Below are 71,258 nucleotides of genomic sequence, written 5' to 3' on the forward strand. Positions count from 1 at the left end.
AACGCCCAACACTTCACCATGAGTAGTGACACTAATGACAAATGTGATGCCGCCACAGATAGAGCGACAGTTGCGTAGGCGCCCCAGGGGCCCAGTGCTGTTAGCCCCCCGTCCCTGCGGGGAGCCCCTGGAGAGTTCTCCGTGGGTGACCCAGGGGCGCATCTCACCTGGTTTTCCTTCTTCCGCTTTTCCCAGGTGACAGCAGGGGCGGAGCTACAAACTTTCCCCAGATGAGCCCAGGACCTCTCTGGGTGCCTGTCCCTGGCTGCTGCTCCAGCTCTGATCCCTGATCCCCAAAGCTACGGGGTCTCCACCTCAGCTTCCTGAGTGTGATCCTGGGGAGAGGGGAGCACATGTCTGGGATGGCAGGGAGCAGCTGGAGGGGGATGAGGAGGGATGCGAGGAGAGCACGCTGTGTTCCGGGGACCTGCAGGGACAGCAGACCGAAGCTGGACGGCAGGACTCCAGGAGGATGTTTCTGGGCCAGCTGTCACCAAGGGCCCTCCCCTCCCTGTCCCTCCACCCCCCGAACTTCGGCCCACGTGAATGCCTCCTGTGCAATTCACCAAGGGCCCTCCTCTCCCTGTCCCCCCCTGAACTTCGGCCCATGTGAATGCCTCCTGTGCAGTTCAGTCACCACTGCAAAGGAGGGGCAGACAGCTGCTTGTGTTCCTCTGGGTTGTGTGTGACCCTGACTTAGAGGGAAAAGGAAAGGTCAGCCAGAGGGTGCTGCCACAAAGGCAGGACGCGGGCCCTGTTATACTGGGAGGGCAGGAAAGCAAGAGCCATACAGACCTGGCTCAAGTCCCAGGGGAACAGGGCTGAATAGGGTCCCCTCCCAATTCACGCCCACCTGGAACTTGTGGATGTGATTTTGTTCAGACAAAGGTGTAACTGCAGGTGCCGTGAGTTAAGATGAGATCAACCTGGATTAGGGCGGGCCTGGCATCCTTGTAAGAGGTGGGAATCTAGACACAGACACGCAGGGGCGAAGGCCCTGTGAGATGGAGGCAGAGATGGAGTGTCAGATCCACAAGCCAAAGAATCTCAGCGGTTGCCAGCGCTCCCCAGGAGTGGCAAGAGGCAAAGAAGGATCCTTTCCTTAGAAGAGAGTATGGCCCTGCTGACATCTTGAGTTTGGACTCCTGGCCCCCAGAACTGGACGAGAGTAAGCTTCTGTTGTTTCAAGCCACTCAGCGTGTGGTACTTTGTTATGGCTTCTTGTTAAGAAAGCTGACAAGCGAGCTCCAATCACTTATGAGCAGGATGGCCTGGCATCAGTCACTGGTCTCTCCAGGCCTTGCTGAGCATCCTTGTAGTGAGCGTGACACTAGTTCAGAGGGTGCTGTGAGGATGGGATGGAATGATGCCTCCAAGGCTAAAGCGGTTCAGTAAAGACAGTGGATTTGGCTCTGGGATTCCTGGGTCAGGCAGATCCGCTGGAGAAGGGATAGGCCGCCCACTCCAGTATTCTTGGGCTTCCCTTGTGGCTCAGCTGGTAAAGAATCCGCCTGCAATGCAGGAGACCTGGGTTCGATCCCTGGGTTGGGAAGACCCCCTTGAAAAGGGAAAGTCTACCCACTCCCGTGTTCTGGCCTGGAGAAATTCCATGGACTGTATAGTCCATGCGATCACAAAGAGTCAGACAAAACTGAGTGACTTTCACTGTCATGTCTAAATACAGCGATTCTTCAGAGCTGGGCTTCCTAGTTCCTTCTGGAAGGACTGAGAGCCCCGTGTTATTTTTTTATGGTTAATTTTGGAAATTCCAAGTTAACAGTTAGGGTACAAGGTGATCACATTTATGTAATCTTTATCAGAAGTCTCACAAGTTGTATATTCAACATTTGAAGAAAAGCAACTCTAGTTTTTACTCTGTACATCCAGATTACATGCTTGGACCAACTGCACGAACAGTTAGTTTATACCAGATGCCAGCTGACTGCCTGATGCCAACTGGAAATAAAGTTATGTGCGTATGCGCACTCATATAAACTGATCGCTAACCTTGTATACAAAACCATATGTGTCTATCTCCCTATGCATATTGGATGCTTACATATTCATAACAGATGCGTACATATATCTGCTCAAGAAATCCATCCAGCAAATATTTATTCAGTGTTCACCTTGTGCAGGGTGTGTGCATACATGTGGGTGTGCAGATAGAGAGGAATACGTGTTCATACATAAATAATGTATACACGTAGCTGATTAGACCAGAAGCCAACCAAATATCTAGATGCCAGTGTAGGAGCACGGCTGTTGGAAAGCCATATACTTCAAATTCCCTGGCTGGGAACAGGCCGGAGCCTGGAGGTGAGCTCCAGCCCCCAAATGAGAGAGGGGTCAGCACAGGGCAGACAGCTGGGGCGGGAGGAAGGCCTTGGGCCCCCTCTAATGCCATCGGGGTGAGGCTTGGGGCTCCCAGCCCCTTCTGGTCAGTTGTCCCCAAGCTGTCACTCTCTCCGTCTTTGTGGGGACTTGGAACGGAAACCCATTTTGAAAAGAGTAGCATCTAGGGGCACGGCGACCTGTTCCTGCCTTCTCCCACTCTGAGCATCCTCAGAGTGGGATGTATCCTCTCTGGATACAGGGGCGCTGGATGCTTTGCTGGCCCCAGCACCACTTTGGAGACCTGCTGTGTGCTTCTCAATGCCACCCCCTCCCTGATGGCACTTCTCTCCGTGAAGGGGCCAGGCCGGGGAAGGGCTGCTCTGCTGTCACGCTTCCTTTCGTAACTGAGTGATACAATCTCCCCCTGCCCCACCTGCTGGACTCCAAGGGTGCTGTTGGGACGTGGCTGCTCTTCCTCCACAGCCCAGCCCAGAGTCTGCTTCCTAGGAGGCCCTTCATAAAATCTGGGGCACTCAGGGGTTTAGCCAGGTGAAGGGGTGTGTCCAGGGCCGCCAGGCAGTGGAGGGAGGCTTATGCAAACACGCCCTGACTCAGCAGACTCCCTGCTCCAGAAATGCTGCAGCTCACCACCCGCCTTGGACCAGGACCTCCCTGTGCCACCAACCTTGTCTGACCCTGCCAACCGGAGAGGGGAATGCCTGGGGTGGCCCTTGTATGGCACTTTCATATCTGAATTTCCAGTAACCAGCATGCCAACCTGCATACAGTAGGCAATCAGCTGGTGTTTGCTGAAAGAATTAATGACTTCAAGGCCTGGGTATAGAGCTCTGGGCCCTCGGGACTGTGAGGGCTCAGAGGAGCAGTGTTTTTGCCCTGGTAGACGGCGAATTCTCTGCTAAGACCCTAAAGCCAATGTGGCGTCTTAGGGGAGAGGTGGGTGGGCAGTCAGCATGGGGCAGGAATTGGCTGCTGGGTTAACAGAAAATGAACGAGATTTGCCTGTGTCAGAGGGGCTCTGGTCAAGGACACTTCCTGTAATAAGTAAACATTCCTGAAAGGGTGAGCACTTAAACACAGTAAGTGATGCTAAATGGAGGAGAGCAGTTCAAGGAGGGAGATTCTTTCCAGGTGAGGCTTGGAAGGGGAGGGAAGGAAACGATCTTTCTTTAAGCTCCTGTGAAGACTGATGCTAGAGACTGCACACATGTTCTTCCTGGAAAAGCAGGTCACTGGAACGATCTCTGTTTAACAGATGAGGACACTGAGGTTCAGAGAGGTAAAGCACCTCACTCAAGGTCACACAGCCAGGATGTGGCAACATCGGTCCGACTCAACTCCTGTACTGGTCTGGCTGCTGAATCTAGGTAATAGCTATATATTGCCTGCTTGACCTTCCCTTTTTGTTCTTTTTCTGTGAGGATTTAGTTATTCTCTAGAGCAAAAAGAATATGTTTTGGGGGTATTCAAGCTTTGGGGATTTTTTTTTCCGTCCTCTGGTATATTGTTAGGAGGGCTTCCGTGGTGACTTGGTGGTAAAGAATCTGCTTGCAATGCAGGAGACTTGGATTCAATCCTTGGGTGGGGAAGATCCCCTGGAAAAAGAAATGGCAACCTACTCTAGTATTCTTACCTGGAGAATCCCATGGATAGAGGAGCCTGGTGTGCTACAGTCCATGGGGTAGCAAAGAGTTAGACATGACTGAGCGATCAAACAACAACCGCAACAAATACCGTTTGGAAGGGTATCAGTTCTGGCCTCTTCCAAAGGCTCCATCAAAGATAACGTGGGAGGCTTTCCTGGTGGCTCAGTGGTAAGGAATCCTTCTGCTAGTGCAGGAGACACGGGTTCAATCCCTGATCCAGGAAAGTCCTGTGAGCCACGACTATTGAGCCTGTGCTCTAGAGCCCCGGAGCTGCAGCTACTGACTCCGTGCACTGCAGGTATTGAAGTCCACGCCCCTCGAGCCCGAGCTCCACAGCAGGAGAAGCCATCTCAATGAGAAGCCTGTACATGGCGACTAGAGAGTAGCCCCTGCTCCTCGCAACTGGAGAACAAGCCCTCACAGCAACTAAGACCCAGCGAAGGAAAAATAAATAAATAAATGAAATTAAAAAAAAAAAAAAAGACAGCATGGGCTTCCTGCAAGATGCCCCTCCACCATAAACCTATCCTTCCTGCTTCTTCAAGAGCGATCCCTGGATGCTGTAGTGAGAAGGATGTGTTTTTGAGGGGGCCTCTTCCCAGGTGGTGCTAGAGGTAAAGAACCCACCTGCCAATGCAGGAGGCATAAGAGACGCCAGTTCGATCCCTGGGCCGGGAAGATCCCCTGGAGGAGGGCATGGCCACCCACTCCAGTATTTTTGCCTGGAGAATCCCGTGGACAGAGGAGCCTGGTGGGCTACACAATCCATGAGGTCCCAAAGAGCCAGACGCGACTGAAGCGACTTAGAACAGCACAGCTCAGCTCATCCCTGTCAACTGGTATAAAAGCAAATTGTTTGCAAACTTAGATGCTGGAGAGATCAATGAAAGAACTAAAAGTGTTTCCACGCTGATCCCATAATCAATACACGTCTGGGGACTGATCCGACCGAGCCTGTGCTAGTGGCATGTGTGTGACTATCCCCAGGGCGAGGCCCCTGCAGGTCACACCAGTGTCCCCTTCCCCCAGAATCCCAGGTAAGTGGCAGAGAGCCTTGGCAGACAAACCTGGTTGAAAACACTTCCTGTAATAACTAAGCCAGTCTGTTTATCTAGCTTCTTGGCTACTAAACAGGCATTGTGAGGGAGGGGGCCCTTCGTCACTAAATCCCCATGCCCCTTTGTAGCGAGTGATGTCCTTTGTAAGTTGCTGGGTGTCCCTGAACAAGTTACTCCAGCCCTCTCTTCCTCATCTGTTTAAAAGGGGATTATATTACCACCTCCTACGTGCTGTGAAGTTTTAGCCCAAGCACTTAGCACAGAGCCGGGCACCTGGGAAGCTCTGAATGAACATCAGCTGTTAGGACCACAGTTAACATCATCTGCTGGGCAGGGCTGATGGAAGAGCTGGTGAGTGGAGGTGAGTGTCCCTGTGTGAGGGTGGGAGGGTGTGTGTGACCCCTGCCTCTGCTCTGGGGACACTGAGGCCCTGGGGCAGACTCTGGAGGGATATGGATAAGTCTCCTGTCTTGCTGGGGCAGACTCTGGAGGCATACAGATGAGTCTCCCGTCTTTGCTCCAGCGAGGAGGAACTTTGTCCTCCCGCACAGGCTGCCTCCTGCAGACTCTGTCCTCTGGACCGGCCGCCTGTCCCTTCCCTGGCGAGGGCGGGGAGGAGGCCCAGCCACGGGGCCCTGGCCCCCGGGGCGGCTGGCCCAGCAGGCCAAGGACTCTGTGTCCTGGGAGGGGAGCAGCCCTGCGCCGCAGCTGCTCCTCCTGGGGGGGGCTGGGGCAGCAATCTCATCTCTCAGCAGAGACCTCTCAACCCAGGGGGCAGTGCCCCAGAAAGGGCACAACCCCGAGACCCGCTCAGAGCTGCTTCCTCCTCCTGTTCATGTGTCCCAGAAACCTGAGAAAATGAGCCAAGTCCTGGGGAGAGGGGGCTCCAGCTGGGGGACCCGGTCCTCCTTGACCCCCACTTACTGCCGCTTGGGGGTGGGGAGAGCGGTCGTCCGCCCTCCACCCTCCGGAGGTCCTCTCCGCGTCCCGCCCTCCCTCTCAGGCCACGGGCCGGTTTTCCAGACTTCTCCCTTTCCCACACTCTTTCCCCGAAGCCTCCTTCACACACCCAGTTCTTCTTAAAGGGGTTCTAAGAAGAACGAATTTCCTATGAACAGAACAATGCCCTATTAATCTTACGAGGGATTTGAACTTGGCCACATTTCAGCTTTTGATTTAAATATCATTTTGGTAATGGGGGAGAAAAAAAAGAAGGCTGACTCTTGGACAGCCCCGAGTTTCCAATACCTTCCGAGCATGAGACGATTTCAAATATAAAATTAAATCCAACTCCCTTCTGCCTCCCCCCTCCCCCCACCGTCCCCTTCCCCCGCTTTCACTCAGACAAAAAAGCTCACGTCCCACATACTTCATGGGGATATTTCAAGTTAAAGTTTTGTTTACCTTATAGAAAAGTTAATTAGTTCCTTTTGATCTCACGGGGAAAACCACACAGGAAATTTTTCTTCAGAAAGTGTACACACGAAGGCATGCTTTACCCTCATAACCAGAGATATTCATTAAAACAATTCGTTTCGATTTTTAATTTAAAGAAAACATTTTACATTTTCCTGATTTATTATTAAGAGAGTAGTTGTCCCTGGGGCAGAGCGTGAAGGGGGTCGGCTGAAGTGTTTTTGCTGTGCTGGCAGCCAGCATTGGGCAGTTTGTTTTGCTACTTTGGATAACAAGAGACTTCTGCAGAGAGGCAAACCTTCAAACACGCCAGATTTCAGTCGCCAAAATATTAAAAATCCAGGGTTTGGGAGATTGGGACTGTATGGTTTAAATAAAGATATTTAAGTTCTGAAATATAAATATTCGAGATCCTGAAAAAACATATCATTGCATTAAAATCTGAAACAGGCAATGGGTGAATCGAGGGGAGAAAATGTTTACTTTTTTGAGGTTTATCTAATGAAATATAATAAATAGTACATCATGCTCTTTTTTTTTTTTTTAACCCCTAGAGATATTTAAGCAATACCTGGATTTGTACAATAAGCTGCTTAGGAAAAGTCTAGAAAGAGAAACGGTTGGATTTTCGGAATGCGATTTTCAACCTTAAGCACATTTCCCACATCTTGTATTGTTATGGGATGAGGGATGCAGAGGACCCTGTAAATTGTGGAACTCATTTCCAGCCCAGACCAATTGAAAAAAGAAATAGTATGACTTCCCCGAGGTTGAAAGAACAAATTAAAAGATATTGCTGATGGAGCAGCCAAAAGCTGTGGTCCCCATTACTGCAAGGAAAAAAGTCTTAAATAGATATGGTATGGACAAAAAGCCTGTGGAAGAGATGTTTTTACAAAGGCAAAACCGCTAAAGCAAAACAGCTCTAAAGAGTGGTGTTGACATCAGTATATGATTTTGAGGGTATTTTTGGGTGCGTATCCCTTTCCTGCCCCTGACACAAATATTTGGAGATTGGGACTGTCATTGTTGATAAAAATTAAATTGATGCCGCATACAAAAGATATATAAAAACCATGTTAACATATGGGGCGACTTTGATGATGTTCTGTACACAGCAAAAGTATAAAAATCTGATGACATTTTATTGTCACCAATTTGCTTTTTAATCTGTCCCAACCACTGCTTTTAAAAACAGAACTCTTAATATAGATTTCTTTATCAAAAGTTTGCACCTGAAGATAAATTTTCTGATTTAAATGTATTCCACTCTCCTATTTTTTATTTTTGTTTTTTGGTAAATGGTGAAGGTGTGTGACAGTCCGTTTGTGAAGTTAGGGAAGAATGCATTTATTTTGAAGAGGGATTTAAAAATGCTGGCTGTAGGAGCAGATTCCTACAAATGAAGCCAGTTCTTAAGGCAAGTTTCCAAAATCTTTCTGTTCAAATACAGAGTCTGAAAGTCTTTTTAAAAAATTGTCCTTCTACAACACAATTATTTTTATTTCCTGCCTAAGATACCTTTGATATTTTCTTCTGAAGAAGGATTTACCTTTTTTTTAGAGCTGGAAATATTCTCTTTTTTCTTTTTTCCCTGGAGGAAAATGGTTTAATGTAAAGTTTAAGGGAGGGAGAGAGATGTATGGAAATGAATGGAAAACAGAAGCTTCAAACGGCTACCCAATTCCCTCTTTGGATTTGCCAAATAACAACTCAAAAATCAGATACTTCCCATAAGACCATTGATGGGAGACCTTCCCAATAAATATGCATCTATTCCTGTTTTCATCAAAACAAATAATTTTCTCTGCTGATTAGGGGCCCTTCCTTCTCCAGTACCCATCATTGGGAACTTTGAGATTTCACTAAACATATATACATATATATATATATATATATAAAATTTTCCTTTCCGTGAATTTCTACGAAGTTGGCTTTCTTTCTCCAGGAGGCTGGAGTAGAGTCGGGACCCTGGGTAGACACTTCATTGGTCTGAATGCAAGAGGGAAAGGGGTGACACTCTAAAGGGAAAGCCACGACCCCAAAGGAGAAAGCACGGACAGATAAAAAGAACAAGACAAGTAAATATTTTCCTAGCGCGTTTCCAAGTTAAAACCGATCAAGCTACCCGGTTAAAGAAAGGCAAAAACAAAATTCGTCCCTACCTTTGTCAGATGCAAAGTAATGAGGGGTTGTTCCCAGAGTGGTTATGACCTACACAGAGCTTCTTACCTTAAATCTATACATTTTGAACAAAAACAGCTTGGAGCAATTCTCTCCAAACAACCCCAAATGTTAACCATTCCAACTCAAGATCGGGTTTCTCCTTCAGCCTAGACGGTGATATCAGTTGGGTTTTCTTTTCTTTTCTTTCTTTCTTTCTTTTTTTTTTTTTAAATATGTATTCTTATGTTTCCAATCCTCAAACATACTTTTTTCATCTTTGTTAAGGCTCCTTCTGGCTGCTGGATGGGCTGGGAGTCGCAGGAGTCCTTCTCTTTGGGACAATTAGTCTCTCACTTGATCACTTGAAAACGGAATGATTTGTCGTGGTCACTGAGTGGGGCTCTCTCCCTCTTTCCTCTAATATTGTTGCAGATACGTAAAGTTTACTGCGTGCTGTAAATATGTCAGCTTTTGCCAGGGAGTTTGCTAATAAAGAACCTAGAGGTATTATTGATGGAAAAGATAATGTTTTCAATAAGACTGGCCCGGGCTAAAGTCTGAGACATTCCACACCCAGCCAAGCATAGGCGTTTGAAACGCCGACCCCCTGGCCGAGGTGCTGGGCTGGTTCACCGGCCACAGGCCGGCTGTGCTGCCTGCTTCTCCGTGGTCCCCGTGACTGTTTTATTCAGCGCAGTTTTAAACGCCCGACTGGTTTTAGGAGCTCTGTCCTTTCTGAAAAAATGGCCTTCCTGACCGTCAGGAATAGGTGAACTTATCAGAGAATCATGAGATACGCTTGCACAGATTGATCTCTTTGGGGATTTATCAGCTCACCCATGCTGAGAGCAGAGAAAAAAAAGATCCACCCTTTTCTGTTTGATGCTCACTCACATTTTCATTTGTAGGGACAACTTCTGAGTGTAAATTGGATTCATTTTTTTTCCTGGATGTTCGTTTGTGGAGGATTGTTTGGCTTCCCTCTCTTAAAGGAAAAAAAAAAAAAGAAATCGCAGAAAGCTTGGCGTCCGTCTGCCCCACGGCCCTGGTGCCCTGATTTCAGCCTCCTGGTCTCGGTGTTTTGTCACATCACCCACATGACAGTTTCATCTGGTGCTAATGTGGCCGTCACATGGGTTGGTCATCAGAATTCCATGCTCATTTACCATTAATCAAATGCATCATTATGAATTGTGTATGCATTTTAGGGCAGACCCAAACCCCGGCTTGATAGGAAAGTGTTTTTGTTTTTTTCCACTTAACGTTCGGCAACGGCGGATGAATGGCAAGGCCAAAGTGACACTCTTTGTGTTTGCTTAGCCCAGAAATCAACAACCCTAAATTACAGGTTGGTAAGCTATGTCCAGGTAGCATTAGCTTCTCTGGGTGATTATTATTACTTAAGGGCGGCCACAGTCAGCGCCAGCAAACTGAAGCTGGCCAGAGGGAGGGCAGACAAGGCGAGCAGAGAGCAGGGTCTCGGCTTCCAAGGGGCCCGGTGCCTCCTTTTGACTGGGGGGATTTTAGTCTTAGATTGCATTTTCCTGGAAATAGGGACTGGCCCTTCTAATTTGGAAGAATGTGAGGTATTTGCAGGGCGAGTTCGGATGAGTGGGGGTGGGGACGGGTTACCACTGGATGCTTTTGGCAATTTGTGGACTCTACTTCCCCAGGACTCACTTGCCAGCTTGGCCTCTGTGGGAACATTCCAAGTTCTGGAACCTTCCTTGGAAGGCCTGACTCCTGTTGGTTGGTGGGGACCTGGCGTCTCCTGGGCGTATAAAGACGGTTTTCATTGGGAGTTTTCAGTGATTAAAGTCTTTCCTGAGGACGGGGGACTGTGTTTCAGGTAAAAACGCTTTCCTGAGCTGTCACAATAGTTCTGGGAGATGGGGGGCCTGGTGCCTGAGACCAGAGGGCCCCAACCTGACCCCTCTCCCCCAGCGAGCCTTGGGAGACAGATCTGACCTGGGCTTAGCTCCCATTCGTTGTCTAACTGCCAGCCGTCCCAGGCCAGATCGGGAACAGGGAAGGAGGTTGGTCCCGAAAAGCGATCAGAGACGGGGTACAGGGGCTGGGGTGCTGGCTTATTTGATGGCACAATTTTTTTTTTCCTTCCCAGCAGACAGCTGGGCCTGGTTGGTGGCTTGGAGGCCTCTCCCAGGGAAGCGGCGGAGCACTCTTGCCCCCAGGAATGTCTCTTATTTGTGAGGCTGTCCTGGGCTACTTGGGAGCTCATGATGTTAGGAAAGCCTGTTAAAAGATAAATACCTTTTCAGAATAAGCTGCTCAGGATCCACCTTAGCCTGCGGTGGGGGAGGCTCCAGGAGAGGCAGAGAGTGCAGTGCTGGGGGGCCAGGGTCTCTCATGAGGCCTCCTGGGCTGGCTTTGGGAATGTTCCTCCCTTCAAAGCCCCACTTCAGCCTGGAAGGGCTGAGCCGCTTCCCCAGAGGGCAGTCCAGGGCCGCGGCACACAGACTTCAGCCCTTCTCCCCTCTTCTGGTCAGCAGGGAGAGATGGGGCTCCCGAGAGCTGTGTCGGGTGGCAGCTGCTGGCGGAGGCCTCAGAGGTGGGCCCTATGCATAGGGCTGGGGCCAGGGGAGTGTGTGAGTGTGGGTGAAGGGGTGTGTGAGGGGCAGGTGTGACCTCAGGAAGGAGGGCTACTGGGGTCAGCATTGCTTCTCCTCCCAGCCCGTGACCTTCGGGGCCTGGAACCAGGCGGTAGCATCCAGCCTCTGAGCCCAGGCTCTGAGCCCAGGCTCCGAGCGGCTTTGAAGAGGCCTGTGGGTCAGCGCTGAGGGTGCTGTTTTTTGAGGCCTTAGGCTCCACTAGCCGGGTCTGTGTCTTCATCCCAGAATGAGCTGTGGCTTCACCAAGGGGCTCAGAACGGTTTTCCACTCATTCAAGGTCACCTCAAGCCCAGGGCTTTCTCATCTGAATCTTGAACCTAGCCTCTGTGAAGGATGTCCCGAGCTGTCACCCTGCTGACAAAAATGCTGGGCCCTGAGACCCTGAAATAGAGCTTCTCAGACAAAGATTTGAGCAACAGTCTAACTGAACTCCTTATGAAAATACAGAGGTCTGGTGCCAGGCCGAGTGGGCGGCCTTGGGAGTTTAAGGAAATAGGTCTGGTTCCATGGACATTTTTTTTTTTTAATTAGGGTTTGGGTCATTTTGGTTTGAAGTTCAACAAATCAGCATGGCTTGTCTGGCTTTTTATCTGCCACCTGGTTTGGTTCAAGGACAGAGAAACGTTTCTGTTTATAAAACATGTGCAGACGTGGCTGGCCAATGCTGGTGTCATTTCTCCTGGCTTCTGCTCCTTTTCAAGGGAGCTGGTAAAGCTGATCTTCTCCACCCTGGGCTGGTCATTTAGCCGGGCCCGGCTGAGGCCCCTGTGTAATGGAAAACTGCAGCCGGCTGGTAGAGGTGATGGGTGTGTGCGTGCGTACTCAGTTGCGCCCGACTCTTTGTGACCCCCTGCACTGTAGCCTGCCAGGCTCCTCTGTCCATGGGGTTTTCCAGGCAAGAATACTCGAGTGGGTTGCCAGTCCCTTCTCCAGGGGATCTTCCTGACCCAGGGATTGCACCCGTGCTCCTATGTCTCCTGCAACGGCAGGCAGATTCTTTACCACTGATCCACCTGGTAGTATGTAAGATAGATATTATCTGATGTGGAGAGATGTTCACTGCAGGCACTAATATAGACTCATTTTTGTAATTGCAAAAGTAACACATAAATCTGGTAAGAAATGAAAGCTGTACAGAAGTATTTTAAAGTAAATGAAATACCTTAATATTTGTACAGTGCTTAGAAGAACAGTGTCTGGCATGTAATAAACACTAGACACACTTAATAAATAAGAGTATATGGAACTAGAAGTCATTTTTCCTCCCAATTTGGATCTGCAGTCTCCCTCTCCAGAAGCAACCAAATTAATATTTTCTTGCATATTCTTCCAGAAATTTTATGTGCTTATGAAAGCGTGTCAGCACACATAATAATTTTACATCGTAAAGAGAAAAGGGTAGGTTACCAAGTAGCTTTAAAGAGCATAATTCTATTTTTAAAACAAACAAACAAACAAACATGCATAGAAAATAATCTGGAATCGGATATATCAATCAGGTAAAACTATGATTATCTTCAAAAGGTGGGATCATGGGTGGATTTTCTTTGTCTTTCTGTTCACTCCTTCTATAATTCTAAAACTTGATTAGAGAAAAACGCATATGAAGAAACACATGCATGGATGGGCACATGGACCCTGGTCCTCTTATATAAACGTGTTTAAGAGGGCTGACATCCATGCCAGGCCCTGGGATCCCATCACAGAACCAGCCTGGACAACCTCCCCTTTGCTCCCTGGGGCCAGCTGCTCTGTTGCTGACACTGAACCCTGATCTGCGTTTGGCTTTGCCCAGTGGCTCCAGGACTCTCCTGGGGACCCCTGGACTGATGATCAAATGAGGATAAGATTTGAGGGACTGTCCAACACATGCATCCCCCTTTAACTGTTTGTTTTGCTGCTTCTATATCCCTCTGCCAGTTGTGGGGAAGACCCCTTCCTCCCTCTGCCAGCCTGGGCCTGGGGGTGGCATGCCTAGTTGACCCTGATCTCCCATCAAGGAACAAAGGTGAGCCCCGTTTGAACTTACATGTCCATCCTGAGCCCCCGAGTCTCATGGCCTGGGTCCTTTGGACCTATCAGAAGCCCCCTCTGATGTGCCTCTGAGATGCAGACAGGCAGGCCGGTGCAGCACTCCAGCTTCCCCACCTGACTTCCTGGAAGCCAGTCTGGTCCCTGTAATGACCAGTGGAGCAGGGGTCTTGGCGGTGGTGGTCCTGAGTAGGCACAGGGGACTCCTCTTGACTCTGTAGACAAGAATGGGGAATCAAACAGACCTGGGCCATGAACCAGCTGCTGTTGCTGTAGGACCTGGGGCAGATCAGTTCACCTTTCTGAGCCTCAGTTTCCTCATCTCTAAAATGGGTGCACTGAGGGTACCTTCCTCCTGGGGCTCATATATCTTCATTCTCAATTCATTCCTTTAACACAGATTTTTCTGAGAGCCTTGTGTGCCAAGCTCTTTACTGGACTCACAAAGGCTCACATATAAGCTTCTACATAAGATACCAGAGAGAACAACAACAACAAAAATGTTTTCCAGAGGTAAAAGCATGGGGAAAGAAGGAGAGGCTTCTTGAAGGATGCATAGGAGTTCTGACACGGTGAGGGTTGCAGTTGGGAAAGAAAGATGAGGGGTTTCCACAGTCCTTGCATGTGTATGATTTTGCATATTTCTCACAATACTCTTAGAATTTGAATTTTCTGAGGGTAGGCTGTCATTGTTGCTGGTTGCTAAGTCTTATCTGATTCTTTTGCGACCTCCGTGGACCTCCATGGCCCACCAGCCTCCTCTGTCCGTGGGACTTCCTGAGCAAGAATGCGAATGCTGGAGTGAGTTGCCATTTCCTTCTCCAAGAGATCTTCCTAACCCAGGGATCAAACCCATATCTCCTGTGTTGGCAGGTGGATCCTTTACCATCTGAGCCACCTAGAAAACTTAGACTGGATTCAGCTAGATTGAATCATAAGCAGAGGGTAATGTGCTAGACAAAACCAAATAATATCGAAGAGTCCAATCTCCTGTCTCCTCTGCTCTCATCCTGGGGAATTGGTTGCCTCTTCATTTTTGAGTCAGGGAGAGGTTTCCCCAGGAGACCCATCTTCCATTTTCCTATTGCTGTTGTTCTCAGGGCTGGAAAGAATAAGGTCTTTAGACAGGCTGGCCTCCATCCCTGACTCTGTCACATGTGGGCTGGAGGTCTCCAGCAAGCCTCAGTTTCCTCATCAGCAAAATGGGCACAGTGGCAATGTCCACCTTGCCAAACTGCTGTGAGACTTCAGATGGGGCAAAGCACCCACTTAATGCCGGGCACATGCCAGGATGCCTGAGACAGGGCTGAGTCCTCTGCCAGCAGGGCCCAGTGTCTGGACTCAAGGCATCCTTCTCTTTATTACAAAGCCACACATTGAGTCTGAGCTCATCTGGGGCCCATGTGGACCCCGGGGAGTCCAGAGATGTTTCATCCCTCTGTTTGGCTTCCATTTTCCCCACCCTGGCTGAATGCCTCCAGCCACCTGCCACACCTCCAGATCCCCATCAGGCAGAGAAATTGGTGACCCGTAAGAGCAGAGGGAGAAGGAAGCTGTGAGGTAGAAACCAGAAGAGATGTGTTTGCAGATGTGAGTCGCAGGGGTGATTAGGACCCCAGGCACCGTTTCTGCAGGATGGGACCTTCTGGGCGACAGAGTCGACCGTGGAATCTACCCTCCTGGTCCCAACAGTTCCCAAATCGAGAAGGCAAAGAAGGATTGGCTTTTTTTTTTTCCCCCTCCCTCCTCTCATCTGTAAAATTGAGACATTACAGTTCCAAAATCGGCTTTGAGCCTGTAGAAATTAATCTGGTCTGGCAGGAGGTCTACAAATAAACATATTGTTTCGATTGGTGTTGACATTTGAATTGTGAGAAGGTTTGAAAATGTAACTGTAGTTGGGATTTTCCAGCCCATCTAAGTTTTTTTCCATGGAGGGGCTCAGTGAATGCCAACTGGGAACCCAGCAACTGCCCTCTTTAAAAGGACTTGGGCGCTGGGCGAGGCTGCGGATGTCAGGGCTCAGAGCCTGTGCTGAGGCGGCAGCCCTTTTGTTGGGGGGTGGGTAAGCATTTCAGGAGGCCCAGTGCCTCTGGGCATCTGGGGCAACCAGCCACTCCAGGAGTGACCTGAAACGTTTAGAGCAACTCCTGTGTGCCCGGAACCTTGTATGTGAAACCTCACTCAAGTCCTCACACCAGTGCTCTCTGTTGTCCAGTTGCTAAATTGTGTCCGACTCTTTGTGACCCCATATACTGTAGCACCAGGCTTCCCAGTTCTTCACCAGCTTCTGGAGTTTGCTCAAACTCATGTCTATTGAGTCAGTGATGCCACCCAACCCCCTTATCCTCTGTTGTTCCCTTCTCCTCCTGCCCTCAATCTTTCCCAGCATCAGGGTCTTTTCCAATGAGTCGGCTGGTCTCATCAGATAGTCAAAGGATTGGGGCTTCAGCTTCAGCATCAGTCGTTCCAATGAATATTCAGGGTTGGTTTTCTTTAGGATTGACTGGTTTGGTCTCCTTGCAGTCCAAAGGATTCTAAAGAGTCTTCTCCAGCACCACAGTTGGAAAGCACCAGTTTTTAGTGGTCAGCCTTCTTTGTGGCCCAACTCTTACATCTGTACATGGCTACTGGGAAAACCATAGCTTTGACTATATGGATCTTTGTCAGCAAAGTGATGTCTTTCTTTTTTAACACGCTGTCTAGGCTTATCATAGCTTTCCTTCCAAGAAGCAAGTGTCTTTTAATTGCTCTTATTATCCCCATTTTACAGACTGGAACACTGAGGAACTGAGAGGTTAATTTGCTAAAACCACATAGGAGTAAAATGCAGACTTAGACACAGCCTTCTCTGGCTCTTGGTGTCCTGCCCTATACAATCTACTTTATGCCAGAATTTTCCAGAATGTTGTCTCACCAAGAGAAAGGCTCATTGTCCCAGAAAAAAAGACTGAGCCTTGACTGAGGTGACCTGGTTGTTGAGAACACCAGCTCCATTCTATGTCTGGGACCCTTGAGGATTTAAGCCCCACCCCCTTATCTTCCTGCCACCAAGGAAGGGGGTCTGTCCTTCTCCCTCCCTCCCCACCTCCACGCTCTGGATCTCATCCTTCAGTGGCCTCTGAGTCCCCACTGCCTGCCCATCCCACCTGGCTCCAGCCTCCCCCCGCCGGCCCCACAGGGATGCAGCTAGTTCCCTGTGGGAGGGGCAGCTCTGAGACAGCCCCCTACTCAGGGGTGAGGTGCACATGGCTTTCAACCACGAACTCAGAGTGCTGGCCGGTTAGGGCAGACACCTCGTTTTGGGGAAAGGCTTGGTGATTTCTGTACCTGGCAACTTCTGTGTGTGTCAGGCATCATCTCCTGGCCCCTTAGCTCCAGAGATGCGAAGATCCATCTTCAGGGTCTTCAGTCACCTGCTACCATCTCCCTTCTGAGCTTCCACACCTACCCCCACAGAGCTGAGCATGGCCGGGAAACACACATGGGAACTATGCTGCCTGCTCCCCCTTTATCCTCATCATTGGGAGCATCTAAGGGGCCCATCTGGAGAAGCCTTACAAATAGCTGTGAAAAGAAGAGAAGTGAAAAGCAAAGGAGAAAAGGAAAGATACAAGCATCTGAATGCAGAATTCCAAAGAATAGCAAGGAGAGATAAGAAAGCCTTCCTCAGTGATCAGTGCAAAGAAATAGAGGAAAACAACAGAATGGGAAAGACTAGAGATCTCTTCAAGAAAATTAGAGATACCAAGGGAACTTTTCATACAAAGATGGGCTCGATAAAGGACAGAAATGGTATGGACCTAACAGAAGCAGAAGATATTAAGAAGAGGTGGCAAGAATACACAGAAGAACTGTAAAAAGATCTCCACGACCAAAATAATCACAATGGTGTGATCACTCGCCTAGAGCCAGACATCCTGGAATGTGAAGTCAAGTGGGCCTTTGAAATCATCCCTACGAACAAAGCTAGTGGAGGTGATGGAATTCCAGTTGAGCTATTTCAAATCCTGAAAGATGATGCTGTGAAAGTGCCGCACTCAATGTGCCAGCAAATTTGGAAAACTCAGCAGTGGCCACAGGACTGGAAAAGGTCAGTTTTCATTCCAATCCCAAAGAAAGGCAATGCCAAAGAATGCTCAAACTACCGCACAATTGCACTCATCTCACACACTAGTAAAGTAATGCTCAAAATTCTCCAAGCCAGGCTTCAGCAATACGTGAACTGTGAACTTCCAGATGTTCAAGCTGGTTTTAGAAAAAGCAGAGGAACCAGAGATAGAAAAGGCAGAGGAACCAGAGATCAAATTGCCAACATCCGCTGGATCATGGAAAAAGCAAGAGAGTTCCAGAAAAACGTCTGTTTCTGCTTTATTGACTATGCCAAAGCCTTTGACTGTGTGGATCACAATAAACTGTGGAAAATTCTTTAAGAGATGGGAATACCAGACCACCTGACCTGCCTCTTGAGAAACCTATATGCAGGTCAGGAAGCAACAGTTAGAACTGGACATGGAACAACAGACTGGTTCCAAATAGGAAAAGGAATACGTCAAGGCTGTATATTGTCACCCTGCTTATTTAACTTATATGCAGGGTACATCACGAGAAACGCTGGGCTGGAAGAAGCACAAGCTGGAATCAAGATTGCCGGGAGAAATATCAATAACCTCAGATATGCAGATGACATCATCCTTATGGCAGAAAGTGAAGAGGAACTCAAAAGCCTCTTGATGAAAGTGAAAGAGGAGAGTGAAAAAGTTGGCTTAAAGCTCAACATTCAGAAAACGAAGATCATGGCACCTGGTCCCATCACTTCATGGGAAATAGATGGGGAAACAGTGGAAACAGTGTCAGACTTTATTTTTTTTTTTGGCTCCAAAATCACTGCAGATGGTGATTGCAGACATGAAATTCAAAGATGCTTACTCTGTGGAAGGAAAGTTATAACCAACCTAGATAGCATATTCAAAAGCAGAGACATTACTTTGCCAACAAAGGTCCATCTAGTCAAGGCTATGGTTTTTCCAGTGGTCATGTATGGATGTGAGAGTTGGACTGTGAAGAAAGCTGAGCGCCAAAGAACTGATGCTTTTGAACTGTGGTGTTGGAGAAGACTCTTGAGAGTCCCTTGGACTGCAAGGAGATCCAACCAGTCCATTCTAAAGGAGATCAGCCCTGGGTGTTCTTTGGAAGGAATGATGCTACAGCTGAAACTCCAGTACTTTGGTCACCTCATGCGAAGAGTTGACTCATTGGAAAAGACTCTGATGCTGGGAGGGATTGGGGGCAGGAAGAGAAGGGGACGACAGAGGATGAGATGGCTGGATGGCATCACCGACTCAATGGACATGAGTTTGAGTGAACTCGGGGGGCTGGTGATGGACCAGGGAGGCCTGACGTGCTGTGATTCATGGAGTCACAAAGAGTCGGACACAACTGAGCGACTGAACTGAACTGAACTGACACTTGCTCCCCCACTGCCTGAGTCCTGTCCTCTCCTATCTCCCCAACAACTATTTACGCAGGGGTCCAAATTAGGCCAGATGCGGGAGGAAGGAGTCCTCAAGGGCAGGACCTCTATGCCACCTAGGATGAAGGCTCCCCACGCCCACACCACATCCCTTTGATGCCTGGAGGGACAGGAAGCAGGGTGGCAAGATGGTGCCTCTGGTCTAGTCCACACCCCACACCCCTGGTTTGGTGGTGAGGTGGCCCCATGCCTGACCAGGAAGATGACTCCTTGGCCACAGACTGGCCTCGCTGCATCCTCTGCTCCCTACCTCTCCTCCTGAGGTCCCTGGGGGTGGGGGGAGTTGGTGGCCTCCTAGGAAAGAACCCACTTCATCTGTACTACAGATACCACCCCCCACCCTGAGACCACGAGAGGCCTTGTCTTTGCACCTTAACACACCTCGTCTTTGCTCCTCTGTCTGCCCTGCCCCTAGCCTCCATTGGTTTGACTCCTCAGTGCCTTCCTCCTCATATTCAAAAGCTCGAAACCATGACCGAAAGTTTGGGGACACTGGGTTTGTCCTGACACATCTGGGAGCACATGTTCAGGCTTGGATCCGTCTGTCTGGATGTTTTCCGTTTGTTGGCTGGTTTTGCCTGCAAGAGGTGTGAACCTCTGATTGGATTTGAGGTTCTGGAAATCAGGAAGGTTTGTGTTCATTTCAAAGTTCAGAAAAATCACTGTGGTTTTGGGTCATGGTTGGGTTTGCCTGCCTGATGGCAGCGGTGGTCTGGGGGGTATCTGAGCTAGGTCTCTGTGGGGTCCCCATGGGGTCTGAGTGTGAGACGCTCAGGGGGTGGTCCTCTGGGTGGGGTTGATCCTGGACTCAGTGATGGGGTGAGTGGCCAAGGGCGGAGGCAGGGGTAGGGCGCTGTGCTCGCTTAATGAGGTCTGGATGCTCTGGCTTTCCAGCTATGGTTTAAAATCCTCAGTGCCACTGTCAGCCTAGTGGCCTTGGATTTTGGTCTGTAAATGCCAATATTGGCCTTGACTTACTGACTTCCTCAACTTTCTGGGCACTGACTTAATCCTCACTGCTGCTGCGGTATGGCATGATAGCACTGTCCTCATTTTATAGATGGGAAAATGGAGGCTCAGAGAGGTCAATAACCTGCCCAAGATCACACAGCGTATAGTGGCAGAGCTGGGACACAAAGCCAGGTCTCTGGCCCCATGGTGGACTGTCTGTTCTGCCCCAGACACAGTGCACAGATTGGAACGAGGGAGAGCTGGTGTCCAGAGCTGCTCTCCCTTCAAACTTACTACCAGCACACCTGGATGTGATTTTTCGTGGACACAGAGAGGTGGTTTGTGGGCAAAGCGTGACGAGAGGGCGGGGCTCAGAGTCTGAGGGCCCCAGACACGGTGGTGTGAGCAGGCAGCCAGGGGTCTTCTCTGGGGTCTGCCGATGACGGGGCTGCTCCTCACTTTTCTGAACCCCAGGTTCCTCCTGCCGCTTCCTAAGGCGGTTCTGAGGCTGCATGGGGATAATGTTGATAGAAACTCACAGAGGAGGTCAGAACATACCCGATTTCATGAGCTCTGCAAAGACGGCTGTGCCTCGTTAGTCATGTTCTTCCCAAGTTAGTGCAATGCTTGGCCCTGCGCTAGCTCAGTAAGTCCTCTTGAAGCCACGTGGGGTCTGGCCTCACAGTCACCGCTGTCAGTTTTAGAGATAAGTCTGTTTCCCTGACCGGCACTCTGGGTTGGAGTCCCGGATGGCCCCGACTTGTTCTGGAAGGAGCCCCACTGTCTGGGCACAGCAGTCTTCCTGCAACAGACACGAGCCTTTGGTCACCTCCCAGGGGTGTTTCCCCTGCCTGCTAAGGCCTGTCACCTCCTGCCTCTGAACTGACTCTATGCCTTTCCTTCTTCCTAGGGCTGGAGGAGCCTGACTTCCCTCCCCTGTCCAAGGAGTTCCCACAGTCTTTGGGTTTTCAATTGGAACAATGTGCTAGAGCTTGAGGTGCCTTGAAATTTAAAACAGCTACAGTTTAAAATCCTCAGTGCCAAGGTCCCTGTGTCAGCCTAGTAGCCTTGAATTTGGGTTTGTAAATAGCAATATTGGCCTCAACTTACTGACTTAACTTTCTGTTCTAGGCTCCTAGTTAATCCTCACGGCTGCCTCGGTGGGTGGTATTATAGCATTGTCCCCATTTTATAGATGAGTTTGAAGAGGTCCAGAGAGGTCAGTAATGTACCCAAGGTCACACAGCTTGCCATGGCAGGGCTGGGACACAAAACCGGCTTTCTGGCCCTGTGGCCAGCCATCTCTTCTGCCCCAAACACAGCACACAGATCGGAATAATGTGAAGCTGGTGTCCAGCGGACCCCTCTGCCTCTGACTTGGTCGGTGACTCAGAGTCTCCCTGGATCCCATCCCCATCTGGAACAGGGAAGGCGAGGAACGTGCCCAGCCTTGGGAGACATGAATGGCTGGCTGCTTCGTCGGGCTGAGTCGTCACAGCCTGTTCAGAAGGTGTGACAGTCATGAAAGGTGGCCTGTTCTAAACAGCACTGCCCGGGGCTGTGGCGGGGGCTGCCTTCCCCACACTCCATGCTGATTAGCTGGTCATGGCCCCCCTCACTCCCCACCCCGCCCAGATCTGTTCTGCCACCAAAACCACGAGTCTCAGGTCGGCAGCCCCACACCCTGTCCCAGCCATCCTGGCCTTCCTCCTGCTTCCCTGGGGAGGAGCGGCCCAGGCCCCCCGTCAATGCTGCAGTGTTCCAGGTGGCATTGCCCACGTCAGGATTGCTTTGCCCTCTTCAAAAAGGATCGGCCACTACCCCCACGGGGGCCTTACCGGGCTTCGGGGTTCCCTGGGTGGGAGCACAGAAGGCCTTTTGTGGCTGATGCGAAAAGGCGCTGCCACCTTGGAGGATAAGAAGCGACCTCTGATGAGAGAGTCACGTTGGCAGACAGGACACAATTTAACTTGTCGAAAAAGATTTTTGTTTCCCTTCACCCCGTGGGGCGGGAGTGGAATGAGGCAGGAAGGTTCTGTTCCCCTTCGCACGCTCTCCTAGCTTTCTTCTCCGGCGTCTCCCTTTCCTTTTTCTTGTCCGGCCTCCCTCTTCGCTCTGCTGAGATGTCCCCCTGTGTGTACCGCCTCTCGAAACGCACCCCTGTCTGTCTGCTTCAGGCCCGTGGATAGCATCTCTCCCTGAGATGCGCCTGCTCTGCGGGCTTCCACTCCTGCTCTCCTTGGATCCTCACAGGGGCCAGGATGACCTTGAAAAGCACCGGTCTGATTCCGTTGGCCTCAACTACCTCCTGGGTCGTCTCCTCCCCTCTTGCCCTTCAGTTTCTGCTCTGGGGTTCTCCCGGCAGGTTTCAGGCTCAGAGGCTTTGCACATGTGGTTCCTTCTGCCTGGAATGCTCTTCCCCCCAGTAACCGTGTGGTTCCCTTATCTCATCTAGGTTTTCACGAGGTCATCTTCTCAGACCCTGCTGGTCTACCCCATTTCAAGTGGCAGCCCCCTTTGCCAACACCACTGATCTCCCTCTGCCCCCAACCCCTTGCCTTTCTTCATCACGTGACCACTGTCTGGCTAGAGGTGGAGTTTCTAAGAAGTCAATGATGCTTAAGCTTCAGAGCCCCTCATCAGTAGGTTCCAAGGCCCGACACCTGAATTGATACTGATAATTTTTCATTCTTTTTTCATAAGGAATCCACTCTCCCCACCAAACTGTATAAGCTTCAGGTCCCATAGAAGCCTGGATCGACCTGGTCCTATGTCTGACAACGTATCTGTTTTCATTCTACTGTGTCTCTCCCTCTACTGTTAAAAAACAAACTCCAAGAGGGCAGAGGGTTTTTTTAAATTATTTATTCTATTTTGGGGGTTGTGCCGGGTGTTCACTGCTGTGTCTGGGCTTTCTCTAGTTGTGGAGAGTGGGGGCTGTTCTCTAGTTTCAGTTCACGAGCTTCTCGTTGTGGCGGCTTCTCTCGTCGCGGAGCACAGGCTCTAGAGCACGCGGGCTCAGTTGTCGCAACATGCCAGCTTAGCTGCTTCCTGCCATGTGGAATCGTCCCAGACCAGGGATCGAACTCATGTGCCCTGCACTGGCAGGTGGATTCTTAGCCACTCTACCTCCAGGGAAGTCTAGAAGGTAGGTGTTTTTGTCTTTTTTTGTAAAACTATTTTATCTCCAGGGTCCAGAACAGTGGCTATGCACAGTAGGAGCTTAATAAATGTTGCTGTATGTACGTATATATGACAACTCCAGGTTCATACTTCTTTCAGGGCGTCACATTTCTCTTAGGATAAAGGTCAGCCTCCTTAACACACCCCACAAGGCCCTGCCCTTCTGCCTGCTCCCAGATGTGCTAGGATTCAGACTCAGGGCCTTTGCACATGCTCCTTCCTCTGTCTGATGTTCTTTCTCTCCCCTGCCTCTGCCTCCATCAGGTCTCTACAGCAGGCAGTCTGCATCAGTGGGCACTCCACATATGTGGGCTCCACAGCCTCAGATATCGATGGCTGACAGTACCACACCATCTTAGCTGAGCGACTTGAACATCCACGGATTTCAGTATCTGCAGAGGTCCTGGAACCAACCCCCTGTGGAGACTGAGGGACGACTGGACTTGAATGCTGCTTCTCTGTCTGTGCCCAGCCTGGCCCTGGGGATACGTGTTCTGGGAGGATCTTGGAGCTTCTGTTGATAGCACTTGCTGCCACCCTCACGTGGTATCCATGCCATTGCTGGGTTAGTACTTATTTCCCTCCAGGACTGTAAGCTCCATCAGGGCAGGACCGCCTCTTGTGTGCTCCTGTATCCCCAGCGTAATGCCTGACATGTGCTCGTTTTTACTGACTCAGTCAAGAGCTGCTGAGGAAATGTGCAAGATAATAATACTTAAAAAAAAAAAAAAGGGAGGGAAAGACAGGAATCAGGCACAGTTAATATGAAAATACACAAAATCACAGACTCTCTGGGGCTTCCCTGGTGGAACAGACAATAAAGAATCTGCCTGCAGTGCAGGGGCCCTGGATTTGATGCCTGGCTCAGGAAGATCCCCTGGAGAAGGAAATGGCAACCCATTCCAGTATTCTTGCCTGGAGAATCCCATGGACAGAGGAGCATGGTGGGCTGCTGTCCATGGGGTTGCAGAGTCATACATGACTGAACGACTTAGCAGCAGCAGTAGCATGTCAAGTCAGAGTCGGGAGGGCATTTGTCCACAGCTTGTAGACTCTGGTCCCTGGTGCCCTGGGGATGCGCCTCTGGGAATTCTGGGAATTCTATGGAGTGGTCCCTACAGTCCACTGCTGTGAACGTGCAAGTGTGTGTGTTCACATGTGCACGTATGCGAGTGTGTGTTCACGTGTGTGTGCTCATGTACACGTATGCAAGCGTGTGTGCACACACACAGGTGTTGTGACTGGGGGTCAGGGAAGTAGAACGAGCTGCATACGGACAGATCTCAGAGCCCCATTCCCACTTCAGACAGAGCAGTTCTGCTTTTACCTGTTGAGGTATTGAACTTCTGCTTCTGATGTTGTTTGAAAAGAAATAAGCTTTCCATCCAAAATCAAATTTGGAAATTTCTGATCTGATTTATGGAGAAGGCAATGGCACCCCACTCCAGTACTCTTGCCTGGAAAATCCCATGGACAGAGGAGCCTGGTAGGCTGCAGTCCATGGGGTCGCCAGAGTCAGACACGACTGAGTGACTTCACTTTCACTTTTCACTTTCCTGCATTGGAGAAGGAAATGGCAACCCACTCCAGTGTTCTTGCCTGGAGAATCCCAGGGACGGGGAAGCCTGGTGGGCTGCCGTCTATGGGGTCGCACAGAGTTGGACACGACTGAAGTGACTTAGCAGATCTGATTTAACGCCCCCTTTCCATTTTAGGGATGAGTAAACTGAGATCTAGAGATGGAGGTCCTTGTCCTAGATCACAGAGTGAAAGGAGAACAGGACTGGGACCAACCATCAACCCCCCTGCCCCACCCCGCGGCCCTGCCCCCGGCCTGTTCCCTGATGCCCAGCCCCCTCTTTCTGGTTTTGGTACAGCGCTGCCGCCTCTCAGCTGTGACCAGGCGGCCGAACACCTGGATGTCCTGGAGCTGATGGAAAAGCTCCAGGGATCCCCATGCTTTAATCCCATCATGTAAATCAGGAATCATTTTACTTGCAGAAGACATGACTTCCTACATGCGTGCTGGAAAATTCACATTGTCTGGTACACCTACTCAGGGGGGAATCCCAACACACAAAACTAACTTTCCTTTGAGTCTTTCAGTTGATATCCACTGGCTACCTGTTCATTTATATTATTGTCTGAAAGTGCTCCTAGCAGACACCCAGCAGCAAGCACTGAAGGTTTAGAAAAATCTGTGGGAGCAAAAAGCAAATGATTCCATCCACTAGTTTCATGGGGGGTGGGGGGTGTAGGTGTGAGGATATGAAAAAAAATTAAAAGGATCATTTCCCATATACTTTGATGCTGGAACAAATACCTCTGGCCAATGTATAGGGGAGAGAAAAACCATTATTTTTCATTCTTTAAAAATAAGTCTTCAATTCATTCTCTGATTACAAAAGTACATCATAGGTACTTCTGGAGAAGTAGAACTTCTAGAAATGTACATGACTTAGAAAGTAAATATCAGTATTATTCCTAGCCCCCTCCCACCAACCACAGCTAATTCCAATTTGCTTTCAAACCTACTAAGTGTCAGGTTCTATTCTAGGCACTGGAGGGGCAACAGTGAACAAACATAGATGACAGTTGTGCCCTGATGGGACTCACAGCTGAATGGAGAAGAGGGGGAAATGGTCACACAATTGTAAAAAGTCAACTGTGTTTTGCTTTGAAAAGAAGAGATATGAAAGCATAAAATCTGGGGAGAGGAACTTTCATGAGGATTTCTGGCGAAGCTTTGTGAGGGAGTCAAGATAGAGTTGGGAATCTCCCATGTTTGTGAAGATGGGAAGAAAGAGAGGTCAAGGGAGAAAAAAAACGTCCATGCAAAGGCCTGTGGCAGGAGGGCAAAGAGTGACATGACCACAGGAACTGGTTCAGGCGAAGCGGCAGAGGCTCCTGGGGTTTTGTGAAGACCACGGTAAGATTTTTGGGTCTTTGTTCTAAGAGCAAAGAAAGCTATAAACTGTTTAAAGTAACGATTGCTGTTTAGTCACTAAGTCGGGTCCAGTGCTGTTGCAATCTTATGAAATACGGTTCTCCAGGCTCCTCTGTCCGTGGGGTTTCCCAGGCTAGAATACTGGAGTGGGCTACCATTCTCTTCTCCAGGGATCTTCCCAACCCAGGGATGGAACATGCACCTCCTGTATTGGCAGGTGGATTCTTTACTGCTGAGCCACCAGGGAAGCCCCTTAAGTAAGGATGCGTATGATTATATTTGCATTTGATATATATTCATTCTGACTTTTCTTGATGCATACATGTGTCAGCTAATGTTGTAGCAGAATGGCTTAAGCAGAAGAGATTCTGAACTGGCTCTTGTGGCTGCAGCTTGATCTGGGGTCTCAAACAGTGTCTCCAGTTTCTCTCCAATTTTCAGCCTTTTCATCTGCCCTCCTGACTCTTCCAAGCCCCATGGAGGGCCTCCTGTGGCACCAGGCGTTCATACACTATCTTTCAGCCTGTACCTCAGTGAAAACGACTACCTGCCTCCGCTGGCATGGCAGTTCTAGCCCTGCTCATCTTCAGCCAACCCCTAAACCAATCACTGTGTTTAGAGGAATGCGATGCTCTGATTGGCTAGGCCTGAGTCACATGTTTCACAAGGGGGCGTGGAATAAACTCTACCCAGAGCATATGGCCTGGTAGAGGGAAAATCCTTATGATGAAATTACTTGTAGAATTAGGGCTGAGATTGACCAGGAGAGGGCGCAGGGTGTGTTCTAGGAGGGTTGGAAATGTTCTATATTCCTGATCTGGGGGTAGTTAGGCAGGTATGTGTGTGTGTATATGTGTGTGTGTGTCTGTGTGTGTGTATGCTAAGTCACTTCAGTCGTGTCCAACTCTATGTGATCCTATGGAGTATAGGCCACCAGGTTCCTCTGACCATGGAGTTCTCCAGGCCAGAATACTGGAGTGGGCAGCCTTTGCCTTCTCCAGGGGATCTTCCCAACCCACGGATCGAACTCAAGTCTCTTGTATTGCAGGCGGATTCTTTACCATCTGAGCCACCAGGGAAGCCCAAGAATACTGGAGTGGGTGATCTATCCCTTCTTTAGGGGAACTTCCTGACCCAGGAATTGAACTCAGGTCTCCTACATTGCAGACAGATTCTTTACCAGCTGAGCTCCCAGGGAAGCCCATGTCCAGCTATACCAAGATTTTAAAAAATACCTCACTGGAGAGTGGGAAAGAGGAAAATCGGGATGTTGTTACCAAGAGGATGGTGAGTGGGTGTTCATTATAATACATTAATATGCTATGTATATACATTTGCTGTGTCTATGCACAGGGTTTCCCAGTTGGCCCTAGTGGCAGAGAATCTGCCTGCCAATGCAGGAGAGGCAAAAGATGTGGGTTTGATTCCTGAGTTGGGAAGATCCCCAGAGTAGGAAATGGCAACCTCCTTCAGTATTCTTGCCTGGAAAATACCACGGACAGAGGAGCCTGTTGTTGAGTCGAGTCTCTGAGTCCCATGGACTGCAGCACACCAGGCTTCCCTGTCCTTCACTATTTTCTGGAGTTTGCTCAAACTCATGTCTGTTGTGTCAATGATGCCATCTCACCCAGTAATCTCATCCTCTGTCGCCCCCTTCTCCTCCTGCCTTCAATCTTTCCTAGCATCAGGATCTTTCCCAATGAGTTGGCTCTTCACAGCAGGTGGCCAAAATATTGGAGCTTCAGCTTCAGCATCAGTCCTTCCAAAGAGTATTCAGGGTTGATTTCCTCTAGGATTTGAGGGCTACAGTCCATCGGGCTGCAGAGAGTCGGACATGACTGAGAGATTAAGCCCTCACACACACGTATGTACGTATATAATATATACATGTATGTTATGTATCAGTTCAGTTCAGTCGCTCAGTCGTGTCCAACTCTTTGTGACCCCATGGACTGAAGTATGCCAGGCTTCCCTGTCCATCACCAACTCCTGGAGTTTACTCAAACTCATGTCCACTGGGTCGATGATGCCATCCAGCCATCTCATCCTCTGTCATCTGCTTCTCCTTCTGCCTTCAATCTTTCCCAGCATCAGGGTCTTTTCCAATGAGTCAGTTCTTCACATTAGGTGGCCAAAGTATTGGAGTCTCAGCTTCAGCATCAGTCCTTCCAATGAATATTCAGGACTGATTCCTTTAGGATGGACTGGTTGGATCTCCTTGCAGTCCAAGGGACTCTCTAGAGTCTTCTCCAACACCACAGTTCAAAAGCATCAGTTCTTTGGCACTCAGCTTTCTTTATAGTTCAACTCTTACATCCATACATGACTACTGGAAAAACCATAGCTTGGACTAGATGGACCTTTGTTGGCAAAGTAATGTCTCTGCTTTTTAATATGCTGTCTAGGTTGGTCATAGCTTTTCTTCCAAGGAGCAAGCATCTTTTAATTTCATGGCTTCAGTCACCATCTGCAGTGATTTTGGAGCCAAAAAAAAAGTCTGTCACTGTTTCCTCTGTTTCCCCATCTATTTCCCATGAAGTGATGGGACCAGATGCCATGATCTTAGTTTTCTGACTGTTGAGCTTTAAGCCAACTTTTTCACTCTCCTCTTTCACTTTCATCAAGAGGCTCTTTAGTTCTTCTTCACTTTCTGCCATAAGGGTAGTATCGTCTGCATATCTGAGGTTATTGATATTTCTCCTGGCAATCTTGATTCCAGCTTGTACTTCTTCCAACCCAGCATTTCTCATGATGTACTCTGCATATAAGTTAAATAAGCAGGGTGAAAATATACAGCCTTGACGTACTTTTTTTCCTATTTGGAACCAGTCTGTTGTTCCATGTCCAGTTCTAACTGTTGCTTCCTGACCTGCATACAGATTTCTCAAGAGGCAGGTCAGGTGACCTAGTATTCCCATCTCTTTAAGAATTTTCCACAGTTTGTTGTGGTCCCCACAGTCAAAGGCTTTGGCATAGTCAGTAATGGATACATTGATATGTGTTCATATACACAGATTTTTTAAAAATAGAGCAGGACATTACAATTCTCCCTTGTGTAATGTTTTTTTCACTTAAAAAATCTTGGGCTTTCCCCCCCAGTAGCCACCATTTTACGCAGTAAACAATTTCAGAAGTATTCTTTAATTAGGCAAATGAGTTTGTCCCTTCAGGACTCCTTACAGGGAGGGTCACCCCCGAAAGATTCTTGGGACCAGCCCCCTTGAATGGAGCATTGCCTCAGAGGCTCCGCAGACTCATTAGGGGCTGTGTTAGTTTGTGCTGACATAGCAGAGGACCACAGACTGGGTAGCCCAAACAACAGAAATTTATTTGCTCACAGTTCTTGAGGCTGGATGTCCAAGACCAAGGCGTCAGGAGGGCTGGTTTCTCCTGAGGCTTCTGTCCTTAGGGTGTGCTCTGCTCCTCGTGTCGTCACGTGGTCGTCCCTCTGTGCACGTCTGTGTCCCAGTCCCCTCTTCTTCTTTTTTTTTTTTTTTTCCAACCCCCTCTTCTTAGAGGGACACCAGTCACTGGGTCAGAGCCCACCCGTATGGCTTTATGTTACCTTAATTAACTCTTTGAAGGCCTGACCTCCATATATATATATATATATATATATATATATATATATATATGTATATGGTGGTGGTTTATTCACTCAGTTGTGTCCAATTCTTGCGACCTCATGGACTATAGCCTGCCAGGCTCCTCTGTCCATGCAATTTTCCAGGCAAGAATACTGGAGTGGGTTGCCATTTCCTTCTCCAGGGGATCTTCCCGACCCAGGGATTGAACCTAGGTCTCTTGCATTGCAGGCGGATTCTTTACTGACTGAGCTATGAGGGAAGCCCCATATATATACAGTCACATTCTGCAGTACTGAGGGTTAGAACTTCAGCCTGTGAATTATGTGGGGACACAGTTCAGTCCATGACCGGGGCCCTGAACCAACGTGCCTGCCCATCAGTCACCGTCATAATTTCCTTGCTTTGGGCCTTCCAGGTTTTTTTGAGCTTTAAGATACCAATAGCTGATTCACTTTGCTGTACAGTGGAAACTAACACAACATTGTAAATCAACTACACTCCAATAAAAATTAATTAAACATGTAAAAAGTTCACTTTCCCAGTGAGCCTAACTGTAGGGTAGAGCTGTCCTCTTAGCAGCTAAAAGCAGTAAGAGCAGAGATTAGCTGAAGTGACTGAGCTGGGCTCCACGGAGGACAGAGATCCAGGAGGGATGCTCACTGGCCAGGGCAGACATCTGGCCGTGGCTGAGTGCTACTTATGTCCCCTAGGCTGGCCCTGGGCCCAGCCATTCTCTGCAGGTCTCTTCAGATCCAGCTTGGACACTTGTCAATGTCACTCGCTGGGCCGCCAGACCTGGGTGTAGGGGTCAGGGAGAAGATGGGTGGCCTGTTTGGTGAATCAGGAAGATGTCCCGCAGAGTGGTGGTGGTTCAGGGGGTTGGTATGAGTTTGAGGTTAATCCTGTTAGTAGCCACATCCTGAACCTCCTGAGGCTCCTTGCCACCCTCCTTGCTCAGAGCCTGATGCCCACTCCCAGGCAGAAGGCAGACGAAGCCTGAGAAAGCTCAGGGTTGGGACAGATCTCTGGACCTCAGAGATGCTGCCATGGGTGTCCTTACCATTTCTGACAGGTCTGGAAACTGATCTGCTCCCTGCTGAGGGCAAGAAACTTGAGTCTCTGTGAATGCATTTCCTCTAGTTGTGAAATGGATGATACTACAGGATCCCTTGACAGAGAAGCTCGTCCAGCCTCTATGGTGAGTCTTGTGCTCTGAACATATTGTGCCAGGCTCTGAAGAAGCTGAAACATACTGTGCTTGTTTCATGAGGGAGGGGCTTAGGGTAGGATCAGGGTCAGGTGGGAACCCTTCAGAGATTATTGGAAAACTGTGCTTCTTGGGGGCAGAGGTTATGGGGAGACATACTGGTGGGGTTTTCATCTCTTAATTATGTGTAGGAGCTGAGAGACTCTGGAATTTTCCAGAAGAGAGGTCTAATCTTAGACCTTTATTCTACACTGATGCACACAGATATCAAGACTTCCTTTTGAAGGAAAGTGCATGACCTCATTCGCTCCCCAGATGATAAGAACAAAACTATGTGTTGTGTTTTCTTTTTCACTTTGGCCACCAGGAAGCTCTGGGTAAGATCTAGTGTTTAGTTGCTGTTTCTTTCAGATCCTTGGTTTCTAACATTATTTTTCTCTTCCTTTCCCTTAATATTTGTCACTTATATTATGTACCAGTATTAAAATTAAATATGAATACTACATGTGTATGACTCATTTGGTATGGGTCCAGAATTTGGATAGATGCTGTATGTGTGTGTGTATACAGTGAAGAGCAAAACCTTTATACATAGGGACATTTATACATAGGGACACAGTACCAATTTCCACAATTGGCAAGCTGATTTTTATTGATGAGCCCTTATTAGGTAAAGTGCTGATGAAATGCTCTATAAATATTAATTCATCTTCATAACAACTCTAGGAGGTATGGACTATGATCAACCCCCTTTTGCAGATGAAGAAACTGAGGTAGATGGAAAGGCAGTCATTTGCCTAGAGTCACATGGGTGTGTGCTCTGCCGTGTCTGACTCTTTGAGATCCCGTGGACTGTAGCTCACCAGGCTCCTCTACCCATGACGTTTTCCAGGCAAGACTACTGGAGTGGGTTGCTATTTCCTTCTCCAAGGGATCTTCCCGACCCGGGGAAGGAACCTGTGTTTCCTGTGTATTCTGTGTCTCCTGCCCTGGCACACAGATTCTTCACCACTGAGCCACCTGGCACACGGTTCTTAAGTGGCAAAACCACGATCTGAATCTGGGCAGCCTGGCTCCAGAGCCCAGGTTTTAGATCAGTACTTTAGGGCTTCTCTGTGTTGTCCCGTAACGGAGCCACCAGCCACATGTGGCTTCTGAGCTCTTGACGCCTGGCTAGTGTGACTGAGGAACTGGATTTTAGATTTAAATTAATTTAAATTTAAATAGCCCATGTGTGGCTAGTGGCCGCCTGAGACAGCGCAGGTCCAAACCTCCAGGCTTGCTTCCTCGTGCCCATCCCTGACGTTGGTGGAGGGCAACTCAGAGCCATGTAGTGTAGTTACAACGAGTAGTTGTGATTACAATTTGCAGTAAGTATCCAGAGCCTTCAAACCCCCTCTTCCTCCTTGTCTCCATCCTTTCTCTTCTCCATTGTCATCATAACTAACATTTTTCTGAGCGCTTAAGATTCTCACTTAATTCTCCCCCAAATCCTTGGACATAGGTGCTTTTTTTTTTTTTTTTTTTTAAATAAATCTGTTTAATAGAAGAGAGAGCCGACAGTCAAAGAAGTGTCTTGTGGGGAGTCCCAGAGCCAATAAGCAGCAGAGTCTGAGTTTGAACCAAAGTCAATTAGACTCTAAAGCCAAATTATGCTTCTCCATTTTTTTTTTCTTTTGCTTTTGAAAGAGTGAAACGTGCTCCATCTGACTCCTTAGGCCACAGGCCTGTCCGTTTCCATCCAAGTAAAGTTGTGTTGTTGACTGAAGTCAGCATTTTGGAAGGGAGGAGAGAGGAAGACAGAGGTGGTGAGCAGAGGCGGATGAAGCGCTGGGTCAGCACAGACCCAGAGCAGCTGGAGAGGCCGGGGCCTCCTGGGAGAAGCTGGGGCATTGCCCAGAGAGCCTAGGGCCCAGCCCCACCTCCCCCAGGGAGGAAGGTCAGAACAAGACGCCTCAGTTTCCTCATCTGTCAAATGGGGACAAGGAGGATTGAAAAAGACAGACAAGATGGAGGTCGCCCTTTCCAGCCTCAGAGCCCACCTCTGGGGTAGAAGCTCCTGGGAGCCCTCGCGGGGGGCGGGGAGGGGGGAAGTCATCTGGGCGCAGAGCTGTCTCCGCTGTGGGCGAAGGGAAGGAAAACAGCTTTCTAGCTGAGGGGTCGGGGTGGGCGGTGGGGGCTGCAGCGCATGGCTGTCAGCTGAGATCACTGCCTTCTCCCTCCCAGCTGCCTGGGGATATTATGAAGTTGCAGAGACAAGGAGAGGAAGCTCAAGCTTGGGGGCCTCTCTGGGGGGCTGGGGAGGGGAGCAGAGAAGGAGGACGTTAATGAAAAAAACATTCCTCGTTCAAGGTGACTGGAAGGGTTTGGGGCTGATTGGGTCAGGGTCTGACTCGGGCTGAAAATGAGTCCCCAGACTCGGAGCGACCAGGAGGCGTGGGACAGCCGCTGGGGAGCAGGCTGGTGCCGGCCCGGCTGACCGTCCCTCTCAGGGTAGCTGACTCCCAAAGACCCCTGACTCCAGGGACGCCCGAGATGGGGCAGCTGTGAGATCCCGGGGCCGGGGCTGTCCTGGCTGCGGGTTTCCTCTCCCAGTGCATGTTTCACCCCCTCTCCCGCCTGCCTGCCTCCAGACCACATCTGGGCACAAGCAGGGGCTGGTCTGCTGGAGATTCTGTTCTGCCCCAGAGACGACACATGCAGGCCCCACCTGAGAGACGGAAGGACCTTCCAAGAGGTGGGAAGGCTAAGATGGGTTTCTTGGGAGGCAGCTCCTAACTCGACTTCTCACTTTGCCTCTAGACAATTTCCAGACTTGCAAAGGGTACATGATACCTGACAGGTATCCGAATGGGGTACCTCTCCCAATCAGAGAGGGCCAGCCACTGCTCTAGTCCTCAGGATAGACTTGAGAGGTGGCCATTCTCCTTTCACAGCTGGAAAAACTGAGGCTCAGAGAAGTGAAGACTTTACCCTCCTCGCTCCTCGGCTGAGAAGGGAGCAGGACTGGGACCGGATTGCTGATCCCCCGGGGCTGGGGGGAAGAAACCCCTTGCAATTTATACCACTTCTCCCCACTTTGTTCTAAATGCCAGGAAAACTTCTGATGGCCCCCGAGACCTGGAAAAGAGTCCCAGCCTGGAGTGCAGTGGGGAGGGGAGGGGCAGAGCGGACGAGGGAAGGGGGCCTGTGATTTGTCCTCAGGCCACTTTGACAAGGCCCCCAGGGAAAGCTAAAGGAATAGATCAAAGCCACGTGGAGCCAAGAACAGGCCCTGGTTCATGCTGGGACCCCCGTCCCCTCTTCCAAACCCGATTTCATCGACTAGTCTTCATCCCTCCGGAGGGAAAAAGGAGCCCTTGTAATGTATTCTTGGGCTTCCCCGGTGGCTAAGATGGTAAAGAATCGCCTGCAATATGGGAGACCCGGGTTCGATCCCTGGGTTGGGAAGATCCCCTAGAGGATGGCATGGTAACCCACTCCAGTATTCTTGGGCTTCCCTGGTGACTCGGACGGTAAAGAATCTGCCTGCCATGCAGGAAACTTGGGTTTGATCTCTGGGTTGGGAAGATCCCCTGGAGGAGGGCGTGGCAACCCACTCCAGTATTCTTGCCTGGAGAATCCCCATGGAGGGAGGAGCCTGGTGCGGGTTCCAGTCCATGGGGTTGCAAAGAGTCAGACGTGACTGAGTGCCGAGCGACTCAGCACAGCACTGCAGTGTGTTTGAGGACACACAGAGCCCCCTTTCTTCCCTTGGGAAGCTTGGTTTTCCTTGGGATCGAAACTTTGACTGGCTACGCACAAGAATGCATCTTCATCCCTGGGAGCCCCACCAGAATGGGGACAAAGCCACCCCTTCTCCTGACTACATCAGTGTTTCGAGGGGCCCAGCTGCATCAGGAAGTTGCAGAAGATTCTGAAGGCTGTGAGCTGACTCAGACGGGATGCCCAGCTTCTGTAAGTCCTTCTGTTGGGCATCAGGAAGCCTTTGCAGTCCAGATAGCATCTCAGCCCTTCACAGATGAGTGAACCATCAGCTCTGGAAAAGACCCTGGGCATCATCTCATCCAGCTCCCTCATGGCATGGATGGGTAAGCTGAGGCCCAGAGAGGGGAAGGCACTTCTGGAATGGGGACCAGAGTGGGGCTGCTGGCTCCCAGGCTGCAGAGCCTTCCAGGAGCCCACACCAGGCGAAGATCTGATGCAGAAAGGGAGGAAGTGGATAGTCAGGGGCCTGCTCGGAGGTTCTGGGACGAACCAGCCCCTGGAATATTCAGAAATAGCCTCTCTGCTGAAGGCTCCTGCAGAGGCAGAATGTCCCTGTCTTCTTCAAGTCTTGTTCGGCTTGGCTGTTCCCAAGAAGTGGCTCCCTTTTCCTCTCCTCTTCCGGGAAGAGAAAGGCCTCTGTCAGTAGAGGAGAAAGGGTTCCAGAGAAAACTAGATGCAGTATCCTCAAAAAGAACTAGCCCCAAAACACTCCGGGCCCAACAATTCCCATGACCAAGACACTCCCAATGTAAGTGCCATGTTCTGGCCACGGATGGAATGTCACACACACACCAGGCACTTCCTGTAGGGTCACCTTAAGCCCTCCGAGGGACCTTGTGAGGGAGATGTTCTCAGGGTCCCATGGAAGGATGGAGAAGGCAGAACATACAGGATGCAGTGACTTGCCCGGCGCCCAGAGCTGGGGAATGGAAGGGGATGGGGCAGGCCATAGCTCTGTCTCTCCTGGACTCCGCACCGCCTTCTCACAACAACAGTTCTCCAACTAGCACTTTAAAAATCCGAACTGCCCATTTGCATTCATTTCTGCCCACTTCAGACACTCTACACCCTCTCCTTTTTTTTTTTTTTTCCTGCTTTAGTTGGAACTTGCAAGTCTCTAGTGCCCTGAAAACACAAAACCCAAACCAAAAATGACCCTCCAAGTCCCAGGAGACACGATGGGCCTGGACACTAGCCTCCTGCATCTTCCCAAGTACAGGACTCCTGAATTTCTGTTCAGAAGCAGAACGGCTTTTTTTTTTCCCCCTCTCTTAGACAATGTGGTTCTAATATATATCAACAGAGCTAAAGAAAAGGCCTTTTTTTTTTTTAAAGAAGTTAACTTCATTTCAAGAACTTGTGTGTTTCTCATTAGTAACGCTGTCTTTTGAAATCCTGCCGAGGGAGGCAATTCCAGTTGAAATCAAAACTGATATGAGAGGGTTTGACTCCAATGTCACTCTGCTTCCCCTGCTCGCTGCCTTCTCGGGGGCTGATCGCTGCTCGGATGGGATGGGTGGTGGGGCAGGTGGCCAGCTCTCTGCTTGCTGACCTGCGGTTCCATGTCTGCGGTGGGTGTCGGTGTTTCCGGGGAGTCCGGTTGGTAGCGGGGCCTCCAGCCCGGCCTGCTTCTCACCTGATGAAGGAAATCAAGACTTGGGCTTGAGCTAAGTCCTTGAAGGAGGGAAAGCAGGACTCCTTGGGCTGGTAGCCAGGATGCTGGGGCCCATGGCAGGCAGAGGGCTCCAGCCATGATCAGAGCTGTGAGCTGAGTGATCCTTCCATGTCACAGGCAGGCTAGTAGGGCATGATCAGCTAGTCCCAAGAGAAGCCACGTGACTCCAAGTTCTAGGTATTTTGAGCTGTTTTCAGCAGAAATCTCCTAGTTTTGGGGGGCCAATTTTGACCATGTCTCTTCTCTCAGCGACCACGTTTTCTGGAGAACATTAGGAAAACGGAAAAATCTTTCCATGGTTGCCAGAGGGGCACCTCAGCCTTTCAGCTGCTGGGGACCACTTTCTCTGGATGAATCATTTTCTGGATGGATGAGGCAGGCACAGGGCATTCTCCCCCTGTCCTTCTCCTTTCTTCTCAGATTGGATTTTTTTTCCTTAATAAAATAAATAAATAAATAAATCTTGTTCTTAAGGAGAGCTGATGTGGCTTGTTCTACATGCCAAAGGGATTTGTTTCAAGGATGATAGAAATGAACAGGATGGCTTTCCCGATCCAGCCCTCTAATCAGATTTCCTCCATCCTTCAAGGCCTAGCAACATTTTCTCCACCCGCTACCTCTGGTGATGGCTCCAGACTGAAGGTTAAACCTGAATCGCTCTTTTTTACGCTGAATGGGTTGCTGCCATCTCTTCTCTATTGTATTATATAACTTTTCAGACATCCAGGTATTTCTGTCTTGTCTCCTTAGCTAGAAATGTGATTTCTGGAGGACCTGAGCCTTTTCCATGCTTGTGGCCCCAGTCAGTTATCACCAAGACTCTCTGCACAGAGTTTGCAAATCATAACAGTAATGAATGATTTAAGCACTGTTACATTTAAAGGCTTTAACCCATGTTCTTACTTGTCCCCTGGAATGGTGACTCCTTTAGAGAAACAGTGTTCCTAAGAGACAACCGGAATAATCATCGAGTCACTTTCTCTTTAAGACCCCTTCCCTCAGATTTCTTGGGCAGCCTCCACATACTTGGCTTCTGCTGGAAGCTTGCTCATGCATTGCCTTGTTTAAAGAATTTATGGATCTACTGATAAATCTATTCAGTTTTCCCCCAAATTAGTTTTGGAGAAGCAGGAGGCCATGTGTTGTGGAACCTGCCTGGGTTTAAATCTCAGCTCTACCCCACACCCTAGGTGGGACCCTCTGATCCTCACTTTCCTCATCTGTAAAATGGGCGTAATTACTATGCCTTCCTACCCTGGTTATGGGGTCTCGATAAACTGAGCTTTCAGTAATTGCATTTGCTTCCTTTCATTGCACTTTCACTTTTCACTTTCATGCATCGGAGAAGGAAATGGCAACCCACTCCAGTGTTCTTGCCTAGAGAATCCCAGGGATGGGGGAGCCTGGTGGGCTGCCGTCTATGGGGTCGCACAGAGTCGGACATGACTGAAGCAACTTAGCAGCAGCAGCATTGAGCTTTGCTAGGTCAGCACAGTGCCGCACTTGACCTAGAAGTAAACGTGAGATGCTCAAACATCAGCTATTCCGGAAGTCTTCCCCACATCCCTGCCCCGACTAGGTCAGCTCCCTCTGTGATCCACTCTGTGTCCTCCCCTCTCAGCACCTCCAGTTGGTACCTACTGTGTGTTATGAGTGGTTGACATCACTCTTTCCCACTAGGAGCTCCCAGAAAGTCAGGGCCCTGTCTGTTTTCACTCCCATTATTGATCCAGGTCTTGCCTAAATACTTAACAGACATTCATTCCCATCTCCTTTGGGTCCCTTTTCTGAGCTAAGTCAAAAGTTCCCTTGTTTTCCTGAGAGCCTTGTATCAGGGACTAACAGCAGAGGCCACAGAGTCGGGGAATTATGTCCATGGAGGTTTGATGTTCTCTTCTGTTTAGAACCTCTAAGATCCCTGACCCTTACTCCTACTGAGGACTTGGCGGTTGATGGCCATCCCACGTCTCCACCTGATCAACCTTATTCCTCCTTTGGGATGTGCTCCAAGGCCACCACCTCTGAGGAGCCTTCCTTGACTCTCTGTAACAGACGTAAAGACTTGGAAACACTTACAAGCACAGGCATGATCTTGATCACAGGCCTGTGGCTCCCCAGGGACTCACTGAAGCTTTGCCTTCCCAATGCCTGGTACAGAGATAATTACCAGTAAGTGCTAATTGAATGAATCCTGCCAAAGCAAAACCAAACCCAAGTCACTCCCACACTGCCCAGAAAAAGCTAGCACACACCCTTGTGATTTACACAGCTAGTTTCTTTCTTAATTCATTCAAAATAGGTTCATTGAGCACCCAGTGCAGACCCCACGCTGAGTGCTGGGGAGCCAGTGGTAAACGGGGTGGACTCTTTCCTATGTCCTAGTAGCCTGGAGCTCCCCGTCCAGGCCCGGAGATTCACAGGCAAGGCCAGAATAAAGCCAGGAAGCTGGGCGGCATGAGCCTCCCCAGCAGACACTTTCTGGAACCCACCATTCCCACAATGACCAAGCATCTCCAAAGAAAGGAAAGAAAATGAACCCTCTGTCCACAGAGGTGCATGGACCCAGGGGAGCAGACAGGCAGGGCTGACCCTCTGAACTCCGTGCGGGGAGGACTATGTCCACCCAAAACCAGCTGGGGCCGCCCAGCTGTGGGCCGGCACCGCTGAAAGGTCCTAATTAGCTCATTTCCCCAGCCCCATGGGCTGCAAGCAGGCTCTCTTCACCTTTGGCCCTGCCCCATCTCGCTCAATTTAGCAGTTCAAGGTTCACCGTGGTGTCAGGGTGGGGACAGGGAAAAATGTCCCCCTATTCCCAGGCCATTAAGCAAAACATCCCTTTGTGGTCAGCTCCACCCTGAAGACTCTCCCTTCCCTCCTCAGCCTGGTTCTGATGGCTGCAGTGACGGGAGACGACGGGTCTAGAGAACCAGCTTCAAACTCTGTCTCTCCTGCTGGACGAGCAGCTGTGTGATCCTGAGCAAGTGACTCGCCCTCTCTGATCCTCAGCCTCTTCAATTCTGAGGAAACTAGCAATGAGCTCCCTTGATGCTTGGAAGGATTTGGTGGGATAAGGTCTGCAAGGCAAGGAGCACAGGGCCAGGACAGACCAAGCCCTCAGTTCGAGCCCCTACAGTCTGCCCAATACTCCTTAAGACTGTCAACCCCTTGGGGGCAGGCACAGCATCTGCTGGGCTCCCCGCCGTGCGGCCAGCATCTTGCTGAGGTCCTGGACATGGAAGGCACTTCTTCATCCCTTTCTTTAGTCTCTCCTATGCGCCAGGCCCTCGGCCCAGGGAATAGCTGTAGAATGAATGAAGGTTTTCTTCTGCCTCTCACCACTTTTGCAGGGCTGAGCCCTGGTAAAGGGGGTCCCTGCCAAGCTCACGAGACACTGTGGATGGAGCGCAAGACATGAGGTCAGAAGACTGGGAAAGAGCCGGAGTTTTGCAGCCTGGTAGCCCACTTGTCTTAGGAAACGTCCTCCTGGCCTACACTCATACTCCTAGCGTCAGGGGCTGAGTGTGCCACGAGCCTCCATCCTACCCCTTTTATTGGCTCAAGTCTGGAACATCCCCTGCAGCTCTTGGAGCCTCAGCTTTCTCAGGAGAGGGAATGTGAATAAACATCCCCCTGCCCCAGAGTGACATGTGGCTTTGACCAGGCTTTTATCCAAGGAGTGAGCATGGTAGAGCCCAACTCAATGGATATGCGTTTGCGCAAACTCCAGGAGACACTGAAGGACAAGGAAGCCTGGTGTGCTGCAGTCTGTGGGGTTGCAAAGAGTCAGACATGACTGAGCAACTGAACGACAACAATGGTAGAGCCCAATACAGGCCCTGGCCCGGAGAGGACATGTCAACTTCCTTTTCTTCAGTCAACATGACAGCTACCTTATTTCTCCAGGCGTGGTCCTCTGCATCTTGGAGCTGGCTGGAAATGGAGAAGCCCTGGGTACCACCCCAGACCCACTGCGCCCACACCTGCATTTTAACAAGATCCCCAGGTGTTCCTGTACTGCCCAAACTTGAGAAACCTGCTCCACTGCGTGTCCGCTCCTCGGCAACTCAACTGGGGTGATGCTAATAAGAACTCTCCATCAGTTGAGTTCAGTTCAGTCTCTAAGTCATGTCCGACTCTTTGCAACCCCATGGACTGCAGCACTCCAGGCCTCCCTGTCCATCACCAACTCCTGGAGTTTTACTTAAACTCATGTCCATTGAGTCGGCAATGCCATCCAACCATCTCATCCTCTGTCATCCCCTTCTCCTCCCGCCTTCAATCTTTCCCAACATCAGGATCTTTTCAAATGAGTCAGTTCTTCGCATCACGTGACCAAAGTATTGGAGTTTCAGCTTCAGCATCAGTCCTTCCAATGAACATTCAGGACTGATTTCCTTTAGTCGGATCTCCTTGCTGTCCAACCTTGGCATAAGCCAAACAGAACAAGGGAGAACAGGATGGCCTATTTCAAAGCCAAGCAGAAGCAGACTAAGGGCTTTCTGCGGTGGGTCTCTGGGCCACAGCTCTTGAGGTTGCTGGAAGCAGATGGAACCCAAGAGTGGGGCGGGTGATGGGCGGTGGCCTCATCTCCATCCTGCGTTGAGTTTAAAAATAGAGCAGAGGGAGCATTCCATGTTTGGATGGATAAAATACCTTCTCCTGCTTCTCTTTATTAAGGTCTGTGGCGGGGGAGGGGGTCAGGAATCACGCCCCATCCTGTGGTTTACAGGACCTTTCCCTAATAAAGCCGAGGGCCAGGAGGCCGAGCATTCCAGGGGACTTAATTAAAACCACCAAGGGTTATTTGGAATAACAGACCATTTAGTCGGAAGCACTTGCCATGCTAATTCAAACAAGGTGATTACAGGCGATTAGCAAACCTAATGCCTTCAGTTTATAACCTGCCCCGAAGGAGGGATGAGCAAGTGGCCTCCGCTACTTCCTGTGGGTGGTGGAGGGGGCTGACCTGGGGCTGAAATTTCCCAAGGTCAGGGCCAAGTAGGGCTCCTGGGCTGCTCACCTGGGTAAAACGCTCTCCTAGTGTGAACTCGTTGGCAGGGAGGAGGCTGACCCCACCTGAGGAGGGTCAGAAAGGAATCTCTCCAGGTCTCCTGGGACCATCCTGGGCACATCCTTCAAGAGCTGGTCCCACCTGTCTCTTCAGCTATCTCTTCTGGGTCCTCTTGAGGGCAGAAGCTGGGTAGTGTAGTCCCTGTATCCTTGAAAGGGATTGATTATGGATGTGCCTATACACACCAAAGAATTATCTTTTATTTAGCACTTATATGCCAAACCCTGCGTGAAGCCTTTCATATTTGTTTTTGTTCAGTTGCTAAGTTGTGTCTGACTTTTTGAGACCCCATGGATTGTAGCACGCCAGGCTTCCCTGTCCATCACCATCTCCCAGAGTTTGCTCAAATTCATGTCCATTCAGTCACTGATGCCATCCAACCATCTCATCCTCTGTCATCCCCTTCTCCTCCTGCTTCAATCTTTCCCAGCATCAAGGTCTTTTCCAATGAGTCAGCTCCTCTCATCAGGTGACTGAAGTATTGGAGTTTCAGCTTCAGCATCAGTTTTTCCAATGAATATTCAGGGTTGGTTTCCTTTAGGAATGACTGGTTTGATCTCCTTGCAGTCCAAGGGACTCTCAAGAGTCTTCTCCAACACCACAGTTCGAAAGCACCAATTCTTTGGTGCTCAGCTTTCTTTATGGTCCAATTCTCACATTCGTACATGACTACTGGAAAAACCATAGCTTTGACTATACAGATCCTTGTTGTCAAAGTGATGTCTCTGCTTTTTAATATGCTGTCTAGGTCTGTCATAGCTTTTCTTCCAAGGAGCAAGCATCTTTTAATTTCATGGCTGCAGTTACCATCTGCAGTGATTTTGGAGCCCAAGAAAATAAAATCTGTCACCATTTCCATTATTCCCCCATCTATTTGCCATGAAATGATGAGACCAGATGCCATGATCTTCAATGGCAGAGACTCTTGGAGGGCACAAACAAAAACTTGTGCACACCAGGACCCAGGGCAAGGAGCAGTTCATAGGCACCACCTTGTATAATTCACTGAAGTCAGTGCTGTTATTGTCCCCATTAGATGGGGGAGGAGCATGGGGCATGGAGAGACGGTTACGGCTCCAGGCCACACTGCTGAAAAGTGGTCAGTGTGGTCTTCTACCCAAATTCACCGGACTCCAAGGCCTTCCTGGAACCTCACTGAATTTCATATTACAGTTGAGGGGACTGAAGCTAGCGATCATCAGCTGGTGAGTGGAGGAACTAGAATCGGCCCGCCATGTTGCTGCTTCCACCCCACCGCTATACCTCCCCGCTGGAGCTCTCTGGAGAGTGTGCAGAATGGCAGGCAAACCTGGAAGGGGTGCACGACACCAGGGAGCCTCACCAGGGAAGGGCGTCCCCGACAGGGGGCTCTACAGACATCTGGGGTAGGGGGCTTTCAGGTGCTGGCAACCGGAACCCCCAAATCAATGGGCTTCAACTTCTTTAATAGGGGATATTTATTATTACGAGCAACAAGAAGTCCTCAGGGCTGATTAATTTAGAGGCTCCACAGTGTCATCAAGAACGCAGGTCTCCTTTCTCACTTTCTTCCTTCCTGCCTTCCATTCATCAGATACAACTGGGCTCCTTCTAGATGCCAGGCACTCTCCTAAACCCTGGGTTTACAGTGGTGAAAAAACGAGATCTTTGCCTTTTTGGAGCTTGCATTCTTGGGTGAAGGATAACATACATACACTATATGTGTACGTGTATATATATGTGTGTGTGTATATATATATATATATATATATATATACACACATAAAGAGTGTGTGCACATTATACATATATATGTATATATACCTAATATTATACATGTGTAATAAGTAGTGTGTATATATAACATGCATTTACTATATGTATGTATTTATATAAATATGAAATATATAAATATATGAAATATATGAAATAAATATATATGTGTGTATATACACACATTAACACAATGTGCATATATATTATATATCCATATTGTATATGGATAATATATATGTATTATATATAAATAATATATGTAATATGTATAAATAACAATGTCAAGTAAGAGCTATGAAAATAAAACAAACAAGGGGAAAGAGAGAGAAGGAGGAGAGAGAAGTCAGAGAAATCCTTTTTAGGGGCTGGCTTTGAGCAGAGATCCAAATGAAAGGTAAAAATGAGCTCGAAGAGAACTGGGGAAAGTGTTCTTGGCAGTGAGCACTGCATGTGCAAAGCCCTGCAGTCGGTCAGTAGTTGGAGTGGAGCCATTGAGACCTTTCTGTTGTGCAAACTCAGAGGGTTGGCTTCTCCTCTAGATGAGTCCCCTCATGGTGGTCAAGGTGACTGTAGCAATTTCAGACACTGTAGGCAGACATGACGCTTCCTGGTGTCTTCTGTAAATCAGTGGAGAAACCCTTCCCAGAAGCCCTCAGTATACTTCTCCTCAATCTTATTGGTCAGAATTGAGTCACTGGTCCAAGTCTAAATTGATCCCAGACAGGAGAATGGACCACAGTGGTCGGCTTAGACCAGTGGGAATACACCCTTACAGCTGGAGATGGGGCTACACTGGTTTGAGCTGTAGGGGATAGATACTCCCCTGATAAAATGGGGCCCTTCCAGGAAGAAAGAAGGGGGATATAAGTAGAAATGATGTGTACAATTACGGGTCATGATTTTAAAAGGAAAGGGCATGTCCTTCCCTTCTCTGGCTGGAATCTGAGCTTGCTGGTAGTTATCCAGTCTTGACCATGAGGACAAGGGCAGCTGCCTGGGAATGGCAAAGCAGCATGACAGCAGGAGACTGGGAATCATCAAGTCAGCTCCAGAATGCTTGCGATCAGACGGTGCGGAGACATAGTTAGAGGAGGTACAGACAGAGACAGAGGCACAGATAGGTTCCTGTCAGCGGGACTTGCATTCTAACTGATTCAGCTCCCCAGTCCTGCTTCAACCAGAGCAAGTCCTCTTCCCATATCAGGGCCCATGTCATGCTTTCCTGGAGAAAAAGCTCTGCTGCTTAAAAAACCGTTCACAATGACTGGTGTAGTCCAGCCTCCCCATCTGACAAACTGGGAAGGGAAATCCAGTAAAGGGAAATGACTTGTCCAGGACCGCACAGGCACCTGGGTCAGAGCCAAGATCAAACTCAGACGCTGCCCAGTAAGCGCTGGTACTGCCTTCCTACATTACTCCCATCAGGCATATTCTCTACTGCGATCTTGAAACTGTGCTATGGAGAATTCCTTGTTGATTCAGTGGGTAGAACTCCGTGTTTTCAGTTTTGAGGGCCCAGGTTCGATCCTTGGTTAGGAAACTAAGATCCCATGGCGGGGGAGGGGGTTGACCCCAAAAGCTAGAAACAAAATCACCAGCAACAAAAAAACCACAGATAAGACAAGCAAAAACAAACTAACAAAAAATCCACAAAAAAACAAAGAAACCACCCCCCCCCCACACACACACACAAAAAGTACCAAGAAGAGAGTGTGGCTGATTCCAGCCCTGGTGGAAGACAGCCTCAAGGTTCCTTGGCATTACATGCTCAGGCTGTCACTCCAGCTTTTACTTCCTTTCTACATGTGAACCTCAGCCAGGATGTGGACTTGGGCAGGGAGATAGCGGCCTTTTGGCTTTTGCTAGCAGGAAATGGCAACCCACTCCAGTGTTCTTGCCTGGAGAATCCCAGGGACGGGGCAGCCTGGTGGGCTGCCATCTATGGGGTCACACAGAGTCGGACACGACTGAGGTAACTTAGCAGCAGCAGCAGCAGGTCTCAAACTTTGCTCTGCTTAAGACTCATCTGGAGGTGGGTGAGGGAGGGGGTGATTATAATGCAGATTCGTGGGCCCTTTCCTGAAAGATTCCGACTCAGTAAGTTTGAGATTGTTGTTATTCAGTTGCTAAGCCATGAGTGACTCTTTGCGACCCTATGGCTTCTCTTTCCTTCACTGTCTCCTGGAGTTTGCTCAAATTCATGACTATTGAGTCAGTGATGCCATCTAACCATCTCATCCTCTGCTGCCCTCTTCTCCTTTTGCCTTCAATCTTTCCCAGCATCAGGGTCTTTTCCAGTGAGTTGGCTCTTTGCATCAGGTGGCTTAAGTATTGGAGCTTCAACTTCAGCGTCAGTCCTTCCAATGAATATTCAGGATTGATTTCCTCTAGGATTAACTGGTTTGATCTTGCTGTCCAAAAGACTCTAGAGAGTATTCTCCAACACCACAGTTTGAAAGCATCAATTCTTCCGCACTCAGCCTTCTTTATGGTCCAACTCTCACATCCCTCTATACGACTACTGGAAAAATCATAGCTTTGACTATGTGGACCTTTGTTGGAAAAGTGATGTCTCTGCTTTTTAATACACTGTCTAGGTTTGTCAAGGCTTTCCTTCCAAAAAAGCAAGCATTTTTAAATTTCATGGCTGCTGACACCATCTGCAGTGATTTTGGAGCCCAAGAAAATACAATCTGTCGCTGCTTCTACTTGTTCCCCATCTATTTGCCATGAAGTGGTGGAACCGGATGCCATGATCTTAGTTTTCTGAATGTTTAGATAGGGCCCAGGAATCTACTTAAAAATTAAGGCCTCTCTAGAAGCTGTGTCACAGGTTGTCCATAGGCCACACCCTGAGAAACACTGTCTCAAAGAATTCCATAGGAAATGTTTATTCATCCTAAGGGAACAATCCCACAACCAAATCTGAGACTTGATATTGTTTTTCCAGGTGCCACCACTGTGTTACAGCAAGAGAGTTTGTATTACAGCAAAAGTTCGATTCAGCCCACTGTCCTGACCCATGGTCCAGGGCCCTTTCCATCATGTCACTGGCCTAAAGAGGACCCTGGGAGCCTCCTGTTGGGGTTAAAGTGTCTGTGGATGACAATATAATGGACTTAGGGTGAAAGCATATTAAAAAGCAGAGACATTACTTTGCCAACAAAGGTCCCTTTAGTCAAAGCTACGGTTTTTTCCATCATGTATGGATGTGAGAGTTGGACTGTAAAGAAAGCTGAGCACCGAAGAATTGATGCTTTTGAACTGTGGTGTTGGAGAAGACTCTTGAGAGTCCCTTGGACTGCAAGGAGATCCAACCAGTCCATCCTAAAGGAAATCAATCCTGAATATTTACTGAAGGACTGATGCTAAAGCTCCAATATTTGGCCACCTGATGCGAAGAAATGACTCACTGGAAAAGATCCTGATGCTGGAAAGGATGGAAGGCGGGAGAAGGGGACGCCAGAGGATGAGATGGCTGGATGGCATCACTGACTTGATGGATATGAGCTTGAGCAAACTCGGGGGTTTGGTGATGGATAGGGAAGCCTGGCATGCTGCAGTTCACAGGGTCATGAAGGGTCGGACATGACTGAGTGACTGAACTGAACTGAGGGTGAAAGTGTCAAGGTCTTGGCCAAGTTTTCAGGTGGCCATGATTTTTTAATGTGCAGATCAGGGAGCTCAGTGCCAGTGATGGAATTCTGCAATTTCCTCTATATTTGGACTCTGCTATGTACATGTAATTGTCAAACTGAGTTAACCTCTCTTACCCTCAGTTTTCTCATCTGTAAAAGAAGGATAATAAATACCTATGTCCTTGCACTGAAGAAATTATTGATAATCCTTGGGAGGAAGGAGAAAGGGGGAGGGGAGAACAGAAGCTTTGCTCAGCGAAAGTTGGCACGGGGAGGAGGGACAGAGGACACAAATGAATGCTGACCTCTAGAGTGGCTTTGGCAGGACATGGCCCATGTGGGGCCTCCCACAGTGCACTACTTACCTGGCAGGGCGGGGGGTGCTGTCAGGGAGGGTTTGCAAGATTTAACAAATAAAAATACAGGATGCTGAGTTAAATCTGAATTTCAGATAATCAACAATTTTTGTATGTTTCATACAATATTAGGGATACATAAAGCATTATTTGTTACTTATCTGAAATCCAAATTTCCTGGATTTTATCTGGCAATACTTGATTATGGGAAGAGTATGTGAACCGTGAACTTCCTGATGTTCAAGCTGGTTTTAGAAAAGGCAGAGGAACCAGAGATCAAATTGCCAACATCCGCTGGATCATGGAAAAAGCAAGAGAGTTCCAGAAAAACATCTATTTCTGCTTTATTGACTATGCCAAAGCCTTTGACTGTGTGGATCACAATAAACTGTGGAAAATTCTGAAAGAGATGGGAATACCAGACCACCTGACCTGCCTCTTGAGAAACCTATATGCAGGTCAGGAAGCAACAGTTAGAACTGGACATGGAACAACAGACTGGTTCCAAATAGGAAAAGGAGTACGTCAAGGCTGTATATTGTCACCCTGCTTATTTAACTTATATGCAGAGTACATCATGAGAAACGCTAGACTGGAGGAAACACAAGTTGGAATCAAGATTGCTGGGAGAAATCTCAATAACCTCAGATATACAGATGACACCACCCTTATGGCAGAAAGTGAAGAGGAACTAAAAAGCCTCTTGATGAAAGTGAAAGAGGAGAGTGAAAAAGTTGGCTTGAAGCTCAACATTCAGAAAACGAAGATCATGGCATCCGATCCCATCACTTCATGGGAAATAGATGGAGAAACAGTGGAAACAGTGTCAGACTTTATTTTTTGGGGCTCCAAAATCACTGCAGATGGTGACTGCAGCCATGAAATTAAAAGACGCTTACTTCTTGGAAGGAAAGTTATGACCAACCTAGATAGCATATTCAAAAGCAGAGACATTACTTTGCCAACAAAGGTTCGTCTAGTCAAGGCTATGGTTTTTCCTGTGGTCATGTATGGATGTGAGAGTTGGGCTGTGAAGAAAGCTGAGCGCCGAAGAATTGATGCTTTTGAACTGTGGTGTTGGAGAAGACTCTTGAGAGTCCCTTGGACTGCAAGGAGATCCAACCAGTCCATTCTGAAGGAGATGAGCCCTGGGTGTTCTCTGGAAGGAATGATGCTAAAGCTGAAACTCCAGTACTTTGGTCACCTCATGCGAAGAGTTGACTCATTGGAAAAGACTCTGATGCTGGGAGGGATTGGGGGCAGGAGGAGAAGGGGACGACAGAGGAGGAGATGGCTGGATGGCATCACTGACTCGATAGACATGAGTCTGGGTGAACTCCGGGAGTTGGTGATGGACAGGGAGGCCTGGCGTGCTGCGATTCATGGGGTCGCAAAGAGTCGGACACGACTGAGCGACTGAACTGAACTGAACTGAAAGGATCTTATTAGTTGAGGCTAATAATGAACCTGAGCCCAAGAAGTAGTTCATGGGAGCCTACCCAGGGCTCTGATTCCACCACCAGGAACTTGCCTTTTTCTATTTCTTGGCTTTGCTTTCGTTTGTTTTCACTCCTAAACAGCATGAAGGTAGCCACCAGCAGCTCCAGGCTATCTTTCCCAGCAGCCTAGCTAATGGAGTAAAATAGCAATTCCTCCTTCCCATCCCACACAGTAAAAGTTTCAGGCCTCACTCTTATTGGCCCGAATTGTCACATGCCCTTTACTGAACCAATCACTGTGGACTGGGAAGATGAAGTCACTTGATTGGCCAGGCCTGGGTCATGTGCCCATATTAGGGGCGGAGAGCGTGAAAAGGGAAAACCGTGGTACTGTTAGCACTGTGGGGAGTGGAACTGGGCTGCGGAAAACAGCAGGTGCCCACAGAGGGGGAGCCTTCCTCCTGACGGAAGCTTCATCTCAAGGGGCGGACTTGGCTAAGCCTGTGTGGCCTCCCGGGCAGGGCAAGTCTGTGTTCTTGCTGCTCCTGGAAAGGTCTGGGATTACAGATCACACAGAGCTAGAATAAATTCCAGCTCTGCCTGTGTGAATTGGGCCAGTTCTTTTACCTCTCTGTGGCTCAGATTCCCCATTTATAAGTCAAGAATAAGTAGCTCTGGCATTATCAATGTTATCAAGCAAGCAGAGTGCCTGGCACTCTGTTGTAACCTCTCTGGAGGTTTTTGGGGATTAGTGGTCCTGGTGAGGTCCTTTTAAGGCAGAAGTGGCAGTGCTTTGGTTCCTGGATTGTTGGAAGGACCGTCTTTCTGTCTTCGGGTGGGTAAAATGCGTGAATGGTCCTTGCCCACTGGCTGTACCTACCCCTGGTGAAATAATATCAGGGTGGGGAATTCAGGCCTTGGAGTCCATGAGCCTAGGCATGCCACACCTCCCCACTTGTTAGTCATGTGTCAAAGTCATGGACGTGGGCTAGAATGGCTCAGGATACCTGACAAAGTAGGCTTCCCCTTCTGGGATCTGTAACCATCCTTGACTCACGCTCTCAGACTGACTACACAAGAGACATGTGGTGTTTTATTCAACAGCCAGAAAAGCCTTAAAATAGTCTGTTCCCACATGCCTGAAGTGCTCTATCATGGCTCTGTGCCTTGAGTTTTAGACTTTCATCCTTTCCAAGACATAAATACTCCTGGGAGGGGTTCGACATTAAGCAGTTAATAACTGTTGACACCTCTCTGTGAATGAAGGTGCTGAGAACAAGATTTATAAAGGGATGAGAGAGGGAGAGAAATGGGCATTGGGTGTGAAAGGAAGTGGGTTCGGGTCCTGCTGATGGGGAGAATTATTAAGGCAGAGAGGGTGCGGCTGCCTCCTCCAGGCGGTGCTGGCTCACACCGGGAAGCCAGCTCTTCAGGCTGCCCTGCCGCTCGCTGGTGCCTGGGACCCTGGAAATGGAGGCAGTGCACATAGTGAACAGAACGTGAGCTTTGGAAACACGTGGAATGAGGAAAGAATCCTGCCTTTTCCAGTTAAACACAATGTTGTTTGAGCTTCAGCAAATCATTTAACGCCTCAGAATCTCAGTTTCCTCATCTGTTAAATATGGATCCCTGATACAGGGTTAGTACCGGGGTGTGTGAATTATGTTTCAATACTCTGCATTCTTGGCTTACCCACCGAGATTTTCCTGAAAGCAGCTGGCTGGCTCTAGATCTTTCCATGTTCTCATGGCAACCCCACCCAAAGGAATCCTCCCCACACTTCCGGCTCCTGACCCTGACTTCAGAGACAAAACCAGACAGCCCATCAGACCCTTAAGAAGAGGCTCGTGGTGTTAGGTCCTGGCCCAGCCTTCACCACCAGGCCCCCAAATCAGGAGGCATCTTGTACCTCCCGGCTCCCTTGCCCTCCAAGCACCACCATTTGCCCATCAAGGAACTTGGACCCACGTCGAGTCAGACAATAGCAGCTTTGTTCTCCATTAAGGAATCTTAATGGACTGAAGAAGAAGGGGAAAGAAAAAAAATCTGAGCTCTTCCCTAAGAAGCTCATAATTTAATAGGTGAAATGTCAGGGAAAATCAATGCCAGGCTGTTTCCTGGCGGCCTCATTATGCTGTCCATTAAACAACTTTTATGTTTTGTTTATAGTTGCTCGTTTTTTCCCCTTCTTATTCCACCCCCCCTTTTTTTTTAAATAAAAGAACATTAAAAATTTTATGATGTTAAAAAGGGACATGGGCTGAGAAACCGAGTTACGAGAAACCTACTGACCATCCCTGGCAGGGCTGGGAAAATTCAGTCACCCCAGAAAAGGAGATTCTCCCAGGAGCAGACTAAGGGGCTGGCCCAGCAGCACGGGCTCGAGGTCAACACATTCTTAGCATTTGGCTGATTCTGAGGGCATTTCTGAGGTAGGAAAGTCTTGTTTGCTGGATGATGGTCAGAGCGGTCCTGGAGGGTCCAGAGAGAGGGAAGAGCAAGCGGACATTGGAGCTTTCCTTTTCCCTTCAGGGAGAGCAACCTGGGGCTCTGTTGTCTGGCAGGGCCTGGCAGGTCAAGAGAGGCGCTGGTCTGGATGTAGCCTTCTTTACAGGCCTGTGAATGAGAAACTCAACACGCAAAGGAAAATCTTAGGAAGTGAGGCCTCTGGCACAGTCAGCTGGGTCCTGCTTGTTCCCAGCTATGGTCTGGCCACAAGCTATGATCACTTGGGGGACACCCCAACGTGAGAAATGACCCAGGCTCAGGATGAAGCTGCCCCCGCCCCTACCCTCAGCCTGGGAGTCTCTTGCCTTGGTCAAGGTGGGTGGGCAGAAGTCAATCTCTCTGGAACTTCTAGAGGATGTGTTGTGCCCTCCCCTCGCCCCACCCATCCCCTGCCCTGGGATTGATTCTCTGAATCATCTCAGACATCAGGGTCTAGACCAGATTCTGCCAGGTTATCAGAAGAGAGGGTGGAAGGTCTCTAAGTATAGGCTCCTCCAAGAGCCTGCCCAGAGAACAGAAGTTCACTGCAAGTAGCTGATGTGGGGGTTGATCCCAGGAAATTCCAGCAGAAGAGTGGGGAATCCAGAGTGGGAAAGGGAGCAAGCTGGTCAAGGGTGACGTACTGAGTTGACTGGGGCTTCCCTGGTGGCTTAGTAAAGAGTCTGCCTGCAATGCGGGAGACCTGGGTTCGACCCCTGGGCTGGGAAGATTCCCTGGAGGAGGGCATGACAACTCACTCCAGTGTTCTTGCCTGGGGAACCCCCATGGACAGAGGAGCCTGGAGGGCTACAATCCATGGGTCACAAAGAGTTGGACGTGACTGATCAACTGAGTGAGCGACTGACTTAATTACCATGAGCAACCTGGGCTTTGTTCATTTGGGGAAATAGCTAGCATGTCCCCTGGGGAAGGGTGGGGAGGGCACAGGTTCTGGATCAAAGCTTCCCCTCCCTCCCTGTCTACCCTGGGCCAGGTTCATGCCAGGCACAAAAACACAAGGATGGAGAGGGGGGAGATGCAGCTTTGTCCTGCAGGAGTTCCCTGCCCATGGAGAACCAGAAGAGGGGCATCCTCCTTGGGGCTGGCACGGTTGCTGTGCACAGGCCAGGCCAGCTTTCCTGTGTTCCTTGCCTGCAGCTCAGAGCTGAGTTCTAAGGCCTTCAAGATGGAGGTCATCATTCCTACTGCGACCCGCACCGTGCCTGTGAAGTGGCCCAGTAAAGAGATTCACTCCTTATTCTGAACTGAACTGTGCTGCACCGCACCCCTGAATTCACATGTTGAAGCCCTGACTTCCAAGGTTTCTGGATCTGGAGACAAGGCCTCAGAGTTAAATGGGATTGTAACTGCGGGGCCCTAATTCGATGGGGTTGGTGCCCTTATAAGAAGAGGAAGTGACACCAGAGATCTCCCTCCACGTGTACAGAGGAAGGACCATGTGAGGAGATGAGCAGGGCTGTGGGGGTGAGAAAGTGATGTCTACAAGCCAAGGAAAGAGCCTCCGCAGAAACCAACCCTGATGGCACTTTGATCTTGAACTTCTAGCTTCCAGAACTGAGAGACAATAAAGTTCTGTTGCTTAAGCTTCTGAGTGTGTGCTATTTTATTTGGCAGCCTGAGCGGGCTAAGACTTGAAAACCTGAGACCAGACTAGGTGGATCTGAATCCCTTACTTTTTTTTTTACAGGCTTTTTTTTTTTTTTTTTTTTAGCATTGTTTATGGGCTTCCGTGGTCTCTCAGACAGTAAAGAATCTCCAAATGCAGGGGACCCGGGTTCGATCCCTGGGTTTGGAAGACCCCTTGGAGAAGGGAATGGCATCCCACTCCAGTATTCTTGCCAGGAGAATTCCATGGACAGAGGAGCCTAGTGGTTGACAGTTCATGGGGTTGCAAAGAGTTGGACCTGAGTGACTAACACACTTTCTGTTTACATTTAAGCTGTGAGAACTTGGGAAGTTTTTTATTTATTCTCAGTGTTCTCATCTGTGAAATGGAGAGAATGATGATACCTGTCTCAGGAGCGACCCCTCCACAGCCAAGCGGATGAAGACGAAAAGCATCAGTTCCCGCTCTCGAGTCTCCACTCCCCCTGAGCAGGCAGCCCTGCTCATCTCAGCTAGGGCTTCAGATCCTTGGGAGTTAGCTGACTATGGACTGGTCTGGGATGGTCCCAACTGCCTTCAGGAGCATCATTACAGGTGCACACATCAGAAAATGCTGCCCGGGCCAGCTGGCACATCACACGGGCAGAGCTAAGTCTCTGCCTCCCAGCAGGCTGTCCCAGGCTTCTTTTTTTCCCCACTTCTTCTTAAAGTCTTTATTGAATTTGTTATAATATTGCTTCTGTTTTATGGTTTGTTATTTTGGCCGTGAGTCATGTAAGAATCTTAGCTCCCTGACCAGGGATCGAACCTGCACCCCCTGCATTTGGAAGGCAAAGCCTTAACCACTGGACCACCAGGGAAGTCCCTGGCCCAACCTTCTTCATGAGCCGGTGGCACAGTTCCACATGAGTGAGTGGAAGCTGCCAGACTTCCCAAGGCCTACGCTGGAGCTGCCACTCCGTCACTTCCACCCCATTCTATTGGCCAAGGCGAGAGTCTCTGATTAGCTCAGACGAAGGAGAGGTGAAATGGACTCCACCTCTGCATGGGGATTGGAGCACAGTCGTATCGCAAAGGGCACCTTTAAGGAAGTCATTGACTGGGGCCATGAATTCAATCACTGTACTCAAAGCACATTTGAGGGAGGAAATGTGGTCTGCGTCAGCAGCTCGGCTGTGTCTGATTCTTTCCAGCCCCACAAACTGTAGTCCGCAAGGCTCTTCTGTCCATGGGATTCTCCAGGTAAGATGCTGGAGTGGGTTGCCATTGCCTTTTCCAGGGGATCTTCCTGACCCAGGGATTGAACCTGGGTCTCCTGCATTGTAGGCAGATTCTTCACCATCTGAGCCACCAGGGAGGCCTGAAATGTGGTACCGTATAAAAGTACTTGAAAAGATTATGACTGAATGATGCTCTCTACTGTTTTTGTGAAGGAGCCAGCAATTTTTAAAGGTAAGTCTAGATGCCCATGGGTCATTGAGTCAGAACCGAATTACTTTAAAACCAGAGATTCTTTGAGGGTGAACACACGAGTCTAGATCTCTGTCCGTGTGTCACACACACACAACACATCCAGATGAGGTGCTCAGACATAGCTAGACACACACAGGTGCACGTGGCCCCTAGGCGTCGCGTGTGTGGCACGCACTGTCACAGGCTCCAGCAGCTGGTTCACACACCCAGCAGACATGGATGGCCCCACACACAAGGTGCCCGCACACACACGTGTGCTCAAACACCTGGACACACAGATGGAGCAACCAACACACATCTATCCCACAGGGACACAGATGTGCGTGTACCCTCCTCCCCGCAACTGCTCATCTCCACGGGGCTTTCCAGTGAGGCCTCTTCAAAGGGGTGGGAGGCATGAGTGGGTGGGCTGGGGAACAGACGTGGTCATTTGGCTGCATTGCTTCTCGGGGTTGGCATCAGTGCTCACGGGGCAGGCCAAAGGATGCCTTGTAGATAAAAGGGAGGCGGACCATGAGTCTCCAGAGACGGGACTCTCCTCAGGTGGGGCTGAGGACCCAAAGACAAAGTGCCCTCCACCAGCTCCAGTGCCTAATTGTCCCTGGGAGTGATGCGTGAGCCCTGGACTAAGCAGGCAGACTGAAGCTACTCCACGCCCCCAGCCCCACCTGGTACATATTGGCAGGAAGTTAGAGGTGACAGTGATGATGCAAAGTCCCACCACTTGGTACCTCATGTGGACTATGTCACAGCTTCTTGGCCATCAGACCCCCAGCTGCTGCATTCTGGGGTATAATTGGGTGGGTGGGGGAGGGGAGAGAGGGTTTCTAAGGCTCAGCTTTCCACCTCTGAGAGGATGACAGCTGGCCAGCAGTCACCCCCACACCTCCCCTGTGGGTAGCATTTATTCAGTGTTTTGCTAAAAGCTCCTTTCTTTTATTTTTAAAAAAATATTTATTTATTTTTGGCTGCGCTGGGTCCTCATTGCTCCTCAAGGGCTTTCTCTAGTTGCAGAGAGCAGGGGCTACTCTCCAGTTGTGGTGTGTGGGCCTCTCCTTGCAGTGGCTTCTCTTGTTTCGGAGCACAGGATCTCTAGCATGCGGGCTTCAGTAGCTGCAGCTCATGAGTTCCAGAACGCAAGCATAGTCATTGTGGTTCAGGGGCTTAGTTGCCCCATGGTATGTGGGATCTTCCAGGACCAGGGATGGAACTGATGTTCACTGCACTGCAAGGTGGATTCTTAATTCACTGGACCACCAGGGAAGCCCCTAGAGGCTCCTTTAAATCAGCATTTCCCCAACTGAATCCCTGGTCAGGGAGCCTGATAAAAATGCACAGTCCTGAGCTTCACCCCAAACCTGCTGAATCAGCCATGAAGAGGTGGTGAGCTGTGTGAGCGCTCATCAGGCCAGCTGGGAAAGGAGGGCAGGGCCTGGGTGGTGTGGGTGTGGCTTAAGGCAGTCAATTCCTCCCCTTGGTTTGGGACTAAGGGGCTGCCCTGGGTTGCACTGCAACCAGGAAAGTCCTGGGCAAACCCAGGTGAGTTGATTACTCTGAGTTGCTCCTTATATTAATAATAGCTATCTAGTGGGATGGCTTGGCAGGCAGAGGCATGGTCCCTGAAATACTGCATGGTTAAAGTTATTTGCCCCAGGTCACAAACCATAAGAGTCAGGGTCTTCCAATTCTTTGGAGGGAGTGTATGTATGTGCTAAGTCGCTTCAGTTGTGTCTGACTCTGTGCAACCCTATGGAAGGCAGCCTGCCAGGCTCCTCTGTCCATGGGATTCTCTAGCAAGAATACTGGAGTGGGTTGCTGAGCCCTCTTCCAAGAGATCTTCCCCACCCAGGAACTGAACCTGCGTTTGTTAATGTCTCTTGCATTGGCAGGTAGATTCTTTACTGCTGAGCCTCCAGGGAAGTCCTTTGGAGGGAGCACTTCACAATATTTGTCTTAGGCAGCCTGATCCATCCCCTCTTCCCTCTCTCCATCTCTCCCCATCTCATTGCTATCGTATTTCCAGCGTTTTCTATCTTTTGGGGGTCTCATGCCTCCCTTGTTCCATCAAGACTGACTGTCAGGAAGGATGAGCTATCAGTGGTAATACTTAAAAGTAATTTCTGTGTGGGCTGTGCATTTGAAGTTTCATTTTTAAGCTTGGAACAGAGAGCGTTTTAGGGAGGAAAGCAATGTCTGGATTGTCACTGAACAATAGCACCTATTCCTGCAAACCCTGTCCCAGCAGCCCTGGGAGAAACTCAGGGGGTGTCCTTTCACCTCTGAAGGGAGCCTGGGGCCCTGGGCCACCCTGGCCCATCTTTGTCTTAACTCTCCTGAGAAGGGTGAAATCTTAGCTTTTGAGCCAGGAATATTGTTTTGAAAAAATGAAACGCCCAAAGAGTCCCTATAGTCCCCAAACCTCATTTTAAAGGGATTATAGCAGCTGGCTTGTAAATCCTGTTTCTTATGGTGGGGGGCTTAGAGTGGGGCTCAGGCAGGGCTGGGGTAAGGGAAAGAAAGGAGGTCATTTCATTTCCTGGAGAGGAAAGCCTGGGTTCTCCCCTCTGCTGAGCCTGGGACTGAGCTCACTGCCTCCACAGGGGAAAATGGACTTGGAATCTGGCGACCAGGGTTCTAGCCTCAACTTTGCCAACAATTTATGGCTGACCTTGGGGCTGCGCCATTGCCTCCTCTGGGCCTCAGTCTCCTGGGTGACAAGGACTTTTGTTTAACTGTTTATTTTGTGCTGGGGTGTGGCCAATTAACAATGCGGTGAAGGTTTCAGGTGAACAGCAATGGGGCTCAGCCATGCACACACATGTATCCATTCTCCCCCAAGGGTTTGAAAATCAAAAAGAGTTTTGCCATCCTCCTTTCTTTTCCTATCCTCCAAGTAGGAGTCCCTCTCTCTGGGGTCCCCCCGCACGTGAGGGTGTAACAGAGGCGGGTGACGGGAGAGCTGGATCAAAATGCTCTGCACAGGGAGAGCTTCCTGGGGGCAGTTGTGGGGCTGAGAGATTGCAAAAACTCTAAAAAAAATGAGGCTTATTTTTGGGGAGTGGGTGAAATTGAGGAAGAGATGTGACACCTGCCATGAAGTGGGACTGGGGGAGGGCCAGGTGGGGAAAGAGGATTTCAAGTAAGTTTCACAGCAAGCTGTGCAATGCAGTTCTCCTCCCTGGAGCCCCCTGCAGAAGCTTGAGTGGCCACCATGGAGTTATGGGGTCAGATTAGTAGTTCTTCTGGGCAAATGTGTGTGCAGACGCAGGTCTCATGGAAAGAACTGCAAGGTCCATGTCAAATTGATTGGTGTTTCTAGCCTCCAAGACGGGTCCAGACTGGTACTGGTCCCAGGGTGGGGGACAAGTCACTAGTGATGAGGGACAAATCACTAGTGATCTGGGTGAACTTAAGGTTCACTACGCCGAACTCATGATAATTGTGAAATATTGATTTAAAAGGGTCCTGGAAGAAAATAAGGCATGCATCAAATCTGAAATTTTGAGGAAATTAATGCAGAGGACAAGATCCAAAGAGGTATTTATGTTAATAAATTATGAGTTGATCCAACGAGAGCGTTTAAGTGATGCTCTGACTACAAGGCCAGTGGCTCTAAAGGCCAGCAGCAGCAGCTGCCAGAGGACAGGAACTTGGTGGGCATCAGCTAGCCCACACCCAAAGGGTCTGGCTCCATATCCACTGCCCACGCCCCTGTGTGCCAGGAGATTACACAAGCCCCTTCCCCAAATATCCAGTCGCTATCTGAAGAGGCGTTAGGGAGAGCTGGGGAGGAACTGAAGTGTCAGTGAACAGAATGAGCTGATGAAAGAGATTGTTAAAGTGGTTGAATGAGAGGGAGTTGTGAACCAGACTAGGCAAAACTCAGCTTCCCTCTCTCTTTCACCCCTGCATTGACTTCTTTCTTTCTTATCTTCTTTCCTTCTCCCATGGAGTACAAACTCGTTAGGGGATTTAGAGTAACTTTAGAGAAATAAACGACACGATTGTGGCAACTTCGCTCCGCTTAGAACAGTAGCGCTCCTGGACGATCTTCATACACACAAATCATGTAAATCAAATTAAATAATTCTTCAATCAATAGCATCTCTCATGGCCTTTTCTTGGACAGTCATAATATTAGATGTGAAAATTTAAGATCCTGAGAGTAAGTGAGTGAAAGATGCTCAGTCATGTCCGACTCTTTGCAACCTCAAGGACTGTAGCCCGCCGGGCTCCTCTGTCCACTGAATTCTCCACGCAAGAATACTGGAGTGGGTAGCTATTCCTTCTCTAGGGAATCTTCCCAACCCAGGGTCTTCTGCACTGCAGGCAGATTCTTTACCATCTCAGCCACCAGGGAAGCCCAAGGTCCTGAGAAGTCCTGTACTTAAAAAGAAGACTCTTGACTGTGAGCCTTTCTCAAATGCTTTTGACTCTGGTATGTTACCTCCATACAACACACGTTGAGATCCAACAGAATTGCTTCCTGAACAACCCATTTTGAGAAATGCAGGTCTGCGAGCTGGCATGGGTGCCTTCCATCCTGACAACTCAAGTGCTGATCAGCCGGGGAGATATCCAGCTCCCAGCCCAGCCTCTCCTGGGAGGGCAAGAGGATTGACTCCTCCACAGGAGGCTTCTAGACAAGATCCGATCCCAACACCATCTCTGTCTCCTCCACCAGGGAGAGGTCAGAGTGACCTGCCAGCCATGGATTTTCAGAGCTCCCAGTTTCCAAATAATTTCTCCCCACTGCCTAGGCTTCCTTTTGCCTCTGTTACTGGGATTAGAAAGAGAAGAACAGCTATGAAGACATGAAACACCAAACAACAAAAAAAGCCCGGACTGAACAATACCCCAAGCCACATCAGAGCAGCCCTTTCCTTGCTGGCCCTCCGCCTTGTGCAGAGTCGGGATGTCTGGGTATGTCTCCCGGCTCCGCCCATGGTCAAGGCCAATGTACTCTCTGGGGGGCCTTGGTTTCCCCAACTCTTCGCTGTTTCTCGGCCACCCTCCTTGGGTGGTGTGAATGAGTGGGAGGCCAGAACAGCCTCCATGATGAAATATCAGCCCTAAGGTAGTTGCAAGCTCTTTATTTAAGTACTTAACATTCTGAACAACCTGAATACTGTATTAATGCTAATTAGTAAGTTAACATCTGTTCAGCATTTGACAGTTTACAAAGCAGTTAGACAGTCGTTCCTAGGAAGAGCCCCTGAAGTGCACAGTGCTTCTCTCCTCCATCAGAGAGGAGCCAGAGAGGAGCGGCAGCTTGCCCAAGGTCACACAGGTAGTTGGCAGACTTGGGGTTTGAACCAAAGCCTTCTGATTTTAAATGGGGACATTATTAAAGAGCAGAAGACCTTTGAGAGTTTCTTTGTTTTTGCCGTGATGAGAAAATGAGACTTCCTTTATCGTGCTTTCTGTTGTCTGTTTTTGGATGTGCGTGAGAAGAAATTAGGCTGGGTAAGTTGTGTAGATACCCTCTCACTCAAGAGATCTGTTTTCAGAGAAAGGAGAAATTCTGTGGGCTGGGGGTGGTTAAGGGAGTCGTCCTACAGGAGGTAGACCCAAGGCTGGGCCTTAAAGAATAAAACACAAAACATATCAAAAAGCTCTAATACGGTAGTCATGTATACCATAATGTAAGATTCATTTGGTGCTCAGTCTTTACACATAGGACAAAAACAAGGTTTTCTTATTTTTTTAATTCAAGACAGCACTTTGAGCTGTTACTGTGAGGCATCTGGGGGCTAGCTTGCTAATACCACCTTGTCCCTTGGAATAGGCCCCTGGGATCAGAATGATTTTAAATGTAAAGAGGAAGGAGACAAGTGTTCCCCATCCATGGGGAGGTGGAGGAGCTGAATTTGGCTTTCAGCCTCTGTTCTGTTTTCAACCTACTTCCCTCCATCAAAGTGGCTCACCTGGCCTCCTGGGGAGCGCTCAGACAGGGTTGAGGACTCAGGCACTGGTCATGGAGTTTTGGGGGGATGGGGTGGGAAATCCAGGGAATCTGAATTTGAGGCCTGGGCCAAATTCTGAGGCTGGAATTGGAGGAAGAGGCAGCTGGTGTATAAGTGTCTATTCCATCAAAAACACAGAGGAGAGAAAACCTAGAACAGAGATCAGTAAAACCACGGGAGACCGAGAGGCCAAGAGATGGATCAGGATGAGAGTCAGGGGAGGCCGAGCCTGCGGGTGGTAAGGAGAGGAGCTGTCAAGGCCCCTGGGCAGGCTGGACAATGAGTGGAAGAATCATGTTTCTAATCGCATTTCTGATTCCAACCTCTTTGTTCAGTGAGTGAAATGAGGTAGTGATAGTCGATGGGGAATTGCTTCAAAAAGGAGAAGAGGTTTGCAATGGTGAGTGGCACACGAAAGCTTCATGACTGGTTGTTAGCTCCTTTCTCTCGGGTATTTATCTGTGTAGGTGGCAAATAGGGAACTCGTGCCTGAATTTCTCTTCTCTTTCTGGCTCCCTACAGGGGCTCATGTATTTACTCATCTGGCTGTCTGTTACGGCATGTGACTCTCTGGTTGCGTCACACGGGCTCCAGAGTGCATGGGCTTAGTTGTTTTGCAGCATGTGGGATCTTCGTTCCCCGACCAGGGATGGAACCCATGTCCCTTGCATTGCAAGGCAGATGCTTAACAACTGGACCTCCAGGGAAGTCCTGAGGGACTCTTGAAAACAAGGTTGACTTGAGGTTTGCTCATCTCCTGGCTGATCTCTTCCAGTCCCGTGACTTTTAACCTCCACCTCTTGAGTTTCCTATGTGGCCTCGCCAAGTCTCCTGGGTCCTCTGGGCTTCCTTTCTAGTCCAGACCCCCCTTGATAACACCGCAGGGGGTCTCCAGTTCAATCCAGCCACTCTCTCTGCTCTCCATCATGCACACACACTGGTGTTTCTGTTCTTCTAATATCCAAGCTTGGTCTCACCTCCAGGACTTTGCTTGTGCTTTCCCCACACCCTCACGTGGCTGGCTCCTCGTGTAGGGCTAAGTCAGAGATCACCTCCTCAAAAGGCCTTCCATGACCACCCATCTTAAGAAGCATCCCCATCACTAGTCACTCTCATTACCTACTATTTTTCTTTATGGTGTTTGATAATAGGAAATTCTTTCTTATTTACTTTCTTTGAGAAGTAATGCCTATTTTTTTTTAAAAAGTAATATATGTGCATAACTTTAGAAATTTATATTCAAATAATTGTTACATTAAAAACAGCAGGCTCCTGTGTTCCCTCCTTTCTGCTTCTCAGAAGCAGTATTTTTAGTTCTTTTGGCTGCTACCTATATTTACCTCTGTATTTCTAAATAGTATCTTTGTATTAGAAGTCCTTGGTTTTTGTACTTTATTCAGAATTATGATCTTTCTACTGAGGGTTTAACTTTTATACACTCATAATGGTTTTATGCACACAAGGGGTTGTCCTTTCCCTCCATCCCCCCTGAATAATTTATCCCAATTTTTAGTAAAATTCATTATCCAGCTCTTCATCATCATGACTATGTAAATATTGTTCATGGAAAGACGCGAAATAATAGCATTGTTCTCTTTCTTGCATAATTTTGCATTTTTTCTACAATGATTTGAAAAGTATTAAATTCCTTCTTGTGTTCATTTTCTTAGTTTTCCGTGTTGTTCAGTCACTAAGTTGTGTCTGACTCTTTGAGACCCCATGGACTGCAGCATGCCAGGCTTCTCTGTCCTCCACTCTCTCCCAGAGCCTGCTCCAGTTGATGTCCTTTGAGTCTGTGATGCTATCTAACCATCTCATCCTCTTCTGCCCCCTTCTCTTTTTGGTTGCAACCTTTCCCAGCATCAGGGTTGTTTCCAATGAGTTGGCTCTTTGAATCCGTGGCCAAAGTTTTGGAGCTTCAGCTTCAGCATCAGTCCTTCCAATGAATAGTCAGAGTTGATTTCCTTTAGGATTGACTGGTTTGATCTCCTTGCCCTTCAAGGGACTCTCAAGAGTCTTCTCCAGCACCACAATACAGTCAAGTAGGGTGAGCATTTAGGGGAAAAAAAACAGGTACTACTGCCTAGGGGACTGAAGAAGTGAGGTTCAAGTGATCTCTGATGACCAGAGGAGCCTAAGCTATCCTGTTGAGGAAGCATCTGTCTGGAGGGTCAATGGTGTGTCCTGGACAGAGAGGAGAGTATGTGTAAAGCCTGGTGTATTAGTTAGCTATTGCTGCATAACAAATAACTCCCTAAGTTAGTGGCTTAAAACATTTATTATCTCACAGAGCCTGTGGGTCAGAATCTGGACATGGTTTGGCTGGGTCTTCGGGCTCCAGGTCTCTTACAGGTTTAGTCAAAGTCTCAGCTGGGACTATAGTTATCTTAAGGCTTGACTGGGAGTGGATCTGCTTCCAAGCTCAACCAATGGAAGTACTGCTAAATTTAGTTCCTCCTTGGTTGTTGACATGAGGGCCTCCATTCCTCCCAAGCGGTCAGCCTAATTGGTTCCCTGCCACATAGGCTTCTCCACAGAGAGTTCACAACATGGAAGGTGGCTTTATCAGAGCGAGCAGACGAGAGAACAGGACAGAAGCCGCAGTCTTTCATGACCCAGTCCCAGTGACAGTCAGTCCCCTTGCTACGTGTGTGCTCAGTCACTCAGTTGTGTCCAACTCTTTGCAACATCATGTACTGTAGCCCATCAGACTCCTTTGTCCACTGAGTTTTCAAGGCAAGAATACTGGAGCAGGTTGCCATTCCCTACTTCAGGGTATCTTCCCAACCCAGGGATCGAAATTGCATCTCTTGCATTGGCAGGCAGATTCTTTATCACTGCACCATCTGGGAAGTCCCATTACTTTGCTAGTCAGAAGTGATTACAATGGAGTCCTTGGGTCCAGTCCACTCTAAAGGGGAGAGGGCTCCACAAGGATGAGTCCAGGGGACAGCTGTCTGATCACTTTTAGAAGCACCTTTCACCTGGGATGTGGTACTGGAGTGTTTGAGTGGAGTGTATACATATCCAGCAGAGCTGAAGCCAAGAGTGTGAGGGGGAGAATGGGGAGTGGAAGTCTAGGGGGTTAGGCCGTTGCCATGAAGGATTTTTCAGTCCATGTCTTAGCTTGGGCTATTATAAGGAAATACCATAGACTGAGTGGCTTAAACAATAGACTTTTTTTTTTTTTTTTTTTTTTTAACTATTCTAGAGGCTGGGAAGTCCAAGATCAGGTGCTGACATTTTTAATTTCTGGTGAAGGCTCTCTTCCTGGTTTGCAGATGGCCACCTTCTCTCTGTGTGCTTCTATGACACAGAGAGAGAGAGACAGAGACAGAGAGAGGGAAGGGAAACTCTCTGTTGTTTCTTCCTACAAGGGCACTAATCCCAGTAAGAGGGCCCCACCCCCATGACTTCATCTAAACCTCCTAAATGCTCTATCTCCAAAAAGCATCACCTTGGAGGTTAAGGCTTCATATATGAATTTGGGAAACCATGATTCAGACCATAGTAGCACGTGAGGTTCATGATTGGATATACAGTTTTTGGAAGATCAGCTGGGCTGCTTTGAGAAGCTTAGAGGAACCACACTGCAGAACAGGAATTATTTAGGATAAAGAAAAATGGCAAAGGAGACCTAGGAGGGCCATGAAGCAAAGTCAGGTGAAACCTGGATGAGGGTGGTGGCCTGAGGCCCAGGAGAAAACATTTGCAGGAGGTGGTAGCACAGGTGTGGCCCATTAGTTCAACTGTCCTCAGGCCAACTTCACTGGTAAAGTCATCCCTGGCTCAAAAATCCTGAAATGTAATGGCTTAGCCCCAACCCCTCAGTTATAGCTGAGGATACAGGCCTAGGGCAGTGATTTTTGTGGGAAGCAAGACCATCTGGGGCTGACAGGCTGAAGGCCACACCGAGCTCCACAGTTTCTAGACTTTGTCTGATGAGCAAATTTGCATTCTGCTTGCCCTCAATGTGAGACAGAGAGCTTGTGATTCTGTGAGTGAAAGAGGCTGAGAGAGATAGGCTGAAACGGTGAGAAACATCTCTGTAAACCTTCTAGAACACGAGCCCTTGTGGTGCAGACAGTCATATGAGACCTTCTTCGGGGAGGGGCGGGGGCGTAAGGGGAAATGGAGCCTGACAGAAGGACCAGTTTTGGAGATATTAATTATTCCCCTTTTGGGGCTCCTGGCCACAAACTCCTGTGCCCAGCCTGGATTAAAGCCCCATGTTGCTGCAATCCTGGGCCTCCAATGAAGAGCTTTCCAACAACGCAAAACCGCTGATGAGGCCATCCTGATGGAAGGCCGTGGGTCCCCCCTCCCTGGACCCCGTCCTGGGTCTTGGCTTTGAAATCCCTTGCAGTGCGGTGGGGGTGGGGGCTGTGACTCTGACGGTCTGGAAGCCCCCTCCCCACCATGCTGCTGTTCCAGGACCAGCCAAGAACAGGGTGTGCTCCCTGGACAGGCTCAGCCCCTCCCCAGCCTCCTGTTCTTGGCCATGTTTCTGGGAAGCTCACTTTCTTGGCGGGGGTTCATGTGTTCCAGGCATCAGATCCCACCATGGGAACCTCACTGTCTGGGGCCACCTTGCCAAGCTGCACAAGCATTTACCACCCGCAGGCAGGCAGGGAGCAGCGGGGGGACAGGGCTCCGGTCTCCCCAGAAGCAGCTGTCATTCTGTGCTGTCTAGGCCTGGCGGGAAGCCACGGTGACACCTCAAGGACCCCTTCTCACCCCCAGCTGGCCCACCTAGCCTTGCCTGGGAACTGTTAGGCTGCTGGGCATCATGATGAACCGCAGAAAAGTGGGGCCCCGAGCAAACGCCCCATCTCCAAACTCAGAAGGAGCCATGGAGGGGCGTCTCCACAGAGCATCTGAGCAAACTCCGTTGCTGACACAGGTGCGCCCTCACCCTGTACTCCGGGCGGCTGCCTTCTCATCACTCGAGGGACCTAGCAAAGGACAGATGCAGAAACCAAGCAGCGTAGGGGAGGCCCCTAGAGGACCCCTTCCTCATGACCTCCAAGGCCGATATCAAGTGTAGGACGATTTGGTTCTGGTGAAAACCCTTTTCCTGGTTGCAGACTGCTGACTTTTTGCTGTGTCCGCACTGGGGGGAGGGGGTGAGCTAGCTTTTTCTCTTTTAATAAAGGCACTAATTCCATTTCAGGTTGCCTTCCAAAGGCCTCGCCTCTTGAAGCTATCACCTTGGGCCTTAGATTTTCAACATATGAATTTTGGCGCAGGGGACACAATCATTTAGATCATGGCAATAATTCTATTATTAGGGCTTCCCTGGTGGCTCAGCTGGTAAAGAAGCCACCTGCAGTGTGGGAGACCTGGGTTTGATCCCTGGTTTGGGAAGATCCCCTGGAGAAGGGAAAGGCTGCCCACTCCAGCATTCTGGCCTGGAGAAGTCCATGGACTATACAGTCTACGGGGTCACAAAGAGTCGGACATGACTGAGCGACTTCACTTCACTTCGGGATTTATCCATATTGCTATGTGTTGCCCTGTTTCACTTAGTTTTTAAAATTTTAGTTTTAACTTTGAAAAAAAATTTATTTATTTTTGGCTGCGTTGGGTCTTAGTTGCAGCATGCAGGGTCGTCCCTGTGGCTCCCTTCCCTCTGGCTGCGGCACCCAGGCTCAGAAGCTGTGGACCGTGGGCTTAGTTGCCCCACGGCACGTGGGATCTTAGTCCCCCCTACCAGAGATCGAACTCGCATCCCCTGCATTGGAAGGAGGATTCTCAACCCCTAGACCACCAAGAACGTCCCCGTTCTAACTTTTTATTTTGAAATAATTTTAGGCTTACATCAAAGTGGCAAAAGTGTGCAGAAGTTCCATCTACCCTCCACCCAGCCTCCCCGGATAGTAACGTCTTACAGAACATTTACCAAGACTAAGTGAACACTGGTACGATCTGTAGGAACTAAACTACAGACTTTATTTGGATCTCACTAATCTCTCTAATGTCTTTTTTTTTTTTTTTTTTCTGTTCCAGCAGCTAATCTAGGACACCACACTGCATTTCGTTGTCATGTCTCCTCGGGCTCTGATCTGTGATGGCACCTCTCTGGTTCACTTATTTTGACAACCATATAATATTCCACTCTGCATTTTCACCATGTTGATTCATCCATAGTGGAGCCTTTGGGTTGCTTCTGAGGTTTTGCTCTCATGACGAGTGCTACTGTGAAACCACTTGTACATGTGTCTTGCTATATAAGAGTTGCAAGAGTTTCTCTTGGGTGTATACCAGGAATTAAATGTTCTGAATCATAGGTTTAAATGTTTAGCTTTAGGAATAGTGCCAAAGCTTTCCAGATTGAGTGTATCAGTCTATAAGTCTATCATGGTTTATGAGCCCTTCCTTATTTGATGTGGTCAGACTCATTAATGTTCACCAATTGCATGGGTCTAAGTCGGCTTGATTGCTCTCAGTTCTTTGAATACACCAGTGTCTTTCCCGCTCTGGACCTTGGGCATAGCTGTCTCCCTGTTGATATGCCCCTCCTTTCCAACCCCCCTCTCCTCTTGCTCTTCAGATTCCATGGAGGGCTTCGTACTACACCTATCCAAGCCTGCCCTCATCCCCTTATTGCATCTATCATCTTGTCTTTTCTCTCTGACCACAGTGTCAGCTCCACAAGGGCTGTGATCACATCATTCCTCCCCATCCATGCTCACCAGCTGGGCACAGTGCCTGGGACCCAGTGGATGTTCAACACGTGTCTGTTAAATGAATGAACGAGTGGATGGGACTTGTCTGTACAGGATGCTTCCTATTGGGAATCACCCTGGCCCCACAGCCAGTAAAAGTAAAAACTTCATCTGGTTTCCAAACCCCAGCCTCCTGTTTTCACCAGCAATAATTTGCTGCAAACCCTGCCAGCAAAGGACAGACCATTTGGGATGCATAAAGCAAAATGGAATCATGTGCAAGATCTTTGGGGTGGGCTGTGCTGCTTGTCCCGAGTCTGGGGGCCCTAGAGGCAGGAGTGAAGGCTGGAGGAGGAGCTGGGTGGGTGAGACAGAAGAGGTGAGGGAGAGAAACACACATCTCCTTGCTGGCTTCTTTTCTCTCAGTTTGACATGTGAGAGCTTGAGTGAGGGTGTGCAGGCCACACAGACAGTGCGGGGATCTTCCACTTCTAGTGGGAACTTCACTGATGGTGGGTGGTCTCCTGGGCAGCCCCATGGAGGGGATGGCTTCTCATGGCTGGAGGGCTCCTGGGAGAATTTTCAGGGTCCCATCAGGGATTCTTGCTGATCTTTTATTAGAAAAATTACTGGGGCTTCCCTGGTGGCTCAATGGTAAAAAAAATTTGCCTGCCGGTGCAGGAGACAAGGGTTCGATCCCTGATCCAGGAAGATCCCTCATGTCCCTCATGAGCAACAGGGCCACAACTCTTGAGCTTGTGCTTTAGAGCCTGAGAGCCACAACTACTGAGCCCATGTGCTGCAACCACTAAAGCCCACACACCCTAGAGCCTGTGCTCTGCAACATGAGAAACCAACTGCAGAGAGAAGCGGATGCATCGGAACTAGAGAGCAGCTCCAGCTTTCTGCAGCTAGAGAGGTGCCTGAGCAGCATCAAAGACTCAGCAGAGCCAAAAATAATAAAAATGCAAATAAATAAAATTAAAAACCATACTATTGTACTCTTGGTTCTTTCTGGTTGTAAATAAAATGTGTACAATTGTAGGAAAGAAAACAACTAGATCCTTGACTTATCCATCACCCAACCATCTCACCGGTTCCAGTGAGATATTTGGCCGTTCCAGCTGCCATGTTTCCTTCCTGTCTTTCTTTCTCCTCCCATGTTCACTTAGGAGAGCCTGGGAAATTGAGTGATTATAAGGATTAAGAATATGGGTTTTGCACACTGACAGCCCTGATTCAAATTCTGACTCTGCCTCCTGCTGGCTGCCTGTGTGTGTATGCTTAGTCTCTCAGTTGCATCTCTTTGTGACCCCAAGGACTGTAGCCCATCAGGTTCTTTTGTCCTTGGAATTCTTAAGGCAAGAATACTGATGTGGGTTGCCATTTCCTACTCTAGGGCATCTTCCTGACCCAGGGATCAAACTCATATCTCTTGTGTCTCTTGCATTGGCAGACAGATTCTTCCCAACTACGCCCCCTGGGAACCCTTGCTAGCTGCATGACTTTGGCAAATTCTTTAACGCCTCTGTTTTCCAATCTGCAAAATGGAGCATTAACTCCAGTACTCTTGCCTGGAGAATCCCATGGACAGAGGAGCCTGGTGGGCTGCAGTCCATGGGGTCGCTAAGAGTCAGACATGACTGAGCGACTTCACTTTCACTTTTCACGCATTGGAGAAGGAAATGGCAACCTACTCCAGTGTTTTTGCCTGGAGAATCCCAGGGATGGGGGAGTCTGGTGGGCTGCCATCTCTGGGGTCGCAAAGAGTCGGACACGACTGAAGCGACTTAGCAGCAGCAGCAGCAGCAGTGCCTGCCTCTTAGAATGGTTCTAAGGATTTCATGCCCTATGCATATAAAGCACTGGCCCATGGTAACTACTGAATAAATGTTAGCCACTGTTGTGTCAAACTCATTCAGTCATTCAATAAACACTGCTTTGAGCATTCACTATGCGCCAAGTACCGTCTGTAGAGCTAGGCATACAGCAGTGAACAAAGCAAGTGTGTTGCCTGTCCTAGGGGAACTTACACCCTCTTTGGGGTAAGGGTGGAGGGCTACCAAATAACATGCTAATGAATTTATGATCATGTGATGCCATGAGCCTCCTAAACATAAAGAATAGGGTGCTCTGAGCCATCTGAAAAAGTTACATCTCAGCCTGATCTGAAAGACAATGAAAAATATGCAGGGTGGGGGTGGAGGAAGGGGAGAGAGGCAGAACGTTGGGGGACTTGCTTGGTTAGAAGGAGGTTTGGGTGTGTTGAGGTGCTGACAGCAGCCTCTGTGGGTGAATCCAGCTGAGCAAGGGGACAGAGGTGGGGCTGGAGTGGCAGCTGGGTCACAGTCTGTGGGGTCTCGTCAGTGTCCTTGAAGATTTTTAGTCTAATTCCCATACAAACAGAATATAAATTATAGGCAAATGTGTCTAAAGGCGATCGCATGTTGTCCACCATCCTGTGCCCTATTCTTCTCGCACTTAGCCTAGACTCCAACTTCTCTAAAAAGCGGTCCTAGACATCATTTTGAATTACTGTGTAGTACTCCACTGTGTAGATGGAGGCATAATAAGTCAGTTCTCTGTTGTTGGAGGTTTGGACTGTTTCCATCTGAGGGTAGCCAGTGGCTGCTCGTCACGATCCCAGCAGTTTTTCCTGGGGACATGCTCCCATCCCTCCATGGCCCAGGAATCCCCAGTAGACAGGAGGGAAGGGGCGTGCAGAGCTTTCTCCCCACCCCCAGGCTGGCCTTTGATGTTATGGAAAGTTGGCTGGCAGCTGTTGGCTCTCCCTGGCGCTGGCTATACCAGGCTGGCATTCACCCTTGACCACAGCGTGAAGCCCATTTAGGCTCCACCAGGACATGGAGCCTCCTTGCTCTCAGTCTCTCCCTTCTCATTTCATCCCTTTGTTCTGCAGCCACCAGCCCCCACCCCCCAGCCCTACCGCCAAGGGATGAATGAGCTGGGGAGGGGGTCTCTGGCCTGTTACTAATTATTTCCAAAAGTCCCCTGTGACTAGGCAGGTCGGGCTGGGACAGACGCCAGCTCTTCTCCCTCCATCCTGCAGCTCACGGTTCAGAAAACACAACTTTGAGGAGGAAGCCAGGTAGCCCTGCACCGGCAAGGGGCATGGAAGATTTCTCTGGAGGGACACGTTAGGGGCAGGTCCAGAAGAATGACTGACGTGGGATGGAATCTGCTGTGGGCCATTGGGAAGGCTCTGCACCAGAAGAAATGTATGCGGGGTCACTATTCACCTTCTTTTTCCACTCTTAGGGCCATCCTGGGAATGTGGGAACCAGAAGGGCCTCTCTGGGTCTGACACAATATAAGAGCTTGAAAAGGGATTGCATGAATGAGGGAATGAAACAATCCCTGGATTCAGAACCCTAGAAGGCACACAGGAAGGACACCTGGAGATCACCCGGTTCTGTGTGCTTCATCTCTCTGGGGTCAGGCTCTTTTTAGAAGAATCTGATGAAGGCTCTGGTCCTTTTCTCCAATCTTTTCTCCTATCCACACACACTCAAAGCTTTTAATATGATTTAGAGGCTTCCCTGGTGGCTCAGTGGTAAAGAATCTGCCTGCCAATGCAGGAGATGCAAGAGACCTGGGTTTGATCCCTGGGCCAGGAAGATGCTCTGGAGGAGGAAATGGCAATGCACTCCAGTATTCTTGCCTGAGGAGCCCAGTGGGCTACAGTGCATAGGGTCTCAAAGAGTAGGCCACGACTGAGCACACACACGTGTGACACTGTGCCTGTCTCCTTGGGGCTGAGCACCTCTGAGCCTTAGAAAAGTTCCCACATTTGGGTTCAGGGCGTCACAAGCAGGCTGTGGCTTAGGACCTCCATCTTCTGATTGATGGCATGGAATAGGCACTGGCTCAAAGCTCCTTCCAGGATTAGAATGCAAAAAAACTGGTTTCTTTCCAGAAAAGACATTCTCTCACCCTCTGAGGGAGTCACTTGCCTCAGTCAGCTAGCCACAGAGATGACAGAGAGACAGTGACTTGACAATCCCTTTACTTGGGGGTGGATGGGAGTGGGCAGAAAGAAGTGTGGCCAAGGGTCTGCTACAGCAACTGAGAAGGACTCAGTGACCTTGAGTCTGGACTACAGCATGGGAGAGTTCAGTGAGGGAGACTGTCATCATGACAGGAGGTGGCCAGGAAGAGTTGTGGAGTTTATAAATAATGTCAGATAAAGTCTAGAATGTGGGACCCTCTACCTACCAACAACCAGGCTCCTGTCTTACAAATGGTCTCCTCTGTTTTGACTGTAAGCTTCATGATTTGTGTCCACGAAGACAAAGATTTGTGTCTGAATTGCCCTTTCAACTCTATATAAGGCCAGGCACAGAGTAGGTGTTTGAAAAATATTTATGGAATAAATGAACCAATTGGGCTGCAGCAGTAGAGACTCTCCTGACCCCAGCCTCAGCCTGAGAGCCTTGTTAGGGAGACGAAAGAGGCAGCTCCAAAGACCGGCGGTGCCTGAGGGCGTCTATGCAGTCACCGCCCTGCTCCCAAACCCCTTTGACAGGCCTGCTGGCATTTGGCACGTGGAGGCATCTTCTGGACCACAGAGTGCTTTCCCATGCGCAAGGCCCCACGGAGGCCTCA

The 71,258-nt window shown here is 49.2% G+C and overlaps 1 long non-coding RNA gene across 3 annotated transcripts; it reads left to right on the forward strand.

The window, feature by feature from the left end:
• The first annotated feature begins 986 nt into the window (after positions 1-986).
• LOC147358482 (uncharacterized) lies at positions 987-31,213 on the forward strand. Of its 3 annotated transcripts, XR_015141693.1 has the most exons (7): positions 987-1,168; positions 3,611-3,722; positions 5,265-5,420; positions 22,735-22,934; positions 23,234-23,534; positions 26,965-27,203; positions 30,576-31,213. It is a non-coding gene; the product is annotated as an uncharacterized LOC147358482 (long non-coding RNA). The 3 variants fall into 3 exon arrangements; XR_015141691.1 differs by lacking the exons at positions 26,965-27,203; positions 30,576-31,213 and having other exon boundaries at positions 23,234-25,142; XR_015141692.1 differs by lacking the exons at positions 26,965-27,203; positions 30,576-31,213 and having other exon boundaries at positions 22,787-22,934; positions 23,234-25,142.
• The last annotated feature ends 40,045 nt before the right edge of the window (positions 31,214-71,258 follow it).

Source organism: Bos grunniens, chromosome 15, assembly GCF_055505025.1.
Source record: "Bos grunniens cultivar Pamir isolate PY7600 chromosome 15, Bosgru_T2T1.0, whole genome shotgun sequence".
Classification (NCBI taxonomy): domain Eukaryota; kingdom Metazoa; phylum Chordata; class Mammalia; order Artiodactyla; family Bovidae; genus Bos; species Bos grunniens.